Source organism: Andrographis paniculata, unplaced genomic scaffold (genome assembly GCF_009805555.1).
Source record: "Andrographis paniculata isolate CXL003 unplaced genomic scaffold, ASM980555v1 Contig49END, whole genome shotgun sequence".
NCBI lineage: Eukaryota > Viridiplantae > Streptophyta > Magnoliopsida > Lamiales > Acanthaceae > Andrographis > Andrographis paniculata.
In genome coordinates this window covers 1,145,085-1,203,876 of record NW_026137583.1, presented here as the reverse complement: position 1 = coordinate 1,203,876, position 58,792 = coordinate 1,145,085, and the positions used below count along the sequence as shown (strand labels likewise).

The 58,792-nt window shown below is 34.7% G+C and overlaps 4 protein-coding genes, 1 long non-coding RNA gene and 2 pseudogenes across 6 annotated transcripts; 3 read left to right on the top strand and 4 right to left on the bottom strand.

Moving 5' to 3' along the window:
* Positions 1-8,707: 8,707 nt before the first annotated feature.
* Positions 8,708-19,786, bottom strand: LOC127253029 (probable voltage-gated potassium channel subunit beta). Of its 2 annotated transcripts, none has more exons than XM_051277440.1 (4): positions 19,065-19,786; positions 18,439-18,582; positions 17,683-17,847; positions 8,708-9,002 (listed from the first exon to the last, which is right to left on the bottom strand). In XM_051277440.1, exons 1-4 carry the CDS (start codon positions 19,647-19,649, stop codon positions 8,889-8,891), a joined length of 1,008 nt encoding a protein of 335 aa, XP_051133397.1. In that variant the 5' UTR covers positions 19,650-19,786; the 3' UTR covers positions 8,708-8,888. The 2 variants fall into 2 exon arrangements, with proteins under 2 accessions (XP_051133397.1, XP_051133396.1); XM_051277439.1 differs by lacking the exon at positions 8,708-9,002 and adding an exon at positions 17,119-17,413 and having other exon boundaries at positions 19,065-19,785.
* An 8,025-nt stretch (positions 19,787-27,811) lies between these two features.
* LOC127252832 (purple acid phosphatase 10-like) lies at positions 27,812-31,632 on the top strand (annotated as a pseudogene).
* Positions 31,633-32,133: 501 nt separating this feature from the next.
* On the bottom strand, positions 32,134-33,346 carry LOC127252831 (protein MICRORCHIDIA 7-like). Its single transcript, XM_051277157.1, has 5 exons — positions 33,273-33,346; positions 32,990-33,095; positions 32,761-32,911; positions 32,576-32,687; positions 32,134-32,490 (listed from the first exon to the last, which is right to left on the bottom strand). Exons 1-5 carry the CDS (start codon positions 33,344-33,346, stop codon positions 32,256-32,258), a joined length of 678 nt encoding a protein of 225 aa, XP_051133114.1. The 3' UTR covers positions 32,134-32,255.
* Positions 33,347-36,333: 2,987 nt separating this feature from the next.
* Positions 36,334-43,512, top strand: LOC127252830 (purple acid phosphatase 2-like; annotated as a pseudogene).
* LOC127252994 (uncharacterized) lies at positions 39,763-41,244 on the bottom strand. Its single transcript, XR_007839172.1, has 3 exons — positions 41,102-41,244; positions 40,771-40,993; positions 39,763-40,698 (listed from the first exon to the last, which is right to left on the bottom strand). It is a non-coding gene; the product is annotated as an uncharacterized LOC127252994 (long non-coding RNA).
* A 1,412-nt stretch (positions 43,513-44,924) lies between the features above and the next one.
* Positions 44,925-46,084, top strand: LOC127252829 (uncharacterized). Its single transcript, XM_051277156.1, has 2 exons — positions 44,925-45,650; positions 45,761-46,084. Exons 1-2 carry the CDS (start codon positions 44,925-44,927, stop codon positions 46,082-46,084), a joined length of 1,050 nt encoding a protein of 349 aa, XP_051133113.1.
* A 10,748-nt stretch (positions 46,085-56,832) lies between these two features.
* On the bottom strand, positions 56,833-57,417 carry LOC127252828 (uncharacterized). The gene has a single exon (XM_051277155.1). The coding sequence runs from the start codon at positions 57,415-57,417 to the stop codon at positions 56,833-56,835; it is 585 nt and encodes a 194-aa protein (XP_051133112.1).
* Between the last annotated feature and the right edge of the window lie 1,375 nt (positions 57,418-58,792).

Below are 58,792 nucleotides of genomic sequence, written 5' to 3'. Positions count from 1 at the left end.
AAAATTAAATATACTACTAAAATATATATACAATTTAATACATCAATTTGAGTATATATATATATATATATATGTGATATATCAAATTTATATATTTAATAATACATAAATAAATATATTTAATTTTAATTTCATAATTACTAAAGAACATCATAAACTAATAAATAAAATTTTTGTAACAAAATTTAAATTAAAAAAATTAATTATATACCATAAAAATAGTTAATTATAAAACTAATTTGTAAAAATCATAATAAACTGTAATTTTACGTTATAAAAAAATAATAGTAAAAAAAAATCTAAATCCAAAAAAATAAATATAACAAAAATATAAAGTGAAAAATCGTAAAAAAAATCTAAATCAAAAAATTTAAATATAATAAAAATATAAAATGAAAAATAGTTAAAAAAAAAAAATCTAAATCTAAAAAAATAAATATAATAAAAATATAAAATGAATAATAGCAAAAAATAAAAATAAAAAATTTAATCCAAAAAGTTAAATATAATAAAAATATAAAGTAAAAAATCTTTAAAAAAATATAAATTCAAAAAATAAATATAACAAAAATATAAAGTAAAAAATCGTAAAAAAAAAAATCTAAATAAAAAAAAACATAAATATAATAAAAATATATTAAAGTAATTCATAAATAAATAAGTAAAATTTTAGGAACAAATTTGGTATAGAAAAATGAGGCCAGACAAATGAAAATAATATCATTTATCTTGTTTGTTTGAGTTAGAGAAATGAAACTTGAATAAATTATTTCCTGTTTTCATTTTTTTCCCGTATGCAGAGAAATGAAGAAAAATGATGTCGTAGTATATGCTTTTTTTTTTAATTTTTAATTTTTTTTTGTACTATTTAATTTTTATAATTTTTTTAAAATTATATTATTTCAATTTTACAAAAAACAAACTTAATTTATTTTTAAAATATTTAATTTTTACGATATTTTAAGAAATTGTACTCAAATATAATCTTAAAAAATATCGTATATAATTTATAATTTTTTAAAAAAAATTTACCAAAAATATTTTTCATGAATTCTTATTCGTTAAAAACTCTCTTTTTATCCGGTTAATCATTTATTCTTATTTGATCATTCATATATTGCATTTATATATATATATATATATATTTCTCAACTGAATTCTCTGTTTTATCAAATAAGAGAATTAATTCTCATTCTCTACTCAATTTTATTTCTCTCAAATTCTATTCTCTACTCTCATTTCTGTGTCCAATTCTATTCTCTGCATAAAACGCCCCCTAAAAATATTCTATATAATATAAATAGTAATTTTATTGATAAAAAGTAAAAAATGGTCAAATAAAATAAAAATAAAAAAAAAAAAGAAAAATTAAAAGAATGAAATAAATTTTCGCTACCAAATTGTATAATTCATCAATAAAAATTTATTCAAAAACTTAAATTCATTGAAAAACTTACTTTGTTGCATTTGATATTTTTTTTCCTTCTATTGTCATCTGATGTCATATTCTGCATTTTCATCTTCTCATTCTGTATCCCTTAAAATTGTGGGAAAAAAAAACATTATAAATATATCAAAAATAAAGTATCAGTATTTAAAAAAAAAATTATTAGAACATGCATCTTTGTCTGTACAAAAATAAAAAATAAAATAGAAAATTATCAGTATTGTTAAACTATTAAAAAAATAACATACATTTAAAACTAAAAAAAAAAATTACATACACATAATATTCTTATTTCTTCCATTGCTATCTTTAGCATCTTTCTTCTTCATGCTATATATATTCCAATGAAAACTATATTATCCAACCACTGTTTATTTTCTTTAACGGTCACCCCTCTATCACTTATATAAGATAATAAAAATTATAATTGTAATTCTGTAAAACTGTAAAAAAATCAAAAAAAAAAAAACCAAAAAACCAAAAACATCTCATTGCAGGATTGCAAAAATTTACAAAATGTTGGCTTGAGCTCTTATATATATATATATATATATATGATTATAAAATAATTATAAATACAAAATCAAAATAAACATAAAAATTCAAAAAGTTTATCGAATTTGATGATTGGCTATATCTTCAATGGCAAACTCATTGACCGACTGTTTGTAAACATCTTCCGGCATTTACAAATTGTATTATCTCCCAAACCGTCAAACCTTGTGAATACAAAATTATTAAATAACATAAATAGATAGAATTAATCAAAAAAGAAAAAACAAAAAATAGAATAAAAAATAAATTACAGTAGCAATTTCGATTAACATATCTCAATATAACGGCGGGCGCTTTGCGTCTGCAACAAAAAATAAAGAAAAATATGAACAATAAGAATGATCGGGAAAATCTCTTAAGTAGTAGCACATTCCACCTTTAAGCGCTTTGCTTCTGCAATAAAAAATAAAGAAAAATATGAACAATAAGTATGATCAAAGTTAAAAAACCTGTAAAAATAAATAAATAAATAAATAAAAATATGAGTTCCAAAACAAATGATTATAACTTAAAAAGATAAAAAAAAAACTCCAAAATTTTGTCAGTGCATAAATTAGACACTGATCTCAAATATATATAAAGATAAAAAAAATTCCAAAATTTTGTCAATGCATAAATTAGACATTGATCTAAAAAAAATATATATATATAATATAGATTACGAAAACTGTGTCGACCCACCATCCATTTTCTCTAATCGCATCACCCCTCTATCATTTTTATCAAATAATTGTATTTCTTGTTGTATTAAATTAACTTATAAATATATTTTAGTTTTTTTTTATTAATATAATCATACAAATACAAATATAAATATAATTATTAATAAAAATTGAAGTAAATTAAATAAACAAAATTGAAGATAATTATATCACATGTTTGTTATTAAAATTTTATTTATTTATTTATGGATTATAATCTATAAAAAAATAAAAGTAATTAAATATAAAATATTTATGAAAAAATTATATAATAAAATAGTTAATTACTAATAATACTAATGAGTGAAAATAATGGAGTAACTAGCGTGTAAACTCGTGCGACGCACGATTTATATAAATTATTGAAATAATATTAAACAAATAATTAATTGTATTAACAAATATTTTATAGAAATATCCAAATATTTTTAAGATTAATCAACAATTAATATTAAATTTACCATGTGACAATTTTATTTTTTATTTTTTGTCCACGAAGATATAATTAGTACTATACATATATAAACACAATCTATAAATGTGTTAATAAACTCTCATACTAATTATATATCATTTCTTGTTATGTGTTTAAAAAAGATATTAGTATGCTAAAATAATTAATAATGAAATAATATATATGTATTATTTATACGTGTAAAATATGTCTGATTTTGTAAATTTTTGAAATAGAATAGTTGACATTGGAATATAAATTCAAATTGTTTGTCTGACAATTTTAAATTCATACTTACGGTATCGTCTTTTATTGTCTGATTAGCATCATATCTACATTAAAATTGTATATAAAATATAAATAAAAACTTACGATGTATTTATAGTTATATAAATATACAATCTTTGTAAAATTAGTTTCACTTCATATATTTTGAACATCAATATGATCAATTCGTACAATAATACAGCAAAACTTAACATTCATATAGAAAACTAAAAAAAAAAAATTAAAATTATAAGTTGAAAAAATTAATTATAAAGTTAGTATATAATGTACAATAATTATGTAACAATTTTTAATATAATTATTATATAAAAATATATGACATAATTAAATTATTTATAGAAATTAGAACAACTACTAAAGTAAAATGGAGATTTTATTTTAAAAACTAACTTTTTTAAAAAAATTAGTAGATAATTATTTATTTTAATTTTTTATTGCAAATTTAATAAATAAGCAAAAAATAATATAATTCAATAATTAATATTTATAGTCACTGAAGTATCATTTATAATTATTCAAATTTATTTTTTTAAATAAAATTAGACATTAACTTATAAATAAAAATATTATATTTAAAAAAAAATACAAATCATTCAAAATTTTGAAAATTGACTAGATATTTTTAAAAATTATTCAAATATATATTAATTGAATATGATATATTAATTTTAACAATAAATTTACATATTAAAACAAATCAATAAAATCATACTTCATTCGTCATCCATATATGATTATTTTTCATTTTTTGTCTGTTTTACATAATATGATATTTTTTTATTTTCTAATAAATTTATCAATTTTACATTTAACAAATATAAATCAATTTGATTAAATTTTTAATATTTTACACGTATAACCCACTCAAAATCCTTTATTTATATCTGTCTCCCAAATTAACAAATATTTTATTTACCTTTAAAACTCTATATTTTTTACAAAACTAATATATAATAATGATAAATAAATAAATAATTTTTTTTAATTCGTATTAATAAATTTTTATTCTCTAAAAAAAATAGTATTCATATTGTATATATATTTTATTGAGATATATAATGTTTAAAATATTCAAACACATATTGTAAATTTTTTTTAAGCATTAAATAATAATACTCATTATTTAAATAACTAATTTGTACTCCCTCTGTCCCAAATACCCTGTGACATTTCCTTTTTGGTATGTCTTAAACACCCGCAATATTTCTAAAATAGGAAATAATTAATTATACTTAATCTCTACCCTACACTTTATCCCCTCACGTCATCCAAATAAAAAAATAAAATATATATTTCTTTCTCCATCACATCATCTAATTTCTAAATTATCCTACTTAATACTACCCACCTAAAAGTCCGTGTCAAAAGCAAATGTTGCACCTTGTTTGAGATGAAATGAGTATTACATAAATTCTCGTGCCCAAACAAAATGTTGCATTTTTGTTAGGAGGGAGGCAATATATTTTTAAAAGCGATAAAATAAAAAAAATTCATGAATAAAAAAACTAATATAAGAATAAAAAATGAGATTTAAATAATATAAAAATTATCAATTATAAATATTATTAAGTTTACGACAAAAAAAATAACTGTAAAATAAATAAAATCTTGCAAAATATAAATAAATATCATATTAAATTATTTATACACTATAAAAAAATATAAAAATAAATTCCGTGATTATACATCTTTCCAAAAATAGTAAGATAAAAAAAGGAAATATTTCATATAAAAATGATTAAAAAAAAATATGGAAAAAAAATTTATATAATAATGGATACAATATGATATTTTAATGTGGAATTGACATTAAAATCTATACATATCAAATGAAATAATTATAAAATATAATCTATCGAACTAATGATTTTTTTCTTTTTAATTTGAAAAAAAAAATCAAAAGTATAAACTTACACTCCTTCATCTTCATTTTGTCTTTTTTTTAAATCAAAATAAATATAAAAGTAAAATTTATTAAGAAATATGTAAAAGAAATGAGAATTTGAGTTTCAACAAAATAAATAAATAAATAAATTAGAAATAAACTTTATAAAATTTTTAAAGTGTATATATATTCACTAACACTGTAAAAGAAATTGTAAAAAGTATATAGATTAGAAATACCCACTATCATATAAAAATATGATAAAAAACTGTCAAATAAAAAAAAAATCAGAAAAATCTCAAAAATCTCGTAATGGAAAAATTATGGTCTGATCTCAAGTACATAATATAGATTATATGATATGATAAGTTTAAAAAAATTAAGAATGAGTATTTAATTATTTTTAGAATTGAATTTTAATAAAATATATACAATATGGATAATATTTTATATATAGAGAATAAAATTTTAAAAAATATAAATAAATAAAAATTATAAATATTTATTTATAATTAAAATAAATTAATTTTACACATAAATATGAAGTTTGTTTATTGAAGATTGAGATAGAAATAGAATTTATAAATAAATTTGGAGTAAGTCTATATGATATAATATTTTTTTAAAAAAAGTGACAATATAGCGCCAATTGACATCGAAACAACAACCAAACGCATTGGGCAAACATGCATCTAAAAAATTAAATAAATTACTTCTACATTTTGGGTGTGTTTGTTTTGGAGTTTGGATTTTGAATTGGGATTTGAATAATAAAAAGTTTGAATTTGAATAGTTGTATGATGTAATATAAACAGGTGTTGATGTGATATTTTGAACGTAAAATTGATTTTTAGTATAATATAAAAAATAAAAAATAAGTGCTTGATTTGATGTTTTGGAAAAAAAAAATGGAATGAATAGTAGAAATTAAATCCAATTCCCCAAACATACACACCCAATTTATTTATTTATTTATACCTCAATCTAAACATGTTTGAAATCATTACACACTTTTTTAAATTCTAACATTTAGAATTAAATTAATTGGTTGATTTGATATGAATATATAGAAATGTTATATTTTGAATATAAAATTAAATTTTTATGTAGTATAATAAGTTAAAAATATGTATGTTGGATTAAAAATTTATAAGTCAGATTAAGTTTATATTAAGTGATCTGTATAAATTTATGATAAAATTGTTTATAACTCTCTTGTAGTTTCAAAATTTAACTTATAATTTTTCATGTATTTTTAAAATTGCATGGCGCATCCTTATAATTTAAAAAACGTTGTATGAAACCCCACCGCCTTGAAACCTATAATGAGAAGATGATTTTTTATCAATATTTTTTTGCATAGGGGGTTCATGCAACGTTTTTAAAAGTACGAGAGAACGTCATGCAATTTTTAAAGTAAAATGGAGATGTATGCTGAGTTTTGAAACCACAAGGGAGTTTCATGCAACGTTTTTAAAAGTATAAGAAGGAGTCGTGCAATTTTTAAAGTAAATCGACGATTTATGCTGAATTTCGAAGCCACGAGGGAGTTATAGACAATTTTGCCTCAATTTATTGAGTTTAAATGTATTTAGTAAGTGCAGATATCCTTCTCCTATGTACAAAAACTTGATAACTTATTAATTCGGTGATGTGATAATTCATAATAATGGATAAAACAGATTTAGGCAACATTGATTACCTTTCAAATCTCATTATGAAAGTAACAACAAAAATCCTAGCGGATTTCTCAGCTGGGTTACGTCATAGGCTTGAAGAACACAAAATCATCGATCAATTTGTAGATTTGAATTCGATTGTGCTAATGGAATCAGGTTAGATAAAAGGTAACACTTAGGGTGTGTTTGGTACAGAGAATTTGCAGCAGACATGTTTGTTTGAGTCAGAGAAATGGAAGTTGAGAAATAAATCATTTCTATTTCTCTATTTTCATTTCTAAAAACAGAGAGAAATGATGTTCCAATATGTATATTTTTATTATTTTTTTTTGTAATATTTAATTTTTATAATTATTTATATTATATTATATTATTTCAGTTTTACAAAAATTATTTTTAATTTATCATTCAAATATTTAATTTTTTACAAAAATTTATACTGATCTTACAAAACTTCATATATAATTTATAATTTTTTGTTTTAGAAAAAGTCACCATAAATATTTTTTCATGATTCTCACTTGCTAAAACTCTCTTTTGTTAGATTAATCATTTATTCTTGTCCGATCCATTCATTTTTTTTTTATATTTCTCAACTGAATTCTCTATTGTACCTAACAAGATAATTAATTCTCATTCTCTCCTCAATTTTCTTTCTCTCTAATTTCATTCTCTACTCTCATTTCTCTTGCAATTCCATACCAAAACGCCCCTTAAGGATCTCTAATGTGGACACCAAAGAGAAGAATCGAAAGACAATGAAGGAGTAGTGTAGATGTCCAAATAAAAGCAAAAAGAAAACCCTACAAGAGATTTACATGGGCACAAGTCCACTAATCAATAATGGACCAATATTAACCTCAGCAGCCGGATCCTTAACGAGGCCCAAATCAAAACAGTTTAATCACAAATATCAATCGACATCTTCCATATAAAAACGATCATTTGATTAAATTGCAAAATTATATAAAAATACAAGGCCATTGAAGGAACTGGAGGGCCAAGGATTGTTGTGCTTAGCACCATACTTGGATGCTGCATAACAGGACAAGTACGTAATTGTTTTTTCACTGCTAACATAATCCAAGCTGAAATTTGAAATAATATTTGTATTGTAGTAATATTATATTTCACCACACGTAAACCAATGAAAGCATGAACGACACTTTTGGGAGTTTTCTTTTCTCATGCTGCCTAATTTCTAGGAGAACACTGTAAAGTTCCACATAGTTGACACAGTAAATGGGCATCTCAAACTTCAATGTGTTAGACAGCCTTGTTGAATTTAGAGTATTTAATCCCAACTTTGTTTGCAAAACATTTGCCGAATGTTCATTAAAAATATATATATATATATAATTATTACTTAAAAATAAATAAATAGAATATTATATATATAGTTAAAAATACAATAAGATATCATTTATACTCAAACAAGCTTTTTGAAGCTAAACAGAAATACGAGATTGAACAATAAAATTATTTCACAAACCAAACTCAACCACTATGAACGAACTCGAATGCTTAAAGAACCAATACAAGCCTTGTTTTTGCATGTTATCAAACAAACACAAATCCTTAAAATTATGTTGGATTCGACTCTAAATTGCTGATGATATATCTCAATTCAACTTTGTAAGCAAAGAAAAAAAATAAAAAAACATATAAGCATTCAACTTGAAATATGATGCATGAATGTTTTGAGAATCAAATCTGAAAATGCCATATCAGATCTCACTGATTATTTTAAATAATATTCAATTCATCCAAAATACTCCATAACATCAAACACCAGTGTTTGCATAGAATAAATCATAGGACGAGCAGACAGCCGAAAAGACATCGCCATGAATGATAGGCAAAAAACACCATGTCATGTTTAACGGTATGAATCCGGGCGCTTGGGTTTGCTTTGAACTGCAGCCTCGATCTTCTCCATCACTGCAGGTGTAAGCAGAGGAATAACATTGATGGCCTTCATGTTCTCCTGAATCTGCATTTAAGTGTGTAATCCAACACCAACTGTTATTATACAGACCACAAGGCAACAAAAATGGATGATAAGTATGTATAATCCACCTCAACAATCATTTGTCGAATAAGAAGCATAATGTTCTGATCAAAATCAAACTAATGCTCAATAAAAGAATCTTCGGAAGATAGGCAGGCTACCAATAATTTTTAATCTGGTATACGGAGTATAAAAACAAAGCTAACAACAGGCGGAATAAAGATGGGAAAACAATATGGCATAACACAGACCTGCCACTCCTTTGTTGGTAATTCTTACTTGGCTACATTATGGGGTCGAGAATCAGGAAATCGATGACAGGAAAATGTCTTCGCGGAGAACGGAGTGCCAATGTGACGGAAGTAGAATGCGATGATGGTGTGATTCTTTCAACCAGTTACGCAGCACTGATCCAGATATCGAGGCGAAATACACGAGAATGAGCATGTTACCGATGCTAACCGGACGCACAATCGATGCTCAGGCCGTTGAAACTATGGGTGGGGAAATGGAGATGGAGAGACTGCTTTCGTGTGGGGCGTGGAGGAGGTTGTTTGAGATCAACGAGCCCGCGTACAAAGAATTGACGTTAGAGTTTCTCTGCACACTAAAGCATGACAGGCCGAACTTGTATCTTTACGAAAAACTCAATGCGCTGCAGTTTCGACTGGGAGGCCGTAGCTACTCACTATCCGTCACGGACTTCTCCCTTGCACTGGGACTATACGACCGTGAATTCAGGGAGACACGCGAGTACAAGAACATGGCCTATACGATGCCTCTGTCTTGGTCAGTATACTGGCCTACGATAAGCAGCAGTCGGAACTTCAATTCAGGAGCATCTAAGACATCGACACTGAACTCGCCTATTTTAAGGTACGTCCACAACATACTTGCTCATACACTCTCAGGCCGGAAAGACGCAACTGCGGCAGTAAGCAAGGTTGATTTGGAGTTCCTATGGAGCATCAACGAAGGCGTTCCACTCCATCTGGGCTATTGGGTAGTCAGACTTTGTATAACTGCTGCCGCCGACACAAGGGTACGCAGCATTCCGGTTGGCCTGTACGTGACAAGACTGGCGAAGGGGCTCGGGGTGGCGGAACTTGCGGATGGAGTTCCAGATGCTCAAATGGTTCCATGTGGAATGGAGACTATTTTCAGCATGGGAATTTTGCAATGCCACCGCCGGGGCGATCCTCCATCCCACACTGAACATGGGCCGCCGGAGCCAGCCTCGAGCCACTCCGATCTGCATACCTTGTGTAACGAACGCTTCGACATAATAGGGAGGAAGGTCGATGGAATGTGGACGGAGCTGCGATCATTCATGCCAGATATGCGACTTCACCGTACTTCACCATCGGAGTAAGGATGATGTCGTAATGCACTTACGTTTCAGGTATTCCTAGTAATTTATGCGTAGTACTGAACACCGGTCATAACGCATTGGTGCTAATGGTCGGCAATGTCCGGAACCAACTATTATATATTTAGGTACAATTTGTACGACGCTTAGAACAGTATTATGCGTACACTAACACTTTAATATGTTTTCTTGATCCGTAGACGTTGCATCCTACATCGGCGTACATGTTTAATCTCGACTCCGCTAGTAATTGGTTGTTGACATATAGTGAGGAATGAAGAACATAAACATAAAAACAATGGCCGATGTTTGCGTTACGTGTGTTAAGCAAATATTATGTTGTTCTTGCTGAAACGTGATAATCGCATCGTATCTCGTTGTTGAGGTTCAATCATTTGTAGTTGGTAAATCATTTGCTAGCAAAATATCCCCACATTCCCAAACCATAGCAAAGTGCACTGTTTATCAAAATTTTTCCGTACAAAAGTACTAAAACAAACACGTACTTTCTATTTTTGATGTTACATTCAAAAAAAAAAAATTACGTTCAAAATATCACATAAATCATTTTTTATATCATATCACACAACAACTATTAAAATTATAAATCCGTCGTCGTTCAAATATCAAGTCAATATCAAAACCTTCAAACAAACAAACCCTCAAAATAAAAATAAAAATAATAATAAAATATCTCCAAAAAAAAATTTAACAAAAACTTATTTTTAAAATATCAATTCCAACATCACTTCATTTTTTCACTTTATTTTTTTATTTTAACAATATTTAAATATCATTCATTTCAAACTATTACATTAATACATCACTTTTTTTAATATAATAATAATTTCTTCCAACATAATCATTACAAAATTCAAACATTCAAACAAACACAACTTAAAAATCCATACTTACTGTAGACACTAAAAATATATGTCTAAAATCAATTAAATATCATGTATTTTGGAAGAAAATAAAATTCCAATAAAATAAATATATGGTATTTAATTATGCACACATGTTAATTTTTGTACAATAAATATCAACCATTAATGCAAAAATCTGCTTAAAATGGAAGATATCGTACAAATATTACGTGCATAAATAGAGCCATAATAAATTTGGCAGCAAAATAAATTAATATTGTCAATAAAGGAAGTATATAAATTAATATCTTCCAAACAAGGCAATGATATAAAGATCTTGTCAATAAAGGAAGTATATAAATTAATATCTTCCAAAAAGGGCAATAATATAAAGATTTTGGCGAGAAAGGAAGGTGCACTATCAAATCCGTCAAAAATGGAAAACGGCATCCGAGGAAAGATTATAAAATTTTTCCATCCACGTAGCACCATCCGAAAAGGAAGCCAAGGCCGCCCTCCCCTATAAATAGGAGTCATGGCCAATTCATTTGACACACCGAAGTTGCATCGAGGATTCAAGCAAATGGGTAAGTCTCTAGACTCTCTCTGTATTGTTCTTCATGTTCTTCGTGTCCTTCGAAGCGTTCTTCGTCGAAAGTCACTAATTTGGACAAATGATCCAATATTGGCTGACGAATCGATGAAGTTAACGTTATTCGTCGTATGTCCAAGCCGGAGGAAGGATCAAAGCTCTCAAAGCCGTCAAGGAATTCGTCAAAGCCAAGGGAAGGTCTTCAAAGTTTCTCTCAAAGCTTCGAGGTGTTCATCGCGTTCTTCATAAAAGGCGCAAACTCGGCCCTCTTCGATCCAAAAGTCAAAGGGACATGCCGCCAAAAGCGTTACGGAGCACCAAATCTACCTCCTCAAAGATCAAAGTCCGGATCGTCGAAAGAAGACAACAAATCCAAAGACGATGATCAAATCGCCAACGCGGAGACCAAAGTCCTCCAAAAGCGGCAAAGCCAAAGCACAGGTCAAAGTCGCGGATCGTCTAAAAAAGACAACAAATCCAAAGACGATGATCAAATCGCCAATGCGGAGAACAAAGTCCTCCAAAAGCGGCAAAGCCAAAACAAAGGTCAAAGTCGCGGATCGTCTAAAGAAGACAACAAATCCAAAGACGATGATCAAATCGCTTATGCGGAGACCAAAGTCCTCCAGAAGCGACAAAGCCAAAACAAATGTCAAAGTCGCGGATCGTCCAAAGAAGACAACAAATCCAAAGACGATGATCAAATCGCCAACACGGAGACCAAAGTCCTCCAAAAGCAGCAAAGCCAAATCAAAGATCAAAGCCTCGGATCGTCTAAAAAAAAAAACATCAAATCCAAAGCTGACGATCAAATCGCTCGTACGGAGACCAAAACCCTCCAAAAGCCGGCAAAGTCAAACTGAAGACCAAACCTCTTCGGATCAAAGAAGCCATCGAAAACCAAGTTGGAAAATAAATCGACCCGGAAGGAGAATCAAAGGACCCATTTATAGAATAGGACCCGCTTTAAATTCAAATCAAATATAATTTGTACAAAATTTGTGTTTATTAAAAATAAAACAATGTTTTGTCCACAGATTTTTGGCACGCCCAGTGGAACCTCTCTACCTTTCATCTCTCTTTCCGACGAACTCTCAACAACCAATGGTTTCCTACAAGATCAAGACTTCCAACGTTACGTCAAAAGTTGCTGGTCAAGCCGCCGTCGCCGCCAAAGAAGTTGGCGCATCCATCGCGTCCAAAACCTCAAGCGCTTCGACAAATACTGGAATGACAACACAAAGCGTGACCAAAAGAGCATTGTCGTTATCTGAAGACACTTCTCCAAAAATCACAGAGCAAAGTCCACTCTATGAAGAAGACGACAACTTTAAGAGTACTACCGCACTGTTCACCCCTCAACAAACTGCAAGTCATTCAACCGCATCAAGCTCTGCTCCGGTGATGACTACCAACGCTTCAAATATTGAGGACCCAAAGCTTGTGGATCAAAGTCTGCTTTGCCAGGAAGATCAAAGCTTCAAAGGTACTCTCATGCCACCTACTCATCGGCCAAGTTCAAGTCATTCGACTACATTAGCTTTCGCTCCGGTGATGACTATCAACGCTTCAAGTGTAGAAGAACAACTTGCAGCATTGGCTAAAATCATTGAAGGGATGTCTCAACACATGCAACAACAAGACGCCCTCATCGAAAAACTTATCACAAAACTGGACAAGCCTGAAGAAGCTGGCCATGCAACCGAAAAGCAATCATCTTCCCCAACGGTCCAAAATAAAGCGGCAACATTTGTGGAGCAACATCATGGAAAAGAAAAGGTGGCGGAATCAAATCTATTTCAAGGATCATCCAACTCTTTCATCCATATATCCCAACTTGACAAATACATCAAGGGGGCAATCAAAAGAGAATTCGAAGGGAGTTCAAGGCCGACGCACACTTACGCCAAGCCTTAGACTGCAAGGATTGACGCCCTCAAAATGCCAACGGGCTATCAACCACCAAAGTTTCAACAATTTGACGGCAAAGGCAACCCAAAGCAACATATAACGCACTTTGTCGAGACATGCAACGATGCTGGAACATATGGAGACCTCATAGTCAAACAATTTGTGCGGTCACTAAACGGCAACGCCTTCGACTGGTACATCGACTTAGAGGCTGGTTTCATCGACAATTGGGAACAACTAAAGTACGAGTTTTTGAATAGGTTCTACAGCACAAAGAGAACCGTCAGCATGACCGAACTCACCAACAGTCGCCAATGGAAAGATGAACCAGTAATTGACTACATCAACCGCTGGAGAAGTCTAAGCCTCAACTGCAAAGACCTTCTGTCCGAGGCTTCCGGCATAGAAATGTGCATTCAAGGGATGTAATGGGGCTTGAAATACATCCTATAAGGGATCCGACCCCATACTTTTGAAGAAATCGCCACTCGTGCTCATGATATGGAATTGAGCATGATGTCTAGTGGAATGTATGGACCGCCTACTGAAGATTTCTCAAATGACGAGAAATACAACACTTCAAATAGTGGGGGCAATCATACCTACAACACTCCTGGAAACGAGGATAAACTTTCTACAATCTCCTAGAAACGAGGATAAACTTTCTACAATCCCCTAGAAACGAGGATAAACTTTCTTCAATCTCCTGGGAATGAGGATAAACTTTATAGCAAGTCTCCTTAACACGAGAATAAACTGTTTAACAAAAACAAACAAATTCAATTTGTTTTGAACTACGTTATGACTTGATTCCTTAACCGGATACGTAGGCAACTTGGAATATAACTTCAAGTTCAGTCAATTATGCCAAAAAAAAGAAAGAAAAGAAAAGCCCTAAAAAATAAATTGGGCAAAAAAAAAGAAAAGAAAAGAAAAGAAAAGAAAAGCCCTTATAAATAAATTAGGCAAAAAAAAAAAGTCCAAAAAGTTGAGCTTAAAAAAAAAAACCAATTGGAAAAAAAATCTCGTCCAAAAAAAAAAAGGAAAAAAGAAAAAACCCTTTGAAAAAAAAATATTGGCTAAAAAAAAAATCAAAAAATGATATCCATAAAAAAAAATCAGTCAAAAAATAAATTGACTTATGTTTCGAAACTCGTTCACGCCATAAACGCTTTGCGTCGGCTTAAACAAGTTTCGAGGGGGCATTTTGTAGACACTAAAAATATATATCTAAAATCAATTAAATATCATGTATTTTGGAAGAAAATAAAATTCCAATAAAATAAATATATGGTATTTAATTATGCACACATGTTAATTTTTGTACAATAAATATCAACCATTAATGCAAAAATCTGCTTAAAATGGAAGATATCGTACAAATATTACTTGCATAAATAGAGCCATAATAAATTTGGCAGCAAAATAAATTAATCTTGTCAATAAAGGAAGTATATAAATTAATATCTTCCAAACAAGACAATGATATAAAGATCTTGTCAATAAAGGAAGTATATAAATTAATATCTTCCAAAAAGGGCAATAATACAAAGATTTTGGCGAGAAAGGAAGGTGCACAATCAAATCCGTCAATAATGGAAAACGGCATCCGATGGAAAAGGAAAGATTATAAAATCTTTCCATCCACGTAGCACCATCCGAAAAGGAAGCCAAGGCCGCCCTCCCCTATAAATAGGAGTCATGGCCAGTTCATTTGACACACCGAAGTTGCATCGAGGATTCAAGCAAAGGGGTAAGTCTCTAGACTCTCTCTGTATTGTTCTTCACGTTCTTCGTTGAAAGTCACGAAATTGGATAAATGATCCAATATTGGCTGACGAATCGATGAAGTTAACGTTATTTGTCGTATGTCCAAGACGGAGGAAGGATCAAAGCTCTCAAAGCCTTCGAGGAATTCATCAAAGCCAAGGGAAGGTCTTCAAAGTTTCTCTCAAAGCTTCGAGGTGTTCATTGCGTTCTTCATAAAAGGCGCAAACTCGGCCCTCTTCGATCCAAAAGTCAAAGGGACACGCTGCCAAAAGCGTTACGGAGCACCAAATCTACATCCTCAAATATCAAAGTCCGGATCGTCGAAAGAAGACAACAAATCCAAAGACGATGATCAAATCGCCAACGCGGAGACCAAAGTCCTCCAAAAGCAGCAAAGCCAAAGCACAGGTCAAAGTCGCGGAGATCGTCTAAAGAAGACAACAAATCCAAAGACGATGATCAAATCGCCAACGCGGAGACCAAAGTCCTCCAAAAGCGGCAAAGCTAAAGCAAAGGTCAAAGTCGCGGATCGTCTAAAGAAGACAACAAATCTAAAGACGATGATCAAATCGCTAATGCGGAGACCAAAGTCCTCCAAAAGCGACAAAGCCAAAACAAATGTCAAAGTCGCGGATCGTCCAAAGAAGACAACAAATCCAAAGACGATGATCAAATCGCCAACACAGAGACCAAAGTCCTCCAAAAGCGGCAAAGCCAAATCAAAGATCAAAGCCTCGGATCGTCTAAAAAAAAGACATCAAATCCAAAGCTGACGATCAAATCACCCGCACGGAGACCAAAACCCTCCAAAAGTCGGTAAAGTCAAATTGAAGACCAAACCTCTTCGGATCAAAGAAGCCATCGAAAACCAAGTTGAAAAATAAATAGACCCGGAAGGAGAATCAAAGGATCCATTTAGAGAATAGGACCAACTTTAAATTCAAATAAAATATAATTTGTACAAATTTTGTATTTATTAAAAATAACACAATATTTTGTCCACGCTTACAAATCTTCAAAACTCCAAATTCAAAATCCAAAACCCCAAATAAACACACCCTAAATGGACGTCTCAAACTTCAATGTGTTGGACAACCTTATTGAATTTAAGGTACATAAACAAATCAGTCCAACAATATGCTTATTTTGTTAGAAAACGAAATAAGTTTAAAAAATGAATCCGAACTTTGTTTGTAAACATTTGACAAAACGTTCACTAAAAATATATATATAATTATTACTTAAAAATAAATAAATAAAATATTATATATAGTTAAAAATAAAATAAGATATCATTTATACTCAACGAGCTCAAACAAACTTTTTCAAGCTAAACAGAAATACAAGCTTGAACAATAAAATTATTTAACAAATCAAACTCAAATACTATGAACAAACTCGAATGCTTAAAAAAATCATTACAAGTCTTATTTGTGAATGTTAACGAACAAACACAAATCCTTAAAATTATGTTGGAGTCGACTCGTTAACAGCTAAATTGCTGATGATATATCTCAATTCAACTTTGTAAGCAAAGAAAAAAAATAAAAAAACATATAAGCATTCAACTTGAAATTTGATGCATGAATGTTTTGAGAATCAAATCTGAAAATGCCATATCAGATCTCACTGATTATTTTAAATAATATTCAATTCATCCAAAATACTCCATAACATCAAACACCAGTGTTTGCATAGAATAAATCATAGGACGAGCAGACAGCCGAAAAGACATCGCCATGAATGATAGGCAAAAAACACCATGTCATGTTTAACGGTATGAATCCGGGCGCTTGGGTTTGCTTTGAACTGCAGCCTCGATCTTCTCCATCACTGCAGGTGTAAGCAGAGGAATAACATTGATGGCCTTCATGTTCTCCTGAATCTGCATTTAAGTGTGTAATCCAACACCAACTGTTATTATACAGACCACAAGGCAACAAAAATGGATGATAAGTATGTATAATCCACCTCAACAATCATTTGTCGAATAAGAAGCATAATGTTCTGATCAAAATCAAACTAATGCTCAATAAAAGAATCTTCGGAAGATAGGCAGGCTACCAATAATTTTTAATCTGGTATATGGAGTATAAAAACAAAGCTAACAACAGGCAGAATAAAGATGTGAAAACAATATGGCATAACACAGACCTGCGACTCCTTTGTGGCACCTGTGATGACAGATGAGACATTAGGATTCGAAGCGCACCAAGCAATTGCAAGCTGAGATAAAGGCACTCCAAGTTCTTCTGCAATTGGTTTTAATCCATTCACTTTCTTCAGCACATCATCCACCAAGGATCGGCTCGCAAGATTCTGCATTTCAGCCTCTCACAAATAAGAGTACTTCACTATAATTTAGTATACAATATAGATCCAGCACTTTAGTTTTTCCTTAAATGTGAAACTGATCGACGCCCAGCTCAGCACAACCAGAGCAACTCCTCAAAGTGTTCTACAATCTAGCTTAAGCTTATACGAGCACACTTATGCAAGCGGAAATTATCTAAAAACGATTATTTCATTTCAAAAAACACAACAAAGCTTCTGTGAAGGCAACTTTCCTCTTCAAGCTTAAAAATTGTTTGCTCTTTTGTAATTAGAATCTGAACACCCTTCCACAGAAACACAAAAAATGTGTTCTTTTAACTATTTCTACACTTCCTCTCACATTTTTGTTCGAAAATTGGGTATAGATATGAGAAAAGTCATCTATATTGAATTCCCACCTGAAAAATATCACAAGCCAAGCATATACACCTAATAATCTATTTTCCAAGATGAAAATTAAGCAAACCCAAGAATAACAACAGCACAAGAAACAACAGAGTCACACACCTAGACAATCAAACAAAGGGTAACAAGAACATAAATTTTGAAAAGCTCCAAGGCCAATTTGCCCTTTACCTTATAATTTTCCAATGCAAACCTACTGTCAGTTGGAATGTTTCCAGAGTTATACTTCCCAGTCAAAACTCCAGAGGCAAGGGGACTCCAGGTAGTGAGGCCGATGCCGTAGTTAGTATACAGAGGAAGATACTCAGACTCAACCTACAGCAATTCGGAGAAAATTGAGACAACAATAGTGTTTGATAAGTCAAGAAAAAAGTATATAAATGACTATGTTTCCATAATTCCAAATCTGTAACACATCGGAGGAAAAAAAATGAGAAAATATTCAGAATGAGTAAATCCGGACAGCAATCCTAGACTAGACAAATGAAGTATTCGATGAGAAGCCACAGCAGCAATTGAAGAACAATATCAGAAAATGACTATCCCAAAACATTGAACTCGCAACAATTCCACGGAGCATAAGAGAAATCTGCATCACAAATCTTCCGAAAATGATGAATGCAGACCAGAAGAATAACACTAAAGACTTTAGATTCAATTCACAAATAAACATCAGTGTATCAAAAATCACAAACAGATTAAACAGAATAAAACAAACAAAGGTTATGTGTCCTATCTATGGAGTGAACAATTGAGGCGATCCATAGATAGAGATATATACGTAGATAAATAAATACCTTGTGCCTGGAGAAGAGATTGTATTCAGGCTGCTCGACGATGGGGCCAACGAGATCCAGTCTCTGAGCGACACTCCAGGCCTCCGTAATCTGCTGAGCAGACCACTCGCTAGTTCCCCAGTAATAAGCCCACCCGTTGTCGATGACATAGTTCATTGCCCTAACCGTCTCCTCGATGGGCGTGCCGGTGTCGGGGCGATGGCAATAGATCACATCGACATAGGGCATATCGAGCCTCTTCAAGGAGCTCTTGGTCCCTTCGATGATATGCTTCCGCGATAAGCCCTTGTCGTTAGGGCCGGGGCCTCCCCAGAAGATCTTGGTGGAGACGACGATGTCGGATCGCTTCCAGCCGAGTTCCTTGATGGCCTGGCCCATGATCTCCTCGGCGCGGCCATTGGCATAGACTTCGGCATTATCGAAGAAATTGACGCCGTGGTCGCGGCAGCACTGGAGGAGGGATTTGGCCTCCTTGACGTCGAGCTGGTTGCCGAAGGTGACCCAGGCGCCGAAGGAGAGCTGGGAAACTTTGAGGCCGGATCTGCCCAGGTTCCTGTACTGCATCGTCTGCTCGGGGACTTTCATCACTTTCACCCTGCTGTTGGGATTGGGATTGGAGATTCGGAGTGTAATTTACTCACTCTGATTTGGAAATGAAATGAAAGGGTTCGTATCAGTTATCAACTCGATTCGATTCGTAGCCCAAATATCAAGACACACCAACCGGACAATAAGACAAAAGAAGCTCTAGAGCCTCCCTCAATCAACTACCTTGCTTGAATATCGATTTTTTATTTTTTTAAATTAAAATGTTTATGAATAATGTGAAATAAGAAATAAACTTTAACACTGTTTATGACTATGCGAGTAATGGGTTCGTGACTGTGTGTTTTTGGATAAAGATAATTTTTTTATGGTAAGTATGAGAAATTATGTTACCAATTATAAAATATAAAATTTTATATTAAATTGTTTTTTTAAGTAAATAAAATATATATATATTATAAATATTGTATTAATATATATTTATATTGTAATTTTTGTAATAATATTTATTAAAAATCTTTTCATTTAAATATACAAAGTGAACAAACTTATTTGTATTTTTAACAAAGAGGTTATGTGGCGTGTTTCTCAGGTTCATTAAAATTCCGTATATATATATATCATATTCATTGCGCGAATTTGTACATGAAAATATTATAGATAGCGCATGAAAATTTTGTAGCGAAATCTGAAATACGATGAAATCTGGAATCACAAATTTGATAACACCGAGATCGAGTTTCAGAACAAAAATCGAATTCGAACCTCACGTAAAAACGATTTCCTTGAAGCATATTCAGTCCGCCACCGATCATCTCTCATGATAAAACGAATTAAATGGAACAACAAATTTCGCGGACCGAAAATTAAAATAATAGGGATATTTTGAAAAGTTTTTTAAAGAAAAGTTTGCAAAGAGGTTTCCAGATGAAGGTTTTGGAACTGTTGAGCACAAACATAAGATTAGGGTTCGAGCCTAAGAATGACGAATGGATGGGCCCAGTTGTGGTCCAATGGTGAGCCAGATTCATTTGGTTAGAATGGTTGTTGGGGCCCAACCGACCGGATGGATGGCTCTGCAGATAATATATTCGTTTGAGTGAGGGCCTTGGGACGGTTGGTTACAAAGGCAACTAATGAGGAAGCGATTTCGGACGATTCAGATCGGTAACCGACGAGGAAGTAGTTTTGGATGGTTCAGATCGGTAACCGACGAGGAAGCGGTTTCGGACAGTTCAAATCAGTAACCGACGAGAAAGCAGTTTCAGACGGCTCGGATAGGTAACCGACGCGGAAGTGGTTCTTGGACGGTTCAGATTGGTAACTGACGTGGAAGCAGTTTTTTGGACAGTTCAAAGGTGACCGACGTGGAAGCAGTTTTTTTACGGTTCAAAGGTAACCGACGTGGAAGCAGTTTTGACAGTTACCAACGTGGAAGCAATTTTTTTACGGTTACCGACATTGAAACAGTTTTTTGGACGGTTCAAGGGTAACTGACATGAAAGTGGTTCTGGACAGTTTGGTTTGATACGTATATAAAAAACCTTAGTGATAGATAGCCAACATCCTCAATTAGACAAAAATTTCAAAGAAATTCACATTGTGGTTCATCATTTTAGCTTTCCAGTTATCATTTTCAACTTTTCTTTTTTCTTTTCTTTAACAATATTATGTATAGCTTGTATTGGGATCCGTGATCTTAGACACTCTTCACTCAAGTTTGAAATATATTTTTGAAATTTACTTTTTATTGTTGAACTTTTATCATCAACAAGAACATAACAGATTTTTTCCGTGAGAGAGATTAAAATTAATTTTTGATACGTTATTTTTTTTTAAAAAAAAGTTAAAGAACTGAGGAAATTTTAGGTATAGTCATTGAACATGAGAAAACTGATCCCAAAAAATCCGATCTCATTGCAACACGTTTTAACAACATATAATTTTATTTGATAAGTTTAAATTTGTTTTGAATCAGTCAAAACAACCATAAGATAAAATACAAAAATAAATGAATTGAATTTACTGTGATTGGGCCCGGCCCACGAACCCCATGGCCCCAACGTCCAAGGTTCAATCTTGTCTATGTATATATATAGGGAAAAAAAATATTTTTTGTCTCAATATAATCAAAATTCATCAATTTTGGTTCAAATATAAAAATCTTATCAATTTTGGTCCCTCTATAACCAAAACTCATCATTTTTTGTCCCAATAATTTTATTTTATTTTATTTTTATCAATTTTAGTCCCAATATAACCAAAACTCATCAGTTTTGGTCCCAATATAATAAAACCTTATCTTTTTTGGTCCCACCGTAAAAAACCGACGGAAAATGCTGACGTGGACTTAACGGAGTCGAGCTGGCAGGTGACCTGGAATGAACACGGCCGTGTACCATAAAACACGCCCGTGAACATACAAGTTAGTATCCGCCAGTCACCATACACGGCCGTGTGACATTGAACACGGCCGTGTAAATTGATTACGGCCATGGTACCTGGCAGTGTCAACACACGGCCGTGTGAATAAAACGAACACGGTTGTGTTCATCTGAACGGGCAATTCCCGCGATGAAACACGGCCATGTTAACGTTTCACACGACCGTGTTAGAGTTCACGGCCATGGACTCAGGCTGTGTTTCTGCCACGGTCGTGTGTTGTTGTGACACGGCCGTGTTGGCATCGTCTTTCTGTAACGTTTATTCTTCCCAGCCATGTTTTCCATTTACATTTTATTTCTCATGGCGAAAAAGATGACGAAAAAGATTTCTACTCATCTGGTAAGTAAAGTATACAATATATTTTATCTTCTATCGATTATATGTTGATATAATTTATAGTTTTAGTGTATTTTTAGGGTTTTTTAAATTGTGTATTTAGTGATATATGATGTATATGTTTTAAGTTGATTATATATATATATTTGCATATTTTGTTTGAATCTTATATTTATAATTTTTAAATATTGTATTGTTATTGTTTTCTTAGTTATATCTTTTTTTTTTAGTATTCTTGTAGGTGAAGAAAATATTTATCGAAAATGACCGATGAAAACAATAGAATGATTGAGAAGGGAAAAAATATACAGTTAGATCATGAAGATATGAGAGAAGAAGAATCGGAGTTTGAGGATCCCGATTATTTGATGGAAGAGGAGGATATGAAAGCTAATTTAATAGATCAATTGTTATACAAAGATATGGTAGATTATTCGTACGTCAAAATTTTGACGATGAGATGTCTTTGGAAGATTCACACGAAAATGAACTCACAAGTATTGCCGGGTCCGGTACAGAACTCAACAATTCTCAAACGGTGTACGATCCATCTACCAAGTACAATCCATCGTTTGTACTCGGAATGATTTTTAGTTCAAAAAAAGAGTTTAAAGAGGCCATCCAAAATCATGCTATCTTGACGATGAGGACTCTATATTTTGTCAAAAATGACAAAAGAAGAATGTATGTTCAATGCTCAGTTCAAAGTTGTAATTGGAGAATAAATGCTTTGAAAGTGAGCGATCAATCGACATATCAAATCAGAACCTATCAATCAAAGCATGATTGTATGTGTGATTTAAATGTCAAGAATGTAAAGTCTTTCTGGCTTGCGAAAAATACGAACCGTTGTTTCGATCGGACCCTTCAAGACGTGTGAAAGGATTTAGAGTTGATGTTTCCGAAGATATTAGATGTAATGTATCCTATCAACAAGCATATAGGGCGAAGAAGAGAGCACTCAAAGCAATTGATGGTGATGCAGAGGAGCAATATGGAAAGTTGTGGGATTATGCTAAAGCACTGCGGCAATCGAATCCGGGATCACGCGTCTCGATGGAGTTGGAAGGGGAGTTTATAAATGGACGACGACGATTTAGCAAATATTATATATATTTCAAATCGCTCGTTCTTGGATTTCAATCCGGTTGTCGACCTGTGATTGGGGTCAATGGATGTCATTTAAAGGGTCCGTGTCAAGGTATCTTGTTAACTGCGATTGCAATTGATCATAATAACGAATTATTTCCTTTGGCATACGCTGTTGTTGGGAGTGAGACACGTGAGCCATGGGAATAGTTTTTCATACTGCTGAAAGATGATCTAGATATAGAACGTGATGAGTCGTGTACATTCATATCAGACAAACAAAAAGGACTTGTTCCTACTATGGAAAAGATTTTTCCCGGATCAGAAAAAAGAGTTTGTGTACGACATCTTTACGGTAATATGAAAAGTGTTGGATTCAAGGGGCTTGCATATAAACGACTTATTTGGATAGCAACAGATGCAACCACGGTTCCCGAGTTCGAGGATGCTATGAAGGAGATCAAAGAGTTAGATGAAAGATGTGTAGATTGGTTAGCCGACAAGCCAATGGTCGAGTTCACATTTTGCGACATTTTCGAATTGTGATATGATTTTGAACAACTTATGTTAATCTTTCAATAGTATTATATTGGATGCAAGAGATATGCCAATTTTGCCTATGTTGGAATGGATTAGGAGATATCTGTTGTCACGGCTTGCAAAACAAAGAGAAATGGCACTTCGAAAATGGGAGAATATGCAGTTTTGCCCCAAAATAGTGAAGATCATGGAAAAAAACATTCGAGAAGCTTCATCATGTGTTCCAGTTAGGGCCGATGATTGGACCTACGAGGTGGGTTGTTCTGATTGCAGCAGGTTTGTAGTAGATATTTTGAAGAAGTCGTGCGGGTGTAGAAAATGGGATTTATGTGGGATTCCTTGTCGTCATGGAATGAGTGCCATCTGCGGTCAACAGCTAGATCTAGCGGACTTTGTTGATGAAGTATATAGTGTTGAGAACTTCAAAAAGGTTTATTCATATTCTATTGGCCCCATGAATGGAGCACAACTGTGGCCAAAAACTGGTTTGCCTCCACAATTTTCACCTATTGTAAAACGCTCTGTTGGCCGGCCTAAAACAACAAGAAGGCGTGATCCTGATGAGATTATGGAGAAGGGATACACAAGGAGACAAAAAGGAGATACCAATAGTTTGCCAAAACAAAAAAGACGAGTAACTTGTAAGTTTTGTGGTCTTATTGGTCACACACTTAGGGGTTGTCAACAGAGAAAACTCAGTTGTATGAATCAAATTCCACTGCAAGAATTACGCAAGCTACTGAAGGATTATTATCTCAAACAAGTGATATTCCTGCACAACAAGAGCTTCCATCGGGTGAACACGAGGAGCCGCAAAAGGGTACAAGCTCCCACAACAAAATTAACGGTATGATTTTGTATTAATTATGTTTGAATATACAACTCTTTATGAATAATCTATGAATTTTTATGCAATAGGTGATAAGAAGAACTTTGACCCGAGGAAATACACAAACTTGAATCACGTTGGAACGTCACAGGGAATACGACAATAACGCATTGATTTTGGAGATTTTTAGAATAGATTGTCATGTTTTGATATATTGCAATGCTTGGACTTGTTTTGAGATTATTGATATTTTGGTTGCAATGGGATTAAAAAGTTTGAAATTCATTGAATTTTATTTTATTTTTTTTTGGAAATTTAATGATATTAGGAATATTAGGTTGTAAAGACATGCAATAGGAGTGAACACTTGGAAAAAATGAAGGTCCACACGGCCTTGTGTACCTTGACGTTCGATAGCAAAGGTTGACAGAGAGTTACACGGCTGTGCAAAACATCCACACAGCCGTGTTCATGTTGACAGAAAGTTACATAGCTGTGTGCAGAAATTCACACGGCCGTGTTCATGTTCACAGATTGAGTAAACTGATCCAGAGATTTACACGGCCGTGGCTTACCGTCACACGGCCGTGTTTAGTTCGTCACCAATTTCCAGTAAGATACACGGTCGTGTGGCTTTCAACACGGTCATGTGGAATTCATGTAATTCGAGGAAATATTAGGGTGTCACATGAGCGTTTAGGTGGGCCGTTTTTTTACACGGATGTGTGTGTGTTTGTACACGGCTGTGTACGGCGAATTTAAAGTCTTTTCACAGGTTCACGGGTGTGGAGATCCTATGCACGGGCGTGTTGGATTTGATTAGAAAGTTTTAAACCTCTCTTCCGGTCGAACGCGCAGAGACCGATTTCTATTTCTTCTCATGTTTTTTCTTTTCCGGCAATGGCGACGACGGATCATCGGCGGACGAGGGCGGACAACATCTATTTGGGGAAAGTTTAGGTTGAACTTGTCTTTTTGTTGAAGTATAAGGTAATGTGTGAATATATTTATTTATTTTTTTTCCATAAATTTTCTTATGATTTATTCTTTGTTTCTATTGAGTTTAGTTGATAATATTTTTTTTTTGTATTTTTTGTTCGATTTAAGGTATCAGAATATGTTTATATTTTGTAAGAATGATTTTTACTTGAAATTATATATTATTTGATATTTTGGTTGCTTTTTGCATGGATATTTTGCGCAAAATAAAATTTTCATTTTGCATTTTATTTTTAATGTAGAGTAATAATGGCTGGGGGTAAGGTAAGGGCAAGAGAGTTCGAACAGATGCAAGTTCTTCAGCGAGGGTGGATACAACAAATGATTTTTTAGGTTTTGGTGAATTAGAACATGTTGAACGTTACGAAAGATTTAGGAGTAAATCTTTTTTCAAAGAGCAAATATATCGATTGGAATGTTTTCGCTATGTTGGGAATGCGGGAGGAGGTAGAGGCTTTAGTTTTGGTTTGAGCGTGGGTTCGTTTTTTTTCAGATTTTGGAGCCGAGTTACAGAAATTTTACTTTAGAGTTTATGTCAACTCTTGATTATGGATCAGTGAACTATAATTACGAAAAACCTAAGACTTTGACGTTTAGATTACTAGGAAAGATGTTTTCGATATCATTCGCCGATTTTTCAGTGATAATGAGTTTATATGACCGGGACTCTGTGGAAACGGATGACTTCCAAGCCTTGCCTACTCTTATGCCTATTCAATCTGCCATGTACTGGTCCCAAATTAGCACCGAAGCAGCTTACAATTCTGCACGTTCTAAGGCATCGACTCTTCGGTACCCGCCACTACGGTATATACATTATATTCTAGCTCACTCACTTTCCGGTCGGGGCGAGAGCACTGGGGCAGTTTCGAATATTGATTTATGCTATCTTTGGAGTATGCTAGAGCGTCACCTTATAAATTTGGTTTTTATGCTTGCTCGATTTATGATACATCAGGTCGAGGATGGCCGTTTGGGGAAAATCTCTCTTGGTCCGTATTTTACTTGACTGGCAAGGGGCCTTGGGCTTTTAGAGGAAGAGATTGAGGATCCGATTTGTGTCATGCAGCCTTGTGGTTTTCGAACGTTGCAGATGATGGGTATGGTTAGGAAGGTGACGAGGGGAGGAGTAGATAGATATGTATTGGTTGATAGGGTTGATACACCAGGAGATGGGGTTGATCAGCTTCCAGGTGATCAGGGTGAGCCAGAGGGTGATCAGGGTGCGCCAGAGGATGATCAACCGTACCGCATGGTTCAGAATACCATGCCCATTGACAGGTCAGCCATTGATGACTTACGCATGGATCTGCATCGCCGTATGGACGAGTTGCAAATGGAGGTACATCGCCAGATGGACAGTATGCGGTTGGAGATGAGATCTTCATTTTCGCGTATTTTTCAGCATCTATCCATTCCTATTTCACCAAACGATGGTGCTCCTCATGCATCTACACCGGGACACGGCGATGTCACAATTGATACAAATGCTTTGTTTGCGGATCATCCAAACAGAAACGAGGACGAGTAGCTTTCTGTTTTTTGTATTTTGCGTGTAGTATGTAATGATTTTTTGTTTTAAATATGTATTATTCCTTACAATAATCTAAAGACAGATGTTTGGGTTATTTTTACTAATTTTAATTCAAACTTCAAAATTGGTTAAACTTAAAAAAAAAAAATATTAACATTTAATCTCCAAACAGAAAGATACACACCCTTATGAAACTTAACACGACCATGTAAAATACGAGGGAGATAACAGAAATAACGACGCCAACACGGCCGTGTCACAACAACACACGGCCGTGGTAGAAACTCAGCCTGATCCATGGCTGTGAACTCTAACACGGTCGTGTGAAACGTTAACATGGCCGTGTTTCTTCGCGGGAATTGCCCGTTCAGATGAACACAGCCGTGTTCGTTTTATTCACACGGCCGTGTGTCGACACAACCAGGAAACATGGCCGTAATCAATTTACACGGCCGTGTTCAATGTCACACGGCCGTGTATGGTGACTGGCGGATGCTGACTTGTATGTTCACGGGCGTGTTTTCTGGTACACGGCCGTGTTCATTCCAGGTCACTTGCCAGCTCGACTCCGTTAAGTCCACGTAAGCATTTTCCGTTGGTTTGTTGACGGTGAGACAAAAAAAAGATAAGGTTTGATTATATTGGGACAAAAAATGATGAGTTTTGGTTATATTGGGACTAAAATTGATAAAGATTTTATATTCGGACAAAAAATGATGAGTTTTGGTTATATTGGGACCAACATTGATAAGATTTTTATATTGGGATCAAAATTGATGAATTTTTGTTATATTAGGACCAAAAATATTTTTTTCCCAATATATAGATAGATCAAGAAGACACACGGTGGTTAATGTTTACGTATAAAATTTCAAACATTCTTCAAAATATATTTATACATAACCTAAGAGTATTTGCAATAGAGATCCCCACTTCATAAGCAATACTTCCTCGGTATACTAAAGTCGTATCACTATTTTATTTTAGTTTTTGTCCACTAAATTTATATACAATCTATTTATAATAAATAATTTTATCAACCCATAATTTTATTATTCTTAATTTAAGAAATAATAACTAATTTGTCACTTTTCTATGGATAAACTATTTTTTTTTGTTTCGTATTTGATCCATTTTATCATTTTAGGACTTTAAATGGACCATGTCTGAAAATAGTTTCATAAGTAAAAAGTTTTCGCTAAAATAATCTTCGGGTGTCAAACTCGCCACGTTGGTCCACCGTTAACGCAGCTGACATATCATTGTCACGTAGATGCCCAGCTGAGAAGGTCAGAGAAAGGAAGAGCGCCGACGAGTTTCGATCGGAATCGACATTATCAACAATCTGATTTTTCTGCTCCTTAAGAAGCCGACCTCCAGCTAATGTGTGGTGATTTTTGGTGTGCTTGCTGAAATACTTGAGCTGCTTCAGCTTGGTGCTGCTGGAAATACGCCGCCAGTTCCCCGAACTTCTTCTGCAGATCGAACTCTATCTCCAACTGCTGCTCGCCTCACCGGAACTGGATGGTACCGTGGATGACGGTTATTCCTTTGAAACCAAAATAACTCTGATATGTTGAAATTGTCCGACTCCATTCTCAATCGAGCAAAAATTAAAAAGGAAGCGATCAGGTTGTGGAACAGAAATTCCGATCAACATTCGTCAGCGCTTCCTCTCTTTTACAGCTGGGTAGTAGGTCTGGAAATAAAAACACGGGCGTGTTCTATAGAAAACGCTAGTGTTGGATCTGAATCACCTACACAGGACCAAAATTGATGAATAAGTTTTTTAATGGGATTAATTTTGATAAATATTTTTGAATGAGACTAAAAATGAAAAAAAAAATAATAAGATTTCAACGGGACTACTTATGATTTTTGCTCCAAATTAATATATTAGAAATAAGATAATATAAAAAAGTTAAAATTATAAAAAGTAAATAATGATACTAATTATAAACAAACAAAATTAAGTTTTTGCATCGGGTTTCTTAAATAAGTTTAAAATTTTCAGATTTTCGGGACTAGTTCGTATCAGGTTTCTCAGATTTGTTTGAGTCATCGGATGACTTGAAACAAACCATTGACCTAGATCTGACCCAAAAAAATTCGTATCGTATTCGAATTGTCAGACTTTTTGTAATATTCACGGCTTAACCCGACACACAAATACGACCGGAAAAACGGATTGACACCCTTATAAGAACTCAAGTATGGGTTCGAACCTGGACAATCCCAATAAATTTGGCATGTGTGTGCACGCGTGTGTTAAACAAGACACTTACACATTATGGTCTTGGAGAGCTTTAAATATCATAGCCTAAACTTGGAACTTCCCAGTGCTTCAAAATGATTGAATTGAAGTTTTGTGAGCTTTTTGACAGGGGATTTGGGGCAGAGTTACGACTCAAACGAGACACTTACACATTATGAGCAGAATCCGAAGAAGGGGCTTCTTATGCCGATAGGTACGATTTCCATGACAATAGGAGGTGGGATTCATGGGGGAGGTTTGTGGAGAGGAGTGTGGCTTTCCAACCCTGGATTTGGACTGCTGGAAATCATGAGATCGATTTCGATCCTAAAATTGTAAGTGTTCTTCATCTCCTTTAACTATGTAGTTTCTGTCATTAGAGGGATCATATCATAGAATCAATCCCTATTTTCATTTAGTCACAACTGCTTGAGCTTCTCAAATTCCATTTCTGAAAAAGAATTATGTTTATGCTCGCTGTTGGATTAGAGGATGAGTAGATATCTGGTAATTTAGGAGATGAAATTAAAGAATGTATTGTCGGTTCTTACTTTTAGGTGTGTTGTATGAATATATTTTTTGTGCTGAAATCGATGATAACATATGTTGTATGCGATCAACTAGGCTTACAGCTGTTAAATCTTTGCAGGGCGAAACGAAACCATTCAAGCCTTATAAGCACCGTTATTACGTCCCGTACAAAGCATCGAAGAGCACCGAACCATTTTGGTACTCTATCAAGAGAGCTTCAGCACATATCGTAGTTCTGGCTTCTTATTCAGCATATGGTTGGTAAATAAACAAAATGCAATTGAAAAACTCGTCAAAATGGCGTGCAACTACTTGTTTTTTATTCTTTTTTGCTCGTTTTTGAAAGGTAAATACACTCCTCAATACACGTGGCTCGAAGAAGAGCTGCCGAAGGTAAACAGATCGGAGATGACATGTACACGCCTATGAACGATTGGTATGTTGCATCAAACACGTCCACCTTGCCACAGATTGATTGCTTTTATTCACATTCTTCCATCAAAATCAGTTTCATATCTTTATATAGGTATATATACTTTTGTACGTGTTTATTCTCTATAAAATGATAAATATTTCAGGAACGCGTGTCTAACATTGCGTACAATGTTGTGAATGGAATTTGTACACCGGTGAGAGACCAGTCGGCCCCTGTTTACATAATCATCGGAGATGGAGGAAATCTCGAAGGCGTAAGAAACACACAACACAGATAATATGTAATGTTTTAAATGAAATTTTAAAATTGTTTAATATATTAAAAAAATAAATATTTGATTTGATTCTTATAAAATACATGTGAGATTCATAACAATCACTAAATAAATCCTAATGAAGGCTGTAATGATTGTAATGTAATGTCAGCATGACAGAGCCACAACCAAAATACTCGGCATTCCGGGAGGCGAGCTTTGGGCATGCGACATTCGCTATAAAGAACAGGACACACGCGTACTACAGCTGGCACCGGAACCATGATGGGGTCGTGGTGGAAGCCGACTCCATGTGGTTCTTCAACAGGTACTGTCATTCTATCGACGATTCTACTGCTACCACTGCTCAATAATAATAATAGTAATTTGTTATAGGGTACTTGTATTTCCGACTGCAGTCGTTGTGCTGCTTTGTAAGGAAGCAGTACAAATTTCTGGATATTTTTTAAAAATATCTAAGGGAAATGCTTATTTCCGACTATTGAACTATTGCTTTATCTGTGGAACTCTAGTTTAAGTCGCCAACATCCTAAAGATAATAAATGTAAAACTACTATTCAATATTGATGTTAGCTCGAGCATTGTATTGAAGGAAACAATAAACATTAACCCGCACGAAGGGAGAAACTATCTAATCTATCTAATGGAGCCAATTATTCATAATGGAATCGCTTGCACCATGAGGGTTCTTGAAAAAGAATTCGTTGTCCGAATTCAAATTGCTAATTATTACGAAATCTGACACATTCGTTTAGAAAAACAAAAATATTCTATTGTTGTTCTAAAGATTCTATACTTTATCAGAATCATAGGAATGAGTACTATTGGTAGATCAAACCACACACTCAAACATATAAAACATATTTAGCCGAAGCTTTTCTTCCTATTCATATCCACACAAGCACTTGCGAAGATCCATACATAACTTACTTACCAATTAAGCAAATTAACTTAGCCAGTGAATACAAAGTTTAGGATGTCTCATTTGCGCCCATGAATCATTTTACCCATGAGAATATATATAAATATTGAGGTTAGAAACAATTCAAATCCATACTTGCAAGTGTCAATCAATCGGAAAATCAATGTCCCCTTTGCGCAATTGGTGTACTTTGGACAAACAAAATACTTACAATCGGTAAGTCGACCACGAAAAATCAAAACTCTATTGAACTTACAATGTACGCTCCTTTCCAATGTTGAATTAAGTACAAACAATGATTATGATCCCACAAAATTACAACTTGTTACCTACTAGCTAAGAAGATCCCTCAAGAACAGAATTATCTTCCGGTGCATCAATCCAAACAGCTTCGTGGGGTTCCTCAAGGCAATACTTGAGGTCCGTCTGAGAAAAAGGTTCATCCGTCCTGGCATGTTATCCTTTTTTCTTCTTAATTGGATGAGTCAATCCGTAGGGTTTACGAAAATTGTTAGCCCTCCTAAATTTGTCACCATCAACACAGGTCCAAACAAGAAAGATGTCTCCTCTCCAAATCCAGCATCGATCAGTCCACTCAAATGAATTAAGAAATTTGATAGCCGGCTCAGGTGAAGCACATTTCTCAGGTCCGCGCCGCTGAGCATAGCCGATGAGATGGCAATTTCGAGACCTGCAGAAAGCGTAAAAATTAAGCATAAAAATCGAAACCGGCAATTTGAACAGAATCAAAGTGAACTTTGAGCAAGGTGAGAAACCAATAGTTTTTCTTGTTGGACATAAGTCTCGACTCGAGCCGAGAGCGGGCAGTCGTTCGCGCGAATCCCTGTTTATCGTGCGCCGGCTCGACAAAGTTTGCTTCAATGACACCTGAAAGACGACCAATGTTAACATGACCGACGATAAAATGTGTTCGACCCAACGATAGGGATGGACAACGTACCGACGACTCCTCTGCCGTCGTTTCTAGCTGGACGGCGTACCAACGATAAAATGTGTTCAACTGTGTCGAAATCCAATTCAGGCAATCCCTCGTCGTCTTCCCAAATATTGTAGATTATGATCTGCGTTCCTTGTTTATCCAAGAAATCGAACTGCAGAGGAGAAAACTATAAATTTTTGTTCGTCATCTAGGAATAGTATCTGTTCTTAGTCATCAATTCAAAAGCTACCTGATGAAGGAGATCTTTGTCGAACGGCCACCACTGCTGGATGATTTCGAGATTTCCTAGCCAAGAGTGAGCTGAAGATTTTTCGGGTTCGATCCAAGTCCTTCCCCTTCACTCATAATTGATGGTAGAGTTTGATAAGAACAAGATCCAATGAGTATTGCACGATTAATTGATGCATCATAGTTGTTGTAAAGATACTTGCTTCAAATATTTAATCAATTTTACAAAACCTATCTCACCACCGTTCCATCCATGGCCGAATAATCGATTCTCAATCTTCAACCAGATCTTCTCAGTATTCTTCTGTTCCACATTGTGGTGCCAAAATCTCATTTTGCCTCTCATATCATCTCTCATATCTTCAAGTGAAGCAAGAAAACAAATAAACGAAAATCAAACAAGCAAATCAACTGAAAATTTAAAAAGAAAAACACAAATCAATCGACCCAAACTAAAAAAAGCCCTTATAACATCGTAAACTCTAATATGAACACAAACAATAGCGCCGCCGTGAAAATATGCAATAACCCTAATTTCACGCTTCAAGATTTATATAATATTCACTGGATCGTTCTAGAAGGTTCAAAATATTTTTATTCATTTAATTATATTTTTATTTTATTCTAAAGTTTTTAATAATATTTTAAATAGAATTTTTTTGGTTGGCCGGAGCACCCACTTTTTCCCTGCAACATCTCTTTCCTCTGTGGAACATTGTCTTCTTTCTTCGGATTTAAATACCTATAATTAATTTATTGTATATTTTTATATTCTTCTTAATAAGCATTAGAAAATAATAGATTAAATAAATAAATATAAGTAATCGAATATTAAAATCATAGAAGACAAATTAAAAGTAACTAAATTGAAAAATTAATTAATTAATAAATTAAGTAATTAGATATTTAAAGCAAGTGAATGAAATAAGAATAATAAATACATGAGAAGATAAACCAAATGACCGCAGAAGATTAGAAAGAAATTTGTATAGAGCACAATAAAAATTATCCATTAATTTATTGTTTGTGTTTTTCTATAATTAATAATGTCCTATTGTAATATAATTATTGTATTTTTGTGATATAACAAGTGTTCTGTTCATATCAATTTTTTATTTTTTAAAAAGATCTCAATTGCTTCTTACTCTCTCTCTCTCTCTTTTTGAATTGATCCTCACTTATATATATCTGTTGTTGTACTATTTAAATATTATTGTTGTCCTATTTTAGAATTAATATTGTACTTTTGTGATATAATTATTGTACTCTCGCCATATAATCATTGTCCTTTCGTGCTATAATAATTGTGCTCTTGTCATATAATTATCGTGCTATTGTGATATAATCATTGTGTATTTTCATATCAATTTTTTGAATTTCTTTCCTTTCCTTTTTTTTTTTTTTGTGCATTCTAAAATTAGTATAAATCACTGTTGTGTCCAAATCTGTATGTGTGGTGGCTTATTTTATGCAATTTGATTTATTTATGAGAGAACTTTATACATGGAGGGTCCAGTGGTTCATTGTTTGAATTATGCATTTACTGTCACGATTTTGATGTTTAATTGCACTATATGACTTCTTTTGATTATGTTATTTTGTTTGAATTATGCATTAACCGAATTATTATGCTATTTTAAAATTTTTATTTTGTTTTTTCAACGTATTCTTTGTGTTTTTTAAATATTATTGTTGTGCTATTTCATAGTTTACTTTGCTTTTGTGATATAATCATTGTATTTTCGTAATTTAACAACTATGTTTATCAGATAGTTTGGATTCATATATCACCAAATCACAACAATCAGAATTTTAAAATTTTATTAACATATACAGGCACACCCACTTTCTTAGTTTATTATTGATTTTACTGCATATCTGCCCTCATCATTTTCAGTATTCAACTGAGCTTTACCATCACCATCTGTGTAGCATCTGCCTCTGCTTATACTATTGTTATTAATTAAGGTGAACTATAATATATATTAGTTTGGATAGTTAATTATATATTTTGATATGCTAGGATCTTTTATTCGAAAACGGATGCATACACACTCATTTTTTTTATGACGTGAGAATCCGCAGCCGCTATCCGAAAGTGCGTATTGGATAAACCCCGGCCGAACCTAATACCCTGCAAAACAGGCCCGAGCGTACACTCTCATTCTTATTTTAATTTCATTGTGTTATTTTGAAAATTCTTTTGTGTTCTTTTGAAGTAATCTTTCTGTTTTTAAAATATTATTGTTGTGCTATTTCATAATTAATATTGTGTTTTCTTGATATAAACTTGGTGTGCACACGGTGGAAGCTATTATTTTGGTGGTGCTGGGGTTAGAATTCAGTGGTATTAAAGTCAGAACAATAGTAAGAGCAGCAACCTTCATTGAGTTGTTGGATACAACAATTCGAACATAAGCTTCTAGACTTTGAAAGAATCCTTTGGATAATTGATGCTTCCACCTTTAAAGAGAGGATGTTAAAATAATCATTGTGTTTTTTAAAAAAATCAGTAATAATATATATTTTTTATGTCACAAATGAAATTTAATTCATTAATTATAATTTACTAGAATTTTGAATCAATACTTTTTGTATTTACAAATATGGTTATAAAAACATATTTTTTAATGTAAGAAACAATTATAATTTAGTTATAAACACTGGTAATAACGAGAGCATAGAATATAGTAATAAAAAAGGATTACTGTGTTGCGTCTATAGGATGATATTGTGCAGTAATAAATTTGACAGTCGATATTTAATCAGCACGGTAACAAAGCCGCAAAGAAAAAAATATAAGTTATATTTTTAATATAACGTAGGAGTTCGCAGCCTCTGCCCGAAAGTGTGTACTAGATAAACTTCTAAGTGAACCTAATATCATGCAAATTAGATTCGACGAGACAAGTCACATTAGGCGAAACACGTAGACCTGGAGGCGTGAGATTTGAACCATGAGCTCACGGTCACACTATTAGGCCAAATTGACATGCCCAAATAGCAAGGTACCCTCCCCTTATGTTATTCTAAGGGTCTATATTTTCATAAAAAATAATATTAATAATAATAAACCTATTAAATATATAATTTCTGTCATTCAAATACTATTTTTTAATTTATCATATATATATATTTATCTTCTTTTTTTTAAAATTTGTGTCCCATCAATCGGGATAAATTTACATGAACGAGGGACTATTATTATTAATCAACGTATGAATAAGAGTAATAATTTAAAATTTTCCCAATGATTACAGACGACAAAATTTCCATTTCCAAATACACTCATAGAATTCGAATGCCTTGGTAAATAAACACCGTTGATGAAATGAGTCTCTCAAGATGAACGGTACAGATTAAATATGGCGTTGTGATCCTCTAATCAGTACGAGCGAGGGAAGGAAAGGAATGTAACTAAAGTCAACTGGAGTGAGAGAGTTCACATTCCCATAAACGATTTTCTACAAAGACTGCTCCGTCGTTATCCATTTCATCATCACACTTGGACTTGGCGCAAATTGTCGGATACTCTCCGTCAATGTGCGGCTGTACGCGGCAGAGGCGATCGGATTGAGGTACGGTAGGTGTCGATATTGTTGTGGAAGGAAGGAGGATAAAGGAAATGGCGACTATGTTGTTGGTGGCTGTTGCGGTTCTGAATGCGGCAGTTTTGTGCATGTTGGGGATTTTCTTGGGTTAACAACGAAAATGGCCGGATATAACTCTAGCTCGCTTTCCGAATACGATATTTTGACCGAATTTCTACTAAGAGTTACACAAAATTCGTATTGGAATAATACAAAGTTCAATTTTGAATTCTGATAGTAGATATCGAGACATGGTGAACGTAGGTAATAAAATGTGTATATGGCTATAATTTTTTATAGAGATAAAACACTGTATATATATTTATCTTGTTTTGATATCTCTTCGTCTATCTGCAACTGAGACCAATCAATCTATTTATAAATCCTAAGCAACATTTCATTCAAATTGAACAGACATAATGGTTGAATTAAAATTTCAATTTCAAAATGAATGGATGTGTTTTTTCTATTCAAATATTAGCTTGAATTCAAAATAATTCAAACAAAAGTTTGAATTCATTATTTAAATATTATTAGACACATCAATAATCTCTGTCAGAATTTGTGTTACTTGTCAAAATTAGCTTTTTCGAGTGCCCACTCCACGCATCCTATCTCCAAGTTCACTTAATCCCAACATTCATTAGTCTCGAATAAATTCAATTACAGTACATCGGAGGAATACCTAGCAGTTTTGTGAGAAGTAATGAGAAGGCGTTTGATATGCCCTCGACAGTGACGTCTTCAAGGTTCCTCCAGGCTACAATGCTCCGCAGCAGGTGTTTTTCGAAGTCCTCGGTTGTTTAATTTTGGTTTTCGCGCTTAATTTTGTGTTATTCAGCTTCGATTTCAAGTTCATCAAGTTGTTTATTTTTTTTTCAATGCGAGTAAACTTGTTTTGAATTTTTATTTCAATTGTGAATTTATTCTCGAATCTTTACAATAAATTATTATCAGCGAAAATAAAATTCGAATAAAACCCAAATTAACTAATACCGAAATCAAATACCAAACAAAAAGAACCTAATTGAATTAAATTGGAAGCAGACAGAAGAAAGAAAGCGAGAAGACTTCCCAGTTTCGATCTCTTGCTATTATCTTCTTTCTATTCGTCGATTTCTTCCAGCTTTAATCACGACGAACAGCGGGGAGGTGGGCGACTAGGCGCGACTGGATAGCAGCGGCAACAAGCAGTGGCTCAGTTCGGCTCCCGGCAGCAGTGCGGCCTTCATCTCCGGCGGTCCAGCATCTCCACCCATCTTCTCCGGTCATCCGACAACAGCTCCGGGAACCAATCGAACCAAAACGAACATCAATCTTCTTTCATCCTATCTTTCTTCCAATCATCACACTGGCAAAGGGAACAGTGGTTTTCGGCTCAGCCCCATGGTGCACAATGGCCTATGGTAACCACGCCTAAAGATGGAGGTTGGCTCTTCACTCTAAGCCTCGACACCCACTGGAATCGGCCACCGGAATGGCTATTCACTCGCCTGAAAACCACTCGAAACTCACCGGAATCCTGGAATGGCTATTCACTCGCCTGAAAACCACTCGAAACTCACCGGAATCCTCTTGGGTCACTGGAACTCCATTCGCGGTTCTCTCCCTCACTCTCACCCCTCGATCTCCCAATCTGTTGTATCCCACACCTCGATGATAAACCCATATCTCTCTTTTTTATTAACTACCACAGTCTATTAAATTTCTAGATTTATATATCTAGAAACTTTTCCCAAAACTAACTCTATAACAAACCCAGTAACTAAATTCTAAATTGCTTATAATAAAAGATTAATGGGCTTGGGTTGAAGAGAGTGGGTTAGGATTAAAGGGTTGGACCGATTCGGTGGGCTGGGCTTGTTGGATTAGGTATCGAAGGAACCAAAATTCCCAACAATTTCTTTATTTTTTTTTTTCAGGTGCCAGGGAGATTACGAAGGAAAAGCAGTGATTGTATCGTGGGTAACTGGAGATGAACAAGGTTCGAGCACAGTGCTGTATTGGGCTGAGAACAGCAATGAGAGGAAGAAGAAGAAGGCAGAGGGGAAGGTCACTAGGTACACATTTTACAACTACACTTCTGATACATCCATCATTGCACTGTTGGGAATTTGGAGGAAGACTCTCTGCACTTCTGTATCTTCTTTATGTGTTTCTTCTGGATAATTTGTTTTTGATTCCTGAATAGGAGAAAAACTTTGATTATGTGCATCAAAAAGTGGTGAATCTAACATTGATTACTCTAAATTTTGGGCAGTATAATACCAAATACTATTACGAGATTGGTATTGGGTACACAACAAGAACTTTCTGGTTCACTACACCTCAACTTGTTGGACCTGATGCTCTATATACTTTTTGTCTTATAGGTATATACATACATACATATATAGTTACTTGTATTGTTTATTTGTTATTGCTTGTTGGATAGGCAGGATACAAAATGATTGAATTGAAGTTTCGTGAGCTTTTTGACAGGGGATTTGGGGCAGAGTTACGATTCAAACGAGACACTTACACATTATGAGCAGAATCCGAAGAAGGGGCAGACTCTGTTGTTTGTTGGCGATCTTTCTTATGCCGATAGGTATGATTTCCATGACAATAGGAGGTGGGATTCATGGGGGAGGTTTGTGGAGAGGAGTGTGGCTTTCCAACCCTGGATTTGGACTGCTGGAAATCATGAGATCGATTTCGATCCTAAAATTGTAAGTGTTCTTCATCTCCTTTAACTATGTAGTTTCTGTCATTAGAGGGATCATATCATAGAATCAATCCCTATTTTCATTTAGTCACAACTGCTTGAGCTTCTCAAATTCCATTTCTGAAAAAGAATTATGTTTATGCTCGCTGTTGGATTAGAGGATGAGTAGATATCTGGTAATTTAGGAGATGAAATTAAAGAATGTGTTGTCGGTTCTTACTTTTAGGTGTGTTGTATGAATATTTTTTTGTGCTGAAATCGATGATAACATATGTTGTATGGGATCAACTATGCTTACAGCTGTTAAATCTTTGCAGGGTGAAACGGAACATTCAAGCCTTGTAAGCACTGTTATTACGTCCCTCACAAAGCATCGAAGAGCACCGAACCATTTTGGTACTCTATCAAGAGAGCTTCAGCACATATCATAGTTCTGGCCGAAGCCTTTGTTCCTATCCATATCCACACAAAAGCACTTGCAAAAATCCATCCATAATTTACTTACCAATCAAGCAAATTATCTTACCTATGAGAACATATATATATATATTGAGGTTAGAAACAATTAAAATTCATACTTGCAAGTGTCAATCAATCGAAATATCAATATATCCCCTTTGCGTAATTGGTTTGCTTTGGACAAACAAAATACTTACAATCAGTAGGTCGACCACAAAAAATCAAAACCCTATCCTTTCCAATGTTGAATTAAGTACAAACAATGACTATGATCCCATAAAATTACAACTTGTTACCTACTAGCAAAGAAGATCCCTCAAGAACATAATTGTCTTCCGGTGCATCAATCCAAACAACTTCGTTCCGATGTTGAATTAAGTACAAACAATGACTATGATCCAACAAAATTACAACTTGTTACCTACTAGCTAAGAAGATCCCTCAAGAACAGAATTATCTTCTGGTGCATCAATCCAAACAGCTTCGTGGGGTTCCTCGAGGCAATACCTGGGGTCCGAGAAAAAGGCGTCTTCTCTCATCCGTCCCGGCATGTTATCCATTTTCTTTTCTTAATTGGATGTGTCAACCTGTAGGGTTTACGAAAATTATTAGCCCTCCTAAATTTGTCACCGTCAACATAGGTCCGAACAAGAAAGATGTCTCCTCCCCAAATCCAGCGTCGATCAGTCCACTTAGATGAATGCAGAAATTTGATACCGCTAATCTTGTCAGTATCCAGTCGAGATGGCAATTTCGGGACCTGCAGAAAGTATAAATCGACCTAAAAATTGAAACCGGCAGTTTGAACCGAATCAAAGTGAACTTTGAGCAAGATGAGAAACCATGAGTTTTTCTGGTTGGACTTAAGTCTTGACTCAAGCTGAGACAGGGTGGTCGTTCGCTCGAATCCTTGTTTATCGTGCGCCGGATCGACAAAGTTCGCTTCGAGGACACCTGAAACACGACCAATGTTAACATGACCTACGATAAAATGTGTTTGACCAACGATAGGGATGGACAGCGTACCGACGACTCCTCTGCCGTGGCTTCCAGCTGGGTTCCAAACCTTCGGATCTTTCGACGCTGCTGGTTTGTAATGCATCTCTTGGGGGTAAATCATATCGTCGATTATATCTTGATGCTGAACATCGATGCCCCGTAAGACAATCCGAAATCCGGGTGGAATCTCATATACTGCTGCATTCTCTATCTGGCTCTCGTCTCGGCTGGCTCCTCGAATTTGTACGTCCTATTGGACAAGCAAATGCACAGATAGAATATTCAAAGATTAATTTTTGTTCGTATCGACGATCATCTGGGAATAGTATCTGTTCTTAGTCATCGATTCAAAAGCTACCTGACAAAGGAGATCTTCGTAGTTGTCGAACGGCGACCAATGCTGGATGATTTTGAGATTTCGTTGCCAAGAGTGAGCGGAAGTTTTTTCGTGTTTGATCCAAGTCCTTTCCCTTCGCTCATAATTGATGGTGGAGTTTGATAAGAACAAGATCCAATTAATACTGCACTATTGATTGATGCATCATAGTTTTTATCACAGTAAAGGTACTTGCTTTAAATCCTTAATTTATTTTACAAAACCTACCTCAAAATAGTATTTGATTCATCATCTAAAGAACCAACACCTATCTCGCCACCGTTGCATCCATCGCCCAACAATCGATTCTCAGTTTTCTTTTGTTCCAAATTTTGGTGCCAAGATCTCATTTTGTCTTTCTCTTATATCTCTCGTATCTTTAACTGAAGCAACAAACAAATAAATGAAGATCTCATTTTACCTTTCTCATATATCTTTCATATCTTCAACTGAAGTAAACGAAAATCAAAGGCGAACAAAAAAAAAACTCTTATCACATCAGAAACCCAAATCTGAACAAGAAGAATAGCAGCGGCGGCGCCTGTAAAAATATATAATAACCCTAATCTCACAATTGAAGACTTATATAGTATGCACTGGATTGTTCTAGAAGGTTGAACGGTTGAACAGATTTTTATTCATTTAATTATATTTTTATTTTATTTTAGAATTTTTTACAATAATTTAAATAGAGTTTTGTTTTTTGGGCCAACTGCACCCATTTTTTTTTCTTGTGCTATTTTTACAGATGGTTATAAAATAGTTGTATATATTTTAAATTTATTTTAGACTTTTCTATATATATTCTTTTTATATTATCTGAAATAGTTAATTTTTTACAATTGAATATATATTGTATGTATAAATACATTTCTTTATGTATTTTATTAATTAATTTATTAAGTTTATTTTGCATATTTTTAATTTTATAAATATCTTTTTATATTCATTTTATATATTACTTTATTTTTATAATGATACATTTTTTAGTCTTTTTTTTATATATTAAATCAAAAAATTACTATTCAACTTGCATGTTCACAATAAAAAAATTATATTATTTACTTTTATAAAATATCAATAAAATATCATTTAAATCAAAACTCAAACAAAAAAATTCAATTTCAATAATTCTATCATAATCACATGAATAGTACTATAGTGGATCAAATTAAATATACAAACATAACTAACATATTTTGTCACAAATTTCTTTCATATATCCACATAAAATTAGCATTTGCAAAATTAAGTCATAACTACATAAAATCAAGGATTTGTTCTTCCAATAATTTTTTTCAAACATGATTAAGAATATATAAAATATTTATATTTTATAATCTCACAAAATATCAACATTCAACATAAAATAATATTTTTACATTACTTATACAATTCTTTATATATCACATAAAAAATATATCAAATCAAAATACAAAACAAACAAACCCTATGTACACACTATAAATATAATAAACCAATTAAATAAGAATGTAGATATCTGATCATTTAGGAGATGAAATTAAAGAATGTGTTGTCGGTTCATACTTTTAGGTGTGTTGTATGAATATATTTTTTGTGCTGAAATCGATGATAATACATGTTGTATGGGATGAATTAGGCTTACAGCTGTTAAATCTTTGCAGGGCGAAATAAAATCATTCAAGCCTTACAAGCACCGTTATCACGTCCCTTACAAAGCATCGAAAAGCATCGAACCATTTTGGTACTCTATCAGGAGAGCTTCGGCACATATCATATTTCTAGCTTCTTATTCAGCATACGGTTGGTAAATAAACAAAATGCAACCGAAAAACTGGTCAAAATGGCGTGCAACTACTTATTTGTTATTTATTCGCTCTATCCTAGAACTATATTCTTAATTGGGTTGGACACGAGATTTAAAGAATATTGATATTATATTGGTAGTCGGTAAAAATTATAGATAAAAGATTTTTTTGTCCTTGTAAGTGTATTAGTGTAAAAATGAGTGACAATTGTGTAATAAAAATGAAAAAATAGGGGTAGTTTTATGGTGACATGGTTATTTATAGAAATAAGACTCTTATTTTGGGACGGACAAATATGGTAAACAAGACTATTGTTTTGGGACAGACAAAAATGGTAAACAAGACCATTGTATTGGGACGGATGGAGTATTTATTTATTTTGCTTGTTTTGAAAGGTAAATACACTCCTCAATACGCGTGGCTCGAAGAGGAGCTGTGAAGGTGAACAGGTCGGAGACGCCATGGCTGATTGTGCTGATGCATTCTCCATGGTACAACAACTACAACTACCACTACATGGAAGGAGAAACCATGAGAGTTACACTTGCAAAACCCATTTTCCCCACCGATACTCCGCCCATATTTACACTTGCAAAACCCTAATTCCCATCAATCATTGCCATCCCTAGTAGAGCTAGATTGAAGGCGGAGTTAGTTCAGGAGTTCGTTCATTCAATTCCGTCGTAGAGGCGTAGATTCCAGTGTGTGGTTGACAATGGCGCGTAGAAGCAAGCACGCTCTTGATTTCACCCCTAATTACAGTAAGTTGAAAGCCCTTAATTTGAAATATGCTTATGGTTTACGTATTGTAATTTTTTCAGTCTGCGTTAGGATTGTGGTTAATTTATTTGATGTCATCTATGAAAGGCTTTAATTTCAATAAAATGAGGTAAAAAAAAAAAAGAGATTATATTGTGCTAGAAATTGAATTATGTCCAGTAAATAACATTGTGGTTACGTGTTGATTTATGTTCTTTTGTCCTACTGGTTTGAATGAATATACTATGTTATGTTAAACACTTAGCATTACTGAAATGTAGGGGCGATGTTCAATGAAGATTCCTCTGCTACTTTGAAAATTTATTTTGGCGGTGTGATGAGGCATAAGTCTCGTAGGGAATATTTAGGGGGAGAACATGATTATTTTGATTTTGTTAATATGGATAAATTAAGTGTTGGAAATGTGGGGATATGCAGAGGAATTGGGATATAAAGAAGCGAATAGTGTTAGATTCTGGTTGAAGTACGGTAATTTTGATAGACAATGCAAGTGTTTGGAAAGTGATAATGATATATTTTGGATGACAAAACATATTCCAGATAATTATGAACTCGAAATCTACTTAGAACATCTGGATATCGGGCTTAGCCAAGATCCTCAATCCAATCTAATTAGTGGAATAGAAGATTTAGGTGGTGAAGTTCCTCGGGCTAATGATTGTGTAGAAGGTGAAATGGAAGAAAATGATTCTGATTTTGATGACTCAGATAATGAAGTTGAGTTAGAGAGTGGGGTACTTGGGGTTGAAATTGAAGGTAGGATGAAAGAAAAATCTATTGTGGATGATTCCACAGTTGCTGAAGATGTTTTGAACACTTTACAAAAAGAGGATGGTGAGACATATGTCATGGGTAGTGATAGTGAGTTAAATAGTTGGATGAAAAGTGATGGAAGTGAAAATGAGGGGACAAACCAGTTTGAAATATATAATTCAAACACTGGTGGTGAAAATCCAGACCTGAAATTGGGGTTGTTGTTTAAGTCGAGGGTTGAGGCTAAGTTTTCCATTGAAAGCCATTGTTTTAGGAGGGGGATGAGTGTGAAATATCCAAAGATTGACAAGAGTAGGTTGAGAGCGACATGCAAGAAACAGGGGTGTGGGTGGTTCGTGCTCGTGTCCAAGGTGCAGGGTGATGAAGCATGGCAATTGCGTAGCATGAATGAAGTTCATAGCAAATGAGGATGGACTTATGACAACACAAGTATTAAGTCTTCCTGGATTGGGAAGACATTTATGAAAAAGCTTAAGGAGAATCCGAAGTTGGATCCTGGTGGTTTTAGGGATGAGATATGTAGAACATTAAGGTGTAAGGTCTCGATGTCGAAGGCATATAGAGCTAGGAGGAAAGCTTTAGACTTGTTGCACGGGTCTAATGTGGAGCAGTATGGCTTGTTGGGGGACTACTGTAATGAGATTGAGAGATGTAATCCAGGCACTTCTCTGTCTTTGAAACTTATAGATGATGAAGAGTCTGGAGTACAACGGTTTCAAAGGATATATGTTTTTCTTTCTGCATGCAAGAGAGGCTTCCTTGAAGGCTGTAGGCTGGTGGTAGGTGTGGATGGTTGTTGGCTTAAGGATAGCTTTGGAGGGCAGTTGTTAAGTGTTGTGGGTATTGATGCAAACCACAATATTTTTCCTATAGTATACGCTATGGTTGAGGTTGAGAACAAAGATAGTTGGCTGTGGTTCTTAGAGCGGTTGAAGAGGGATTTGGATATTGAAGATGGACATAATTGGACGTTCATGAGTGATAAGCAGAAGGGACTGATTCCTGCTTTCGAATCCATTTTGCCCCAGGCTGAGAATCGGTTTTGTGTGAGACATTTACATACAAACATGAAACGTGATGGGTATACAGGCATTGTAGTGAAGAGGCTGTTATGGGCAGCAGCTAAAGCTACCACCATTCCGGAGTTTAAACGAAGGATGGAGGAAATGAAAAAGGCTTCTGAAGATGTGTTTAATTGGTTAGCAAATAAGAGTCCGGATCATTGGTCTAGGTCACACTTTAGTGTGTATCCTAGATGCGACATGCTTCTTAACAATACATGTGAGTCTTTCAACAGTTTTATTATGAAGCGAAAGATAAGCCAATTATTTCCATGTTAGAGAAGATAAGAAACTTGTTGATGGTGAGGATGCAGTTGAATCGGGAGAAAGCTGAAAAATTGGACGATTCACTTTGTCTGAAAATAATGAAAATAATGAAGAAAAGGATGGAAGAGGCTTCTGAATTCATTCCAATGAGAAGTGATGATTGGAATTTTCAGATTACTGGATCTTTGGACCAACATACAGTTAATGTGAGGGATAGAATATGTAGTTGCAGGAAATGGGACTTCACATACATTCCATGTAAGCATGCAGTCTCTGCAATTTGGTGTAGATGAGAAGATCCATTGGCTTATGTCCACAAATGCTATTTTGTGTCTACATACAAGAAGTCATATGCTTATCCAATCTTACCTTTGAGTGGACCTGATTTATGCGAAAAAACAGTAAAGGAAGCACCTCTCCCATGGGTTGAAAAGAAAAGTGTTGGAAGACCAGTAACCATGCGAGGCAGAGAACCCAATGAACCCCCTCCAAAATTAAAAAATCCATATAGACTCAAGGGTGCACCTAGAAAAATTAGGTGCAAAACGTGTCAGAGTTTTGGGCACAACTCGATAACTTGCCCCAAACGAGCTTCTATTAGTGAGCCACTGGAAAATGCTCAGGATGAGGATTTGGGATGAGATGTCCAGAACACAGTGTGCTTCGACAAATCCTCGTAGCCCTCTATTAGGGAGTCGGATAATCTCACAATGGTATGCTTTGTAAAACTTCACTTCAATTCCATTTCACTTGATAACCGTCGTGTTTGGTTTCAATGCTTACAGGATAATGGTGATGCTCCATCAACAACAAGATCATGCACTAGGCCAAGGAAGAAAAAAACACCAACTCAGGTAACTGTATGGTCTGCTTATATGTACTTTCATTTCACAAGTTCATTGTCCGGTCTGTTGTTTGTGTTTCTAGGCTACCACCACTGCTCGTTCAAAAGCGAAAATCCACACCAGTCCAAGGAAAAAAAAGGCTTCAATTAAAGTACAGTAACATTTTCTTGGGAATGTAGATACAATTTTTATTACAACTCTGGTACTAAACGAACTCTCTTTATTTGTAGATGCCTTCGACGTCTACCATTCATACACTTGTTATTGTTAAAGGAGGAAACACCTTCATTGCCTTATCCAGCCTACAATCGTGTGTTTCCAATAGAGTAGATGGTGGCAGCACGACAGTCATGGCACCAATCGAAGCACACATCCAGCCAAAAAAAAAAACAAGGACAAGAGGTGCCTCAAATGATAAAAAGAGAGCTAATCCAAGAAAGCAAGATAAACCCACCAAAAAGAAGAAGTAGAAACTTCATGCGCCTAATAAAAATTTACTGCCCTTAATTTGCATTTCATCTTGTGAATCAATATGTTTGAAAACTCTTGGGAATTATGTTTTGATGGGGAACATCATGGATTGTTGGTATTTCAATGTGATATGCAATTTGAAATATTTGGGGATTTAGGTATTGACATTTGTTTATGTGATGTACTTTTAAGATTGATCATTTATTTTTTCTTGGCAATGCACACAGGTTCATCAATCGTTGCCTAATTGTGGCTGTTTATTTTACATTTTTGCATAGGTTGATTCATGCACTGAGTTGTATAATTACACACCATTGACATTCCATACAAACGAACACAGGTCCCCCCACTATACACAACACAAGCTGCTCCAATTTGTAATCACATTCCATATAAACGAATTGATCACGATCAAACTTAAAGATGCGAAATATATTACGACTACAACATTTCTTCATACAATAACAAGCAATGCTCCTTCCAACACGAGAATCCAAATCCAAAGCTGAGTTTCAAGCAAAAAATATTACAACAACACAATAGACCGACACAACACATCAACATTTCGACTTAGGATATAACAACAACAATCCAACACCTGGATCACGCAACACATTATCACTAATATTACCCTTTGGCGATAGCCAATTTCGGAGGTGAGGTGGTGTTGACTATCTCCATAAAGCCGAATACCAGAAAAATGAGCGCAATAACCGCCATATTAAGTAATATTAAACTGCTATGCTGTTTAATATAGCCAACATGCACCGACGGAGGTTTGTTGTTCTGGCGTTTCATCCTTTTAACATCTTCTTCCAATAGATTTAGCTTCTTTATCAATTGGTTTTCTTGCACGTCAACTTCAACAACATCATCATCCACGTCGATGACATTCTTTCGCTTCTGAATATTGTCGAGCCGATGAATTTTAGACACCAATGCATTGATCACTTCCTTATATCTATCTGTGGGTTCCTCATCCCACCATTCAAACATACCACAGTAATTTCCACGTTTCTAAAAAATTAAAATCAATTAAATATTTTCATAATGAAAAACAAAAATAATAATAATTATATAAAAAAAACACAAATGAAATTACCGTATAGTTAGGACAAGCTCTGTATCACCTACCGGGATTGCTTGTGCTCCATGAGGTAAGCAATGGGAGCTCATATCCACATCTACACACCAACTATGGAATATCCTCGATTGGGGACTCCACAATCTATGGATTTCTTGAGAAATTGGTTCGGGATGAAAACATTGAGCTCATTCTCTGAAATCCGGCAAGAATTGGAGGAACGAGCAACTGAACTCTACCTTCAATCTAGATCGTTTAATGATGGTGATGCTCGAAGGACCTAGGGCTTCTCACGACTGGACTGAGAAATAGGGGAATGAGATCGGTCTGGAGAAGATATAGACCGGTTCTCCACCGAACCAGGTTCAAACCGAACCGGGATTGAACCGAACCGGTTCGGTGGAGAACCGGGTCTAATGAGAACCGGTTTGGTCTAATGCACGGTCACGTGGGTGGCACGTGCCTACTCCGTCAACTGCGTTCTTCAATTACCCTTAATATTCTTCTAATTACCGTTTAGACTAGATTTTGCACAGATTAGCAAAAAAGAGGGACATTTTTTACGAAATTAATGTTATAGGGACACAAATTGAAAAGACGGTTAACTATAGGGACGGAAATTGCGAATACCCCAACACACAACACACACAAAATATAATGTTTTAAATGAAAATTTTAAATTTTTTATAATATATTAAAAAATATATATATTTGATTTAATTCTTTTGAAATAAATATATGTGAATAGTGCGAGACTACCATATTCAGATCTTAAGGAAACGGAAGGAAGTTTGTTATGGTCTTGCACTATTCCTTTAATTTCCCATCAAATTGTCAGGTTTAATCTAATGTATCAACATATATTTTTTTATTTAAAATATCAAGTTAAACTCATATTTACATTTACTTAACATCATATACTATTTTAATTTAAAATTTTATGATTATAAAAAAACTTATATTCAAGTTCAAACATTTAGAGAATCACATTCTAAAAGTTATTTAAGAATTTCATTGTATTCTCACTACTCCAAGTCAATAAGCTGATCCATGACTATGTTTGTAACTATTATTTGAAGTTCTTGTTATAAAATTTTGGTTGATGATAATTTTGGAGACCATTATTGGATCCATACACAAACACATACAGATATATATTTTGTGGCCCAATTAAACTTGGCCCTAACCCATAATCCGTGACCCAACCCTCCAACCCGGTTACATGACCCGACCCGCATATACTTACTTAGACTTGCTGTGGACCGTTTGATCTAGGGGTTTAACCCTGGCCGTTGATCTGATCTAACCTACATATATATATTTGTGTAGAGAGAGGGAGCCGCACAGACCATCCCTCACTCTCTCTCTCTCTAAAATGCTCTCACCTCTCTCTACTCTCGCCTCTCTCAAAACACTCCTCTCTTGGCAATATTTTGGCGATCTTCTCTGGCGACCTCCGACGAGCTTCTTTCTCCGGCTTTATGTGGAGATTAGAGGTGCTATCATTCCCTCTGTCTCGATTCTAACCGCAAGGGGTTCGACATCGAGTTTAGCCTTCGGTTTGTGTGGTTCCTTTTTTCTTTTTGGCCGCTGTTCTACCGTTGCTTTGTTTTTCCTTACTTGTGGGGGTTGTTTTCGGTCTAGGTTGTGGGTGTCGGGCCGGTTTGGTTGTGTATGTCGCATTTTATGTGTTTTTGTGTCGATTTTGTGCTTTAGTGGGTGATATTGGGGGCTGAGCCTAAAAACCAAGCCTAGTTTAAACTTTTCTTTGTTGTTGTTGATTTTTCTTTAATAAAATCAAGTTTATTCCGCATTTATTTCATAACAAGTGGTATCAGAGCCTTTTGGTGAAGTTTTCTTTACAAAATTATCGTTACTTTTGATTTTTTGTAAAGATCTGGTTTAAATCTTTAAGATCCGTGAGAAATCGAAAGGATCCGGTTCAAACAAACTTATTACACTGTGTTCGGTTCGTTTTCTTTGATTTTGAGTCTATATCGGCCATTGAGTTTTTCGATCCGTGCTAATATAGCCGCGGTCGAACTGTTAATGTTGGGTTTGGACTTAATCGCTACTGTTTTGTGTAGATCGGTTAAGTTCGAGTCCATTTCAGTTAGAATGGTTCAAAATCGTTTCGATTTGGTGAAAACCGATTTTGTCCGTTGTTATTTTAAGAAAATAAACCGTAAAACTTGTGTTTTCGCCTTATTTTCGTGTAGATATATGCTTTTGGGTTTAAAATCCAAAATTTTTTCAAGAATCTTTAAAACCAAAAATTATTTTTGAAAGATCTTGTTAAAACTGTTTCTGTTAAAAATTGTTTCTGTGGCCTAGTGTCTGTTTTTGTGAGTTTCGGTGACTCTAACTTCGTTTAGAGGAGAAACATTGTTTCTGGTTTTGTTGTTATTAGTTGGCTAACCCCTATTCTTGAAAAAGAATAGGTCATATGTATATACCCTTGTACTGCTGTAGGGAATATATTGTTGCTGTGCTTCGAGGGTAAACCCTTTAACCCTAACTATTTTATTACTATTATTTTAATTTAGTTTAATATCCGCATTTAAATTCCGCCCAATCGATTGTAAAGGCATTGTGATACCAAGGTTGCAAAACTCCGATCCTCACTCTTGTGAGTGATTCTCGAGTACCTTCGGTGGAATAGTCACGAGTGAATGTTGTAATAGATAGGCTTTTTGTTTGTGATTTGCCTGTGATTGCAATATTCTGTGATATATTTGTTGATGTGTTTGATTGTTGTGTTTGTTTTCTGTGAATTGCCATTGATGTGCTGTGATTTGGGTGTTTGTTTGGTTCTCAATTTGTTTTAAAAATAATCTGTATTTTTATAAAACTGTTTTTCACAATAAACTTCTTTTTTAAAACAAACAGTTTTTGCCAAACAAATTGTGTTTACCGGAAATTTTCTTTTTCTTTCGAAAACTGTTGATCATGGCTGGGCAAACCTTTTTTAATACCCAACCTTTTGATGGAAAAATTGATTTTGCTATTTGGAAACAAAAAAAGCTGTGGAGCCGGATGAAGCAACCACAGTCCCTCTTGAAAAGAGGGCTGAGTTTGATGAAATGGCTTCTTCTTGTATAATTCTAAATTTAGCTGATCATGTAATTCGTAAGGTTGGTAGACAAGAATCTGTTGTGACATTGTGGAATAAATTGGATGAATTATATACTCAAACTTCTTTACCTAGTAGGCTTTATTTGTTAGAAAAGTTCTTTAGTTTTAAACTTGATCAACTTAAAACTATTGATGAAAATCTTGATATTTTTCAAAAATTAATTCAAGATATTAAGCTTACTGGTGATAAGAATATAGATTATTATAGTGCTATAATTCTTTTGAATGCTATTCCAAGTGCTTTTTCTTATGTGAAATCGGCAATTAAATATGGGCGTGATTTTGTGACTTTGGATGTGGTTATTAATGGTTTGAAAAGTAAAGAATTAGATTTGAATGTAAATAAATCTAATAAATCTGGTGATTATGTTTATTAGGGGTAGGTCTTCTTTTAGATCTAATAGGAATAATAATTCTGGAAATTCTGATAATAAAATAAAAAATCAGAATAATAATAATAGAAGTCGAAATAGATCTAAAACTCCTAATAAGGAAGGAAAGAGATGTTATAATTGTGGTGATTCTTCACACTTTGTTAGATATTGCCCTAAGAAACATAATAACAATAATAATAACAGGAATAATAGTAATGCTGCAAGTGAGTTAGCCAATATGACTGTTATTGACAATGATTTCGGAAATGTGTTTGTTGTTTGTCCAGATTTAAATTCAAATATTTTGAGTGCTAATGAATGGATAGTTGATTCTGCTTGCACATTTCATATGACACCTTTGAAAAATATTTTTTCTGAGTTTAAGACTTTAACACATTGATATGTGACTATGGCTGATAAACGTGTGTGTAAAGTTGAGGGAATTGGTGTTATTAATCTGAAATTTAAATCTGGAAATATACTGAAATTGCATGATGTGAGATATGTGCCTGATTTGTCCAATAATCTGTTGTCATGTGTTAGATTATCTACTTTAGGTTTAGAAGGAAAGTGGGGTTTAAATTGCATGAAAATAACAAAAGGGTCTTTAGTGATTTTTAGGGCAGAATTAAAAAATGACTTATATGTAACTTCTGTTGTGAATGTATGTTCTGATATAGATAATTCTGAAATTGATAATTCTGAATTATGACATAAGAGATTAGGTCATATTAGCAATAATGGCTTGAAAATTCTGCATGAATCTGATTATTTGGAAAATGAAAAATTTTATATTATTCCTTTTTGTAATATATGCAAACTTGGAAAATTAAGAAAAGTTCAATTTTCGTCAAATACCCCTGAAAATTATATTTTTTTAAAACAGATTTTGGAATGTATGCATATTGATTTATGTGAACCTTCTAATGAACCCATTTATGGTGAGAGTAGATATATCTTAACTGTTGTTGACGATTTTTCTAGAAAAAATTGGATTTTCTTATTGAAAAATAAACTGGATTTGTTTAAAAGTTTCAAGAATTGGAAAATTCAAATTGAAGTTGAAACTGGCAGAAAAATTACCTACAAAACTCAAATGCTTAAGGGGCCGAACACCCTTCAGCCCCCTTCCCCCTACTAGCTCCGCCCATGCCCAAAGCCAACATATGTTCACTCTAATTAATGAAGAAATATGCTCGCCACCCTTAGTAGTTTATACACAATCCTACTTTATACTCTTCTTCTTGAGCGTCTGAGGACTCGAATCTACTACATTAATCAGAATTGGAAACCATAATCACAAAACAAGGGCAATTGTGCAGCAGCAAGAGACTAGATAAGAGCATTTGAAGAAGAAAGATGGTAGGGCATTTAATCAGTGTGTCAATCTTATTATTCTATTATCTAGGAAAACTGCACTGTCAATCTCAGTGTTTTTAGCAGGTACTCTTGCCATGCGGAAGTAACATACCTTTTGGTGGGTCCTTTCTTTGTTTGGGAACTAAGATTTGATGCATATGATTTCTTTTGGGTATCCTCTTGAGATGTCGTGGTGGCTGATTCTTTTTCTGCTGCTGCGCCATGGTTTTTAGTTAAATGAGGTTCTGCCTCCACCACTATGTCCCTATCATTTGTCACTTTGTTATCTCTTTCTTCTCAGTATTCACAGTTTTCTCCACTCGAAGAGTTGCAAATTAAAGTCAGGTTGGGGAGGATCAACCACCTCAGCAGGCTATGAAGGCAAAATAAAGATTATGAATAAGTCTCATCAGCCACATAAGCTGTTAAGAAAATAAACAAATTCAACCTTCATCTTATGCCATTGTGCTTGATTAACACACACAAAAGTAAATAAAAAATTTAGGATGTTTCATTTGCACGGAAAGCGAATATATCATTTTTCTCATGGGAATATCTTTAAAGTTAGAAACCATTCAAATATGTCATTAATAGCAAATTACCTTTAACTTGCATGTGTCAATCAATCCAAAAATCAATATATATGCCCACCACCATCTTCCCACCATGCATCCACACTTGCTCCTATGTCAAGTCTCAGGTCCGACTTATCCCTACAGTTGGCAAAGGTATCCTGGCTAATGGTGGAGTTTGATAAACATGAGATCCATTGAGTACTGTACAATTGATAGATACATTATAGTTTTTCTTCACAGTAAGGTTACTTGCTTTTTAAATCCTTAATCAATTTTACAAAACATACCTCAGAGTAGTCTTTAATTTATCACCGGCGAAACCTACATTTATCTCGCCACCATTGCATCCATCTTCTAGCAATTGATTCCCAATCCTCAACCAGATCTCAGCACCATCGTTTTGTTCTGGATTATGGTGCCAGGATCTCATAGTTCCTTTCTCATCCTATCTCTTCAATTGAAGCAAACAAACAAAAAATCATACAAGCAAATCAAAATGAGAACACTCAAAATCACCTGATGTTGTCAAAAAAAATCTTGGGTGAAGTTGCTCACATAACTATCACAAAGGGGTTTTGTTTAAGGCTTGAGATGCAGTTTATAATTACAAGTTGCTTACAAATAAGTACATTATACACTTAGATAAACTAAACGCCACACGACTGATTAAGGTAAAGTAAAGAATGCAGCTACCGAAATAAACTAGATTATAGCAAAGAGGAGTCAGAGATTAAGCTATGGTTCATAAATGGATTTTTTAAGCTAACTAACATAAAAATCCACAAGTAGTTAACTACACCCGAATTTAAACCTTAGAAAAAGCTCTTATCACATAATAAATCCCAATTTGAACAAGTACAATAGCCCCGCCGCGGGATAAAGTATACAATAACCCTAATATCAAAATAGAGGATTTTTATGGTATTAAGCAGATGTTCTAGAAGGGTTACATATGTAACACACCCAATTGGCTCATACTGGAAATGCTACCGCCACACTGCATCATGAGGTCGTCACCTCCTACTTCGGGCCCCACAATACAGTGTTAAGGCTAAAATTACCATAAAAGCGCATTATTATATAACAGAATCTGATTTATAAATATTTACAAAACACACCCCATAACAAGAGGTTTTTCCGGTTAAAAATTTATATATAATACAATAGACGTAAGTTCACTCACTCAGCCCATCTTTCTATATCCTGAGACGTCCCCTGTCTCGGATGTGCCATGCATACCTAAAACAAATATTTTCTTAAAAGCAGTCTAGAATTAAATCCATTTTAAGAACTAACGTGAAATATGTCATTTCATACCTTTTTTTAAAATAAAGTCTAATTCCCGTTAATCATAAAATACGTGTCATGTCATGCCAATACTGAAATGATGCAATGCAGATATCAAACTCGACAACAATGCACATCCACATATATATATCCGCCAAAGGGAGCAGCCGGAATAACCTCGGCTCCATAATCATAGGCTCACTACATCTGTCTAAGTGAGCAGCCGGAATACCCTCGACCCCGTAATAACAAGCTCACTAGACCATCAACAATAAATAGCCGGAAAATCCTCTGCTCAAGGAAGGACCTGATAAACCCATAATAATATAACGGTCATCCGGTCACTTCCATATACCCACTATACCACTCCCACAGTCAATACGTGGATAGCTGAACGTTGTCACCATTAACCACAAGACGCCCCATAGTCTGTGATAGCGAAGATAGGACCTCCGATGACTAGCCCTATCCCGTGTAATGTAGTAGAATCCGTGCAACCTGGAATCACCCAACGGAAATCTGGAAATTCTCTTCCTCCTCGCGCGCCCTAACGGGATCATGCTCTGCAACCCTTAGTTGATAATATCCAGACCTCAAGTCAATCTTGGAGAATACACTTGCACCTCTCAGTTGATCAAATAGATCATCAATTCTTGGAAGAGGATATTTGTTCTTTACCGTTACTTTATTAAGCCCCCGGTAGTCAATACACAACCTCAAGCTTCCATCTTTATTTTTCACAAATAAAACTGGAGCACCCCAAGGCGATGTACTAGGACGAATGTAACCTTTATCCAATAATTCCTGTAGTTGTAATTTAAGTTCAGCGAGTTCTAACGGTGCCATGCGATACGGGGCTCTCGATACTGGCTCGGCGCCTGACATAATATCAATAGTAAAATCCACCTCACGAGCTGGTGGCATACCAGGAATATCATCAGGAAATACATCAGGAAAATCTCGAACCACAGGAATATTTTGTAATCGTTGCTCCCCTTGCTTCAAATCTCTTACCTCACACAGATACACTGGATACCCCTTACGAATAAGTTATTGAAATGATAGGGATGAAATTACCTTCATAGAAGGTTGTCTTGCAAATCCTGCATAGCTCACTTTTTCACCCATCGCTCCAACCAACGAAATTGATCTTTTTCGACAATCAAATTGAGCTTGATATGCCATTAACCAATCCATCCCCGGTATCACATCGAACTCGGATAAACTTCATACTCAACAAGTTAGTAGCAAAATCAACTCCCCCAATACTAACTGGAATTTGCATATAGAGTTCTCGGCACTTCAGTACTTCTCCTGATGGAAGTAAAACTTCCACTACCACTTCTACCGATGAATTCAGACCCAATCTTTTAACCAAACGTTTAGATATGAACGAGAACGTTGCACCCGAATCAAATAACACAAGAGCTGACAAACCGCAAACAAGAAATCTACCCGTTAAAACCTCACCTGGGTGATGATCAACCTCTGTTTGGGTAACCACATTTATTCTGCCACGCTGGTCAGGTCCTCTGCCTAGCTGCCTAGATGATGGACGTGACTGGCTTCGACCACCTCGCCATGATGGTCCTAATCCTCTCCCCTGTGACTGTGAAGATGTTGCCATGGCCTAAATCTCGGTTTTGGAAACTCCCTTGCGGTTACCACACTTGGGCATAGCCTGGCAATATGACCACTACCACCACACTTAAAACATGTTAATGGAACTTTATCACAACGGGTACCTGAATGACTTGTTCCACAACGTCGACAAACAACCCTCGACTGTTGAAACCTCTCTTGACTCGGTTCTTTAATCGAAATCCTTTTATACGATGGCCCCGACCTGAATATTTGCCACAATTTATTTTTACCCTTTGGTTCATCATCTACCTTAGCTTTTCCTTTATCTCAAAACTGATGTTGATACCCCATTTCTTTATCACTGCCCTTCTGCCTGATTTCTTGCTTCTGATAGAATCGAGCACCATGCTCGTAAGCCTCATACAACGAACTGATATCCAACACAGCTAAAGCTTCTTGAATCCTCTGCTGCAACCCATCTACAAAATGATCAACTCTATCTCGCTCACAGGAAAAGTAGTCAGGAACATACATCTCCAACTCATTGAACTTTACAAAATAGTCCTCGACTGACATCGAACCCTGCTTCAAGTCCAGTAACTCTTGCTTCTTTGCTTTTCGAACATGAGACGGTATAAAACTAGCTTTTAATTTTGCTTTAAACTCATCCCAAGTCATATCCACTTGGTCCACTCCCGCAGCTTCCTCACCTAACCACCACCGATTTGCTCGACCTTCCAAGAAATAAGCCCCGATATTGGCTCGTTGATCTGGTGGAACCTGAACAACACGAAATATCTTTTCTATCTTTTCAACCCAGAACTCAAGAACTCCAGGCTCTACGGAACCAGAATATGTTGGCGGGTTATGCCGCATCACAGCATCAATAAAACTCCTCTGTTGAGGCATCATCGCAGTTTATGGCTGTTGGAAGAAATCTGGACTAGGTGCCTCTATTTATACATACTCTAGCACAAAATATTATGACTCATCAAATGCAGGATCTAGCTCTGGGCCTCAAATAGCCCTACGTAAACCATCACCTCGAGAATTTGACATACTGCCCCCCGACTTCCCTGATTCAATATCAACTCAGCAACACAACTAAACCAGATATAACATTAAAGCATAAGCCACATTAACATGAATGCACCCACAAAACCCAAATCTCGCCAAACAAATTCAATATCATCATTATTTTCAAAACCTTTTTAATCCAAAGAGCCAAAATCTACCAAACCTACGCTCTGATACCAACTTGTAACACCCCTAGTTGGCTCATACTGGAAATGCTACCGCCACACTGCATCATGAGGTCGTCACCTCCTACTTCGGGCCCCACAATACAGTGTTAAGGCTAAAATTACCATAAAAGCGCATTATTATATAACAGAATCTGATTTATAAATATTTACAAAACACACCCTATAACAAGAGGTTTTTCCGGTTAAAAATTTATATATAATACAATAGACGTAAGTTCACTCACCGAGCCCATCTTTCTATATCCTGAGACGTCCCCTGTCTCGGATGTTCCATGCATACCTGAAACAAATATTTTCTTAAAAGCAATCTAGAATTAAATCCATTTTAAGAACAAACGTGAAATATGTCATTTCATACCTTTTTTAAAATAAAGTCTAATTCCCGTTAATCATAAAATACGTGTCATGTCATGCCAATACTGAAATGATGCAATGCAGATATCAAACTCGACAACAATGCACATCCACATATATATATCCGCCAAAGTGAGCAGCCGGAATAACCTCGGCTCCATAATCATAGGCTCACTACATCTGTCTAAGTGAGCAGCCGGAATACCCTCGACCCCGTAATAACAAGCTCACTAGACCATCATCAATAAATAGTCGGAAAATCCTCGGCTCAAAGAAGGACCTGATAAAACCATAATAATATAACGGTCATCCGGTCACTTCCATATACCCACCATACCACTCCCACAATCAATACATGGATAGCCGAACGTTGTCACCATTAACCACAAGACGCCCCATAGTCGGTGATAGCGAAGATAGGACCCCCGCTGACTAGCCCTATCCCATGTAATGTAGTAGAATCCGTGCAACCTGGAATCACCCAAGGGAAACCCGGAAACTCTACTCCTCCTCGTGCGCCCTAACGGGATCACGTTTGGAGTTTGGCATATGATCCTACACTACCGGTAGACCTCACTAGTAGCTACTCCAATGAGTGGAACAACACCGAACACGAATGATTAGACCAAAATACGTCTAAACTACTATGGGTCTAATCCCTGAATGAC

Excerpts from the sequence above, each read along its gene's own strand:
- LOC127252828 (XM_051277155.1), bottom strand. The coding sequence starts at position 57,417 with ATGATGCCTCAACAGAGGAGTTTTATTGATGCTGTGATGCGGCATAAC.
- LOC127252831 (XM_051277157.1), bottom strand. The coding sequence starts at position 33,346 with ATGAGAGATGATATGAGAGGCAAAATGAGATTTTGGCACCACAATGTG. Across the intron at positions 33,096-33,272 it reads AAGAATACTGAGAAGATCTG|GGGAAGGACTTGGATCGAAC; the intron begins GTTGAAGATTGA and ends TTATGAGTGAAG. Across the intron at positions 32,688-32,760 it reads CGACGGCAGAGGAGTCGTCG|GTGTCATTGAAGCAAACTTT; the intron begins GTACGTTGTCCA and ends GTCGTCTTTCAG.
- LOC127253029 (XM_051277440.1), bottom strand. The coding sequence starts at position 19,649 with ATGAAAGTCCCCGAGCAGACGATGCAGTACAGGAACCTGGGCAGATCC. Across the intron at positions 18,583-19,064 it reads ATCTCTTCTCCAGGCACAAG|GTTGAGTCTGAGTATCTTCC; the intron begins GTATTTATTTAT and ends GAATTGCTGTAG. Across the intron at positions 9,003-17,682 it reads GTGCCACAAAGGAGTCGCAG|ATTCAGGAGAACATGAAGGC; the intron begins GTCTGTGTTATG and ends ACTTAAATGCAG.
- LOC127252829 (XM_051277156.1), top strand. The coding sequence starts at position 44,925 with ATGAAAAAGCTTAAGGAGAATCCGAAGTTGGATCCTGGTGGTTTTAGG. Across the intron at positions 45,651-45,760 it reads TGAAAAAGGCTTCTGAAGAT|TTTTATTATGAAGCGAAAGA; the intron begins GTGTTTAATTGG and ends GTCTTTCAACAG.